Source organism: Benincasa hispida, chromosome 11 (assembly GCF_027475165.1).
Source record: "Benincasa hispida cultivar pf3 chromosome 11, pf3_genome.v1.1, whole genome shotgun sequence".
NCBI lineage: Eukaryota > Viridiplantae > Streptophyta > Magnoliopsida > Cucurbitales > Cucurbitaceae > Benincasa > Benincasa hispida.
Genome location: NC_143488.1, coordinates 16975187 through 17036134, shown reverse-complemented (window position 1 = coordinate 17036134; position 60948 = coordinate 16975187). Strand labels below are relative to the sequence as shown.

At 33.6% G+C, this 60948-nt stretch overlaps 4 protein-coding genes and 2 non-coding genes across 8 annotated transcripts; 5 read left to right on the top strand and 1 right to left on the bottom strand.

The window, feature by feature from the left end:
* The first annotated feature begins 4327 nt into the window (after positions 1-4327).
* Positions 4328-10620, top strand: LOC120089775 (trigger factor type chaperone family protein). The gene is made up of 13 exons (XM_039047169.2): positions 4328-4777; positions 4879-4962; positions 5827-5955; positions 6714-6802; positions 7085-7268; positions 7683-7773; positions 7865-8019; positions 8374-8466; positions 8584-8676; positions 9220-9300; positions 9399-9548; positions 9901-9996; positions 10170-10620. Exons 1-13 carry the CDS (start codon positions 4478-4480, stop codon positions 10245-10247), a joined length of 1623 nt encoding a protein of 540 aa, XP_038903097.1. The 5' UTR covers positions 4328-4477; the 3' UTR covers positions 10248-10620.
* A 4394-nt stretch (positions 10621-15014) lies between these two features.
* On the bottom strand, positions 15015-24801 carry ABCI1 (non-intrinsic ABC protein 10). 3 transcript variants are annotated; one of them, XM_039047709.2, is made up of 4 exons: positions 24324-24801; positions 24146-24213; positions 23886-24044; positions 15015-16095 (listed from the first exon to the last, which is right to left on the bottom strand). In XM_039047709.2, exon 4 carries the CDS (start codon positions 15970-15972, stop codon positions 15283-15285), a length of 690 nt encoding a protein of 229 aa, XP_038903637.1. In that variant the 5' UTR covers positions 15973-16095; positions 23886-24044; positions 24146-24213; positions 24324-24801; the 3' UTR covers positions 15015-15282. The 3 variants fall into 3 exon arrangements, 2 of the variants coding, with proteins under 2 accessions (XP_038903637.1, XP_038903638.1); XR_005485442.2 differs by lacking the exon at positions 15015-16095 and adding an exon at positions 23108-23352 and having other exon boundaries at positions 24324-24736; XM_039047710.2 differs by lacking the exons at positions 23886-24044; positions 24146-24213 and having other exon boundaries at positions 24324-24698.
* A 16352-nt stretch (positions 24802-41153) lies between these two features.
* LOC120091279 (small ribosomal subunit protein bS6m-like) lies at positions 41154-45736 on the top strand. Its single transcript, XM_039049241.2, has 3 exons — positions 41154-41535; positions 41946-42226; positions 45056-45736. Exons 2-3 carry the CDS (start codon positions 42044-42046, stop codon positions 45335-45337), a joined length of 465 nt encoding a protein of 154 aa, XP_038905169.1. The 5' UTR covers positions 41154-41535; positions 41946-42043; the 3' UTR covers positions 45338-45736.
* A 351-nt stretch (positions 45737-46087) lies between these two features.
* TRNAT-AGU (transfer RNA threonine (anticodon AGU)) lies at positions 46088-46161 on the top strand. The gene has a single exon. It is a non-coding gene; the product is annotated as a tRNA-Thr (tRNA).
* Positions 46162-56186: 10025 nt separating this feature from the next.
* LOC120089825 (small ribosomal subunit protein bS6m-like) lies at positions 56187-58150 on the top strand. The gene is made up of 2 exons (XM_039047229.2): positions 56187-56550; positions 57587-58150. The coding sequence occupies exons 1-2, from the start codon at positions 56368-56370 to the stop codon at positions 57857-57859; spliced, it is 456 nt and encodes a 151-aa protein (XP_038903157.1). The 5' UTR covers positions 56187-56367; the 3' UTR covers positions 57860-58150.
* An 807-nt stretch (positions 58151-58957) lies between these two features.
* Positions 58958-59031, top strand: TRNAT-AGU (transfer RNA threonine (anticodon AGU)). Its single transcript has one exon. It is a non-coding gene; the product is annotated as a tRNA-Thr (tRNA).
* The last annotated feature ends 1917 nt before the right edge of the window (positions 59032-60948 follow it).

Genomic DNA, 60948 nt, shown 5'->3' with positions numbered 1-60948 from the left:
GAATTGCATGAAATCATTCTAGCTTCAACTTCAAATTTGAGCTAGAATGAGAGTGGAAAAGGACTAACCTACTTAAAATGAAAGTGGGCATTTTCATTTTCCTTTTATTTATTTTTTTCAATATTGAAACTTTTCCAAAATAAAATTTTACTTTTCAATTTTAATTCTTTTAATTAAAACTGAAATTTTATTAATTTTACAAAAAGTAATTCAATAATTAATTTTTTCAATAATTAATAATTAATTCTATTAATTTAATATATCAAAATATTAAATTAATTTGTCATCAATTCCATCACCAGAAATCCCTATTTATGAAATTAATATTTAAATCATATTTAAATATTAATCGATTCTTTAATTTCGTTTAATTCCAAAATTAAACATGTAATTATATCACATACAATTACTAATTCCCTTAATTCAAATCGGAACGTTTTAAATCAATTTATCACGCTATTCTAAGGCTTATTCCATTTGTGAGCTAGTAAGGGGACCTAATGAACCTACAGATCATGGGCTCCAACGATCTGAGATTAATTGACTAAACTCATTACACTGAATTAACCCTCATTTGTTAACAATCGGGTCACTCCATTAAAGCCCAGTAGTTGCACTCCCCTCACCGTAGATATATTGTGTCCACTCAACATAACCATAATTAGTAAGGTAACTCTTCACAAATTGTTTGTAATAACAGTTAGGTCAAAATGTTGTTTTACCCCTGAGATTACCTCATGTTCTTAAGTCCTACTGATCCTCTAATGAACCATTGGTTTGTGATCCGATCATCAAACTGAGTCCCTCTCGGGCCAATGAGAGGGTGGGGCCCCTTGTTCAAGACCTGGAGTCAGCACTTAAGGGAACAACTTCTCTACTCTCCTCGAAAGTGGGTAGGAGTGAATTCCATCTTGCACCCTGTGTCCCCAGCTATCTACTTGGTCTTACCCCTGAAATGGGAGGTTTCTTGAGCCGATGTTGTTGAGCCAACCCTCACTTATGCAAATCTAAGGATAATCTCGAATAAACAGGAGTTCATAGTTAGCTCAAAATTAAGGTTAAGTTACCTAGGTCATCGTTTTGAAATAGTTAGTTTTAAACAGTAAACAGCGTTATAAAGTAAGAGTGACTTTTTTCTTGGTCCAATCTTGTGCAAACTCATTGATAGGACGTCCTCACTCCTCATGTTAACACATGAATGAATCAGGATCACTTCGTTTGTAGCACTTTACAACTCCTTGTAACAACTTTAGAGTGGGTCGCATCTGATAGTGTTACCAGAATAAGACACCCAAACTTATTCATATACTATAGATCATTTTGATTATTTACTCGAACCTAATCCGCTCTTATGTCTCCACATAAAGTTCAAGTACTCATGCAATAGTCATAGATCTTTTAGTTTATGGGATTTATTTGTAAAATGAAATAAGCAATTCACAAATTCAATAACTTTATTGAATTTCAGAATAAGTTTATTGTTTTATAAACCACGAGTTTTAGGACATAAAACCCCACAATATTAAAGGCGATAGAACAAAGTATATTTCACCAAAGTTTTTCTACACTCATAATCTTGAAGAAAATGATAACATCATTGTACAACAAATTTGTTTGAAAGATAATACTTATTTACGAAGACATTGCCTACCGCAACCTTTGAAAAATTAGTGCACAATATTGGGATGCGGCGACTCAGAGATCTCAAGTGATGTTTTTGTAAGGGGAGTAAATATACTGTATTCTTTTTAAGAGTATTAGATTATATGAAATATGTACTATTTTTTCTTCACTAGGAATTTTTTTCCAATGGGTTTTTAAGGTTTTAACGAGACATATTTCATATATATAATGAGAATTTAAGGGGAGTATTATAAATATTATGACAATAGATGCTCATTAGATACTTATGCTTAGTATCCATTGACCATGTGTTATGCCCTCATTTTCTAAAGTGTTACCCATGTAGAAGAAAACTACCTAGATTGGATTGAATTCTTAACTTTTTATTAACATCTTTTTTTTTACTTAAAAATACTCATTTTAAGTACTTAGATATCCTAAATGTTTTATCTAAAAATACTTTGTGCGATTTTTAGCTAATTTCAAAATTCGGTAAAATAATTTTATTAAATAAAAAATTTCAATTATTTTATTTAGAAATCCTTTGATAAGCATTCAATTTTCGGTTTTGGAGATCAATCTTATAAGCCCTCTACCCATAAAAATTTATATGATGCTATCCACTTTCTATTAATGTTTTTTTAAAAAAAAAAAAAAACCCAAAAATTGATACTTAAAAAAATGTAATTTTGAAATTTTTGTTTGTTTCTAAAAGTTGACTAGAAGTTCAAATGCTTTTTTAAAGATAATTAAAAAATTGAGAGTAAATAAATATAAATTTCCAAATCAGAAGACTAAAACAAAATCATTATTGAACTCAAGGCTCATTTGAGATTGCTTTTGAAATCCTAAAAGCTATTTTAGGAGAATCTTAACCGCCTTGACTATTTGGTAAAACAACTTATTTATTAATCTACCCATAATCACTTTAAAATTGTTCTAACTTAGTATCTTTCCTTACTTACCTCAAATTTTCATTTCATTAATTTATTTTATCACATTTATTCTAAATTTTAATTGGTTCAAATTTTTATAACAATTTTTTTAAAAAAATATTTTATGAAATTTTCAATTAAACAAAAATGGTTGTAATTCAAATCATATATATCTTCAAATAATTATATAACTAAATTACACTAATTTAGTATTGGTATACCAAACACCTTAACTAATTTTTTCTAATTTAAAATTAAAATTTACCAAACACTCTATTACTTCTACCCACAACTAAATTTTTAGAAACACAGCTAACAACAATTATTTTAAGTCCTCTAGTATATGTAGACCACTTAAATTACACACAACTAAACTATCTCTTCTCGCTCTTAAGATTTATTTAGTAAATATTAGAATTTTAAAGTTAATTTGAATATTGTTTCAACATATACTCTCAATTTTTACTCCTTGTGTGTGTTGAACTCAAAAGAAGTCCGGGCGAATATAGTTATTTCAATGATAATTGACATATATTAATAAGGTTGGAAATTTTAATTCCCGACTCTATTTGTTGTACTTCAAAAAAAACCAAGCAATTATTGAAAGGTTAAATTATCAAAAACAAATCTTAGGTTGGTTTCAGTTATATATCACTAAACTTTGAAAAGTTTTCACTCAACCCTTAAAATTTGATTTTTTTTTTTTTTTCAAAACAACCCTTGAAGACTCTTGTCATTAAATTCATGGACGAAAAAGTTAATTTATGTTTATGTGGTTGTTCAAGTGAACAACTTTAAATACGTACAAAAAATAAATTTGAATAAGATTAGGACTAGTGAAAAAAATCATAAACAAAAGAATAAAAAATTAGAGTTGTGGAGTTGAAAGAAGGAAGAAGACAATAGATGTAGTCCACAAGGCACCATATATCTTTATTTTTTCCATGTTTCTATATAAAGTTAATGATAAAGTTTTATAAGCGTGACTTTAAAACAACGTTCCCATTCTAAGGGTTAAAATGAAAGTTTATAAAGTTTAGAGGGAATTGTAAAAAATAACTCTCTTTCAGTTTCATCTTTTACAACTAGTACATCTTTTAAAAACTCATTAAAATAGTTTTTCTCGGTGTTTCATTGTTGAGATCGACCATTGAGATTTGTATAAAATATTAGATTTTCAACTTATATCCAAACTATCAATTCTTTTGGCCTTTCTCAATAGAATCTTGACGAGGATGATAACCCAGATTAATTCACATAATTTTCTCAAATATTATGCAATTTTTCTAAATCTTATACCAACTCTAACATATTTTCAAAATTTTCTCATGTAATCTTTCCCAAATTTTATATAAAATCTTAGGTACGAATCTTAATCTTGCCTACAAATCTTAAGTCCAGTTTATGTTTACACGAATTTTCAAATTGATTTATCGATTATCTAAATGTATTTACCAATTATCTTAACAAATTTTTCGTAACAATTAATAGTGTGATTTTTAAAATAATTGTTAAATTTTAAAAAGATAAAAACGATAAAGTAAAATTGGAAAAATTATATGAATCTCAGTTTTCATGTTGGATGAGATCCCATTGAGAAAATAGAATTGATAATTTAGATATAAATTTAAAAAAATAACTTTCTATATAAGTATAAGTGGTTGATCTCGGCTAGAAAGAAAGACAAAAACTAGTTTAACAAAAAAAATTTAAAAAAAATGCTAATTATAAAATGTGAAACTTAGGGTTATTTTTGAGAATTTGCCAAGTTTAGGGTATAATATTTAAACCAACCTAAAAGTTGAGGCCATACTGGGAAGTATTGCTTTAACGGTATCGTTATCCTCTTTGGTCCTTGAAACTTGGAGGCAACGTTCTATCTTGTTGAATTCAGTTGCAATAGCAAAAGCAAGTAGTTAATGGAGCTCTTCACATCCAATTTCTCTTCAACCATTCTCAATCACTCTCCATGGCGGCCTTCTCTTTCTTCATCTCCTTCCTCAATTTCTGCTTCTTTCTCCAAAACCCCTTTGCTTCAATGCAACAATCTTCGCTTTCTTCCTCCCCCATTTCACCTTCTTCACCCTCTTCAAATCTCCCCGACTTCCCGCCGATTTTCTGCCTCACCTTCTTCGCCTTCTTCCGTCGATCTTGGCCCTAACATCGACAAGCTTCCTGCGGACCTGGAGATTTCCGAGACCCAAGAACCCAATTCCAGAGTGAGTTCTGTTTATCTTCTTCTTGAAATTGGGGCTTGTTTGATTGGATCACTTCGATGGACTATTTCTATTTACGCTCATTCAGTTAATGTTCTGTTCAGGTTAGATTGAGTGTAGGAGTTCCACCAGCTGTTTGTGAGGATTGTCATAGCAGGGTAATAGCTGAGTTCATGAAGCAGGCCAAGGTACTAAGTTACTACTCATCTTGTTACATGTTACATACATTTCTTTGTATGCAACTTCCTCTGTCTTTTGTGCTCTTAATTGGCTAACAAATCTTCTGCATCTCTAAATTGCCGAGGCCTCTTTGGTAATCATTTTATTTTTTGTTTTTAGTTTTTGAAGATTAAGCTTATGAACATTAAAACCAAATGATTGCCAAACGACGCATATCATATTTATACTTTGGGCCTAAACTTGTCTATTTTTTTTTTTCCTTCTTCTTTTTGGATTCTATCTAAGAAGTTTTGTGCCAATGGAAATATTGGACTTGTATACTCGGAATCTTGTACATTATTAACCGATGTGGGACTTTACTCACACCTTTAATAATCCACTCCTCAGACAATGAACCCTTCTATATTAATTTTGCTAGCTTTGAGCCTAAGTCTATGCGAATTCACTTTTAGATTCTACTTAAAGATCTCATACCAAAGGAGATATTATTTTTAGTAATAATCTAGTATCATATCTACTTCCAACCATGGGATTTTCATCACAACCTTGACAGCTAGAAACAAGGTACCCAGTGCACATTGATACAAGCGTCCTTTCAAGTTGAGGGCTGAAGTTACACATTGTATGTAAATGCTGGAACTATATATCATATTATTATTAGAACAAAGTTGGGATATTTATGCATGTGTTGTTTGAGACTTTACTGTCATGTCCTACGTTTATTTTCTACAGCATCTCTTGCCCTCTACATGTAAACTGACAATCCATTCTCGAGTATCTTCCAATGTTAATAGCTATCTACTTTTTATTATTTCCTTTTCTTGACATTTTGAAGGACAATGACAATTGTATGTTCTGGTTTCTGTAAGCAGATCCCAGGATTTCGTCCTGGAAAGAAAGTTCCAGAAAGTATTCTTGTAAGCTATGTAGGAAAGAACCATGTTCAGAAAGCCGTTGTAGAATCAATTTTGAAGAGGACCCTTCCTCATGCCATGTCCTCAGTAAGTTAAAAGTGATGATTATTCACTCTCTCTTTATTATTATTATTATTTCTTTCTTTTCAACATATTTTATCGATGAAGAAGCATATGGAGCTGCAGCAATTGATCTAGGCTCACTTTGATTTAATAGTTGCTTGTAGCTTTGCTTCAAAAGTTTCCATTTTAAGCAGCTTCTGCCCTATACATCCAGAAAATTATCTGAACCATGAGTTTGGGCTGATTTTTGGAAGGGTGAAAAGGGTTTTGACCAATTAAAAGCATTTTTTAAAATTTCACGGTGTTTGGCTACACAATCGAAAGTTATTCTAAAATACTTAGAAAGTAAGTGTTTTTGGAGGAAGCACTCAAGTGCCAAATGTGTTTATGGAAGAAATGTTTCACTGAAAACATATTTTTTTCAAAGGTCATCCTAAACTCCCTTTGAGACGGATGCTAACCTACAATTAGTTTATACCAATTCATGGTTTTTCCTTCCTTAGTTGTTGATTCTAGTGAAATTTCTTATTTCCCCCTACAGATGATAAGGAACATCTGTTGCTAAATATGTTCGTGTTTCCTTGCATGTCCGTACGTAACAATAACTCTTTCCTAAGTACTTTTATTCATTTATTTATTTATTTATTATTATTATTATTATTATTATTTTTTTTTTGAGATGATTGGGAAGTTCTTAAACAAGATTGAAACTCCTCTTTGCACAATTTCTGAAATCATTGGTGCATCCATTGGTTCTCTTATAGCGTATACATGTGTTGTAGGTAGCAGGAAGGGCACTGAAAGACTCGGTTCGTATTGCCTCTAAATTTTCTGAATTGGAGCATACCTTTTCTTCTCAAGGCTCTCTCAGGTTTTCCGAATGTGCATCTTTTATATTCTTTTAAGATATAGGTGCATATTTCTGCTAATTCAGTTGCACTTGCACAAAGCTTACCTTTATCTTATTATTCTCTCAAGCTTTTCAATTACACCTTATGTCATAAACTTTTTCGCCTTGCTCAATGCTCACTTCTTTTCTGCTTTAAAGATTATAGTGCCCTACTGCACTGGTTATTTACCTTTCATTATTCTCTTCTATGGTTTGTGATAAAGAGAACATATATTCATGGGTTGAAGTGACTTTGTGATCCAGATATGACATTATTGTTGATGTTGCACCTGAAGTCAGATGGGTTCCCGAGAATGGATACAAAAACTTGAAGGTGGTTGTTGAAATAGACAGCGAAATAGATGCTCAAAAAACTTCCGAACAAGAATTAAAGCGCCGCCACAAGTCCCTTGGTACATTAAGAATTGTGACAGATAGAGGATTACAGGTGACTGTTGTAACCATTGTGGACCCTGTTCTGTTTATATTGGTTCTTTTTCTCTATATTTTTTTTTTCTCAAATGGAAATAGAGGTTACTCTTTAATCAAATTGTACAAATCTGAAGGAACCAAAACATTTCTATATCATATACCGCAAATTTGTAAGAAATTTAGTTGTCTACTTGCCGAGTAGGTTTTATTCATTCTGAGAAATAGTAGAAATGGACCAGAATTGAAGGGTATATGAAAATGTTTCACCATTGATTTTGACCTGTTGGTGATCTAGATTCTGTTGCGGGATTACTAGTGTCATAGAGTTTAAACTTTATCGACTTCTCATCAAATCATCGCAAAGTGAAAATTACACGCGAGTCTTTTCAGTATTGTGTGATAATTTAAACAAATCGACAAATGTGTGCAGATCGGTGATGTTGCAGTAATTGATATATCAGCAATAACAATTGGTCAAGACGAATCTAGTGGTCAAAAGATTCCATCGGCAGAGAGCAAAGGTTAGAATAAGCTACCAATCATGAACACTTTTGTTGAAGCATAATGATCAAGTCATGAGAATTCCTCTCATTTCCTTATTACCATTGCTAGGTTATCGTTTTGATACGGAAGACGGTGATAAAATCCTTCCTGGGTTTCTTGATTCATTAATTGGCATTCAACGAGGTGAAACAAAGTCATTTCCCCTTGTGTTTCCAGAATCATGGAAACAAGAAGATCTCCGTGGTGTTCATGCTCAATTTACAGTAAACTTCTTATTCATTAGTTAACTAGGAGATTATAAACGATAACGGAGCATTTAGAAAAGAAATGCCATACTTTGTTTTTCTGACTTTTACTCTGGCCCTTGTTATATTTTATGCAAGGAATATCATGATTCAATATTGGATCATGGTTTGGTTCAAAAAATTGATACATTCATTCACATGGTCAAAGAATAAAGTTGAGTTAAACTAGTGAAAGAGTATATAGTTTGCTCTTACACGGGTCCACCCTGCCACTATGTCAATAGACTTTTAAACACTCACATACTTCATGTGTAGTTGGTCACTGTAACATGTAATATTTTCATTTTTCGTTTCTATTCTTCTTGACTTTAGGTTGAGTGCAAGGAACTATTCTACAGAGAATTACCTCAGTTGGATGACTCACTAGCTGATAAGCTTCTCCCCGGCTCTACAACCCTAGAACAGGTAACATAATGCTCTCATATCTCCAATCTAGCTCATATTTGGAATACAGAAAGCATTTTACTATCTGAAATAGCTTTACTGAAAAGATATGTTTGTATCTTATGCTTCAAATCTAAGGTCAAGGAAGCGTTGCTACAAAGATGCCTTGAAGTGGAGCAAACAGCTAGAGATCAAGCAACGGACAATGCACTTCTTGACCAGCTTTGCAAGGTATTTTACCATCTGAAATAGCTTTTCTAAGATTCATATGCTTATTTAGACCTTCGGGTAGTGAGTTTTGACAATGCAATATGTGTGTGTGTGTATCTATTGGTTGACTATGATCACAGAACTTGATTTCCTTATTAAACCAGTTCTTTAAAAAATTCTTTTGCTTCAAGTATCATTCTAACCTAAGAGATTCGACGATAACATTTGTGATCACTCTTAGCTGTTTCTGGACCCGAAGAAATTCTTTCAAGGGAATTGGATAAAAGACCAAGATTTAGTTCGTATGGAAAAAGATCAATAACATAAAAGAACTCTTCTTTTGTTCTGAAAATAAAGTTTTAGGTGCACAAACAAAATTCCAAAAACCATAGTCTCTGCAAACGAGTTTTTTATTAGTTGATGAAATCACGCTCTCCAAGTCGCCTCAACTGGATATAATTGTTAGAGATAATTATATTGTTTTATGCACTTTCCATGCTAGAGTTAACTGTGGGGAATTTGGCTTGGGAAAAATTAAGAATAAGTTGGAACCAAACTTTTCAGATGGTGGAAGTTGATATTCCTCAATCCATATTTGAGGAGCAAGGCAGGCAGCTATATGGAGCCAAACTATTGCAGATACAGGTCAGAACTTGAAATGGAAGGGCCTAAATCTAAAACTCTCCATTATTAATGACAATCTGTGCAATGTACCAATTCTCATATCTTTTGTTGTGGCACAGACAAACATGAAATTAAATGAACAGCAGTTGGCAACTCTATCTAGTCCAAAGGCTGTGAAGGAGTACCTTGAAAATCAGAAGGATAACATTACACACGTTATAAAACAGAATCTGGCCGTGGGAGATATATTTAAACGTGAAAATTTGCAGGTATTAATATTTGTATCTTACATTACATTTTTAAAGAATTGTGAATATAGTAAAATCTATCAATGATAGGCTGTTACTAGTGATATAGTCTAGACTCCGAGAGCTGAAGCTAAATTTTTCTACATCTATAATTTTTTTGCATTGTATTATATCTACTAATACTTTGAGTTTAATTGCTATATTTGCAACTGCCCCGATCAAAGAGAAAATGTTGATTTAACTATTAAACAAGATAGATATCATAAACCATCAAAATTATTAACTTCCTAGAGTAGCTTCCTAACCTGCTGCAATCAAAATAATATGCTCTAGTATTGTCCGAATGTTTCACCAAGATTTGCTTCCTCTGCAGGTGGCCACAGAGGAACTCATGAAAGAGGTGGAAAATTCTATTGCTGAATTTAAACGTAGTAGTCAAGAATATGACGAAGACCGGGTGCAGGAACAGGTCCGTATGACCACAAATAAAAACTTTTTCGATTTCGTTACGGTTTCCTGATTCATCAATTCGTTGAACCATGTCTTGCTCATTCTAACTTGAAAAGAATATGTTACAACTATTAGCTTCCTACAAGCTAATGTGAAAAATCTCATTTCACCTCATACCTCATACTCATTTAGGTACAAGACATACTAGAGGGAGCAAAAGTGCTAGAATGGCTGAGAGAGCATGCCGAGATCGAGTACATAACCAGATGATAATGAATAATTCGAGGGAGAGGAAAGGAGAACGAGATCGAATTTATCTGCTTGGACACTCGTGTATGAGTGTCGATGCACGGTCCGTGCCCTCATTTTCCACGTTGGCTCCATGAGTCACAGTTCCATAGTTTTGCAAGAGCTTTGCCAACTATTAAAATTTAACTTTCATTCGGTATGAGGTTTCGTCGATAAAAAAAAAGGCTTACATATTATTAAAGAGAGTTGAGATGTTGTAGATTTGTTATTATCCAAGACAGAGAGTATATAGTCAAATTTAAGGAACATGAATGTGAAAGTATGAATAGTTTTGTATATTTGAGCTTGATAATCATGGCTGAAAATTTGGTGTAATCTAGGTTTAAATTGAGTATCCTTTGATGTGTTTGTCTTAATGGTTGTATTTAAGGTGGGTTAGACTCTCTAAGCTAAGACCAACCTGTTTTGGGTGAGGGTTTGCCAAGCCTAACCTAGACATGCATGACAAACCTATGGGACCCACTTGAGAGTTTTGAATAATGAATGCTATTCAAACACTTATACTAAACCAACCATTATTTTTACCTCTTTTTCTTCTCTCTTTCTTTCTTATAAATCTTTTTTTTTTTATTAGGGGAAAAAAAATATTGAGCCTTTAACTTGTTGAGTTGTATCAATTTTAATACTAAACTTTCAGGTTCAGTAAATTGCACCTCAAATTTAGATGAGTGTTGCAATCTTAATCTTAAACTTGCTACGATTTTTTTAAACGGCCGTTTGAGATTGATTTTGAAGGGTATAAAAGTAATTTTGAAGTAATTTTAACTGTTTTAATAATTTGATAAAACTCATTGTGTATTCATTTTTAAAGAATAACTTTTTTATTTACTTAAGCAAAATCAACTAATTAGTAGCTTTTGATAATAGACTCTAAAAATCTGCTTCCACCATCAAACTTTTACATTTGCTAATATTCAACATTTTTTACGTTATAAATCATGGTTAGTTTTAATATTTTCTTATGTTAAATTAATTTTGTATCAATAAGTATGATTTTTGGAGTATGCAAAAGAAAAATTGGAAGAGCTCTATATAAAATATTGCACAATTATATAAGAAAATGATAAAAGTTATCCTCGTGTTGAGAGAAATAAGAATGCTAAAAAATTATTATTTCAATGAAAAATGAAGAACTATCAAATTCAATAATATCAATATATTCACATTCATAAATTTAAGATCAAGATATTTTATTTTACAAATTTGATGATAGTAAAATTTACCAAAGAAGTTTTATTTTCTTATTATAACTGAAATAACATTTGGTTGGATATTATTTATTATAATAATTGCTTCTCCTGATATTTTATTAAACTAAAGAAATAGTAATTAAAGTATTAAAAAAGTGTTCAAAATAATAATAGGTCTAGTTGAACAACAATTTAGTATTGATTTATCAAATACCGTAATTTTTTTTTTCATTTTCAAAATTGAAATATACTCAACTAATTTACTTAATTTAAAAGTTGATAATTCTAATAATACAGCTGACAGTAATTTTTTAAAAATCTACGGTAATCTCAAACTAAGCTTAAGAGCTCTTGTTCCAAATATTGTTTAAAAGAAAATTATGCTTTTAGTGAATTACAAAAGCTAGGTCATATAAAAATTGACAAAATTTTACCGAAAATGAATTAGATCTCAATTTTTGGGTTGAAATTTATGAATTTTAGCAAAATTATCCCAAGATTAACGTATACATTGGGGAAACTATTTTGTTTCTTACAAAACTTTATTTTATTGAGTGTTAAATGATTTAATTCACTCTTAATTGTGGTAATATATCATTTGGGCTTTTATTTTGTAATTGTGGTCAAAATTGTACTTTCTGAAATTGAACTCTACCGCATGTTCGGTTTGGTTTCAATATTTTTTTAAAACTTTTTTAATGCTTTTTCATAAATTCTAAATTATATTTGGTTCGATTCAATTCGGTCATACAATTTTTTTTAGTTTTTATTGATTTTTCATATTTTTAAATTATATATGTATTATTTTTAATATATTTATTAAAAAAAAAAAAAACTATTCGGTTCGGTTTCAAATCGGCTTCAACTTTGAAACCGAACCGAATCGCAATAATTCGGTTTGAAAATATATCAAACCATATTAATTCGGTTTTGGTTCGGTTAAGTATTCAATTCGATTTTAGCGGTTTCAATTAACACACCCCTAATTGTGGTTATTGTTGTGGGCCTTTCTTAACTTAGACACGTATTAAGATTTCTCCATCATCCCCCTATTTATTATTTTGAAAAAATTAGGTGTTCTCTTGTTATCTTGGTGTATTCCAAATATAGTCCAATAAAATACTACCATGTGACATTTTTATTTTTTAAAAAAATAACTTTTATTTATTTATTTATTTTTTGTGTGTGGCAAACAAGTGGGAAGCATATGGGTTAGACGCTACCTAGGCTGCATCTAACCATTGCCCTTATTATTTTTTTTCTTTTACCTCCGACTACGTGCATTGGTTAGTGGCAACCAACGGGGTTTTTATAGATGTCAAATAAACCCAAATGTAGAGGACAAAAGTGAGAAAGTAAGCTAGAACGAGAAGAATGGAAAATTTTCAAAAAAGAACTTGACAATGGTAACAAAAGTTATGAAGTTTTGTTTTGAAAAAGCCGATAAATTTTCATTTTTTTAAGAAAAAAATGTTTAGGTCATTCAACTTTATTTCGAACAAAAACATAAACGAAAATCAACAATCTCATTTCCCCCAATTTCTTCATCATTCTCCTCTTCAGATCCCACATTCTCTTTTCCTCTGTACCTAAGCCAATCCCCATACTGAAGGAAATGATTTTCTCTGTTTTTAATCTTATTATAAAACTCTGGGAATCGTTCATACTTCATCGGTATCCAATACACGTCGTTCGAATCACCTACATTGAGTTTGATTGTTAGATGATATATAATTAAATTTACCTTCACCCATTAGTTTAAACTTTTGGGTGGATTGATAATTTAAGATGGTATAAGAGTAGGGATTCATGGAGGTACTGTGCTCAAGTCCATGCAATATTATTTCCTCCTCTATTATTATTGATTTCCACGATATAAGAGGAGAATCGATATTTTCATTCAATCGGTAAAAAATTCATCAAAACCAAAAGAATATCATTAATTTGAATATAATATAAATAATAAATATTTGAACTTGTTAATAACTTTTCGAAAAATTGTTTTTATAATATTTTTTCAGAAATATCCATTGACATTAACAATTTAATAATATTTCTAGCAACATTGTCGTCATCAACATCGACATTTTAATTTTCGTTTTCATACTTTTAAAATTTTAGTTTTGGTACTTTTAATAAATCTTAAATTTAATCTCTCAAAATTCATTTTTATTGAAATTGGTTAAATAATAATAATAATTTTCATGTAAGAAAATATAATATTTGAATATGTTACTAAATTTATATTGAAAATGCTAATAGAAAATAAAAAGTGTTTTGGAAAAAGAAAACGATAAACAAATAGTGGAGACTAAATTTAAGATTTATAAAAAATATAGAGATTAAAAATTAGACATTTAAAAATACATGAACTAAACTTGAAGAAAGATCAAATTATAGGATTCAAATGTTATTATAAGTTATAATCTAATTTTTATTTTCCATAAATAGATAAACTATTTTGGTTAATGTGTTTTTATTGCACCCATATTTGGTATTTATGGAGGATGTATTTTAATTTGAAAAAGTATTTTAAATGACAAAATTGCTAAAAATATTTATACATAATGACAAAATATCACAATTTATCTGGACTACTATATGTATCATGATTGATTTCTTATTTGAATCGGGGTCGTTAATATCAGTTATTATTTGATTTTTCTTTTGTTAATATCATATTTTTAGTCTTTTTTTCCTTTTAGATTTTGTATAGTTATGTTATTTAATTGCACAATTTGGATTTATAATTTTATTAATATCAGATGATGCAAGCTTTAATTGGAAAATACATTGTAAATTTTGATTTTGTTATTCAGTTATAAATGAAGATTAAGTTAATCTTCTACATTTAAAAGTAGATTAAGAAAATGAACGAAATTGTTCTCTAAATCAACAGTCAGATGATTAACATGAAATTATGAAAAATAAACAAAAACGTAAAAGAATCAACAACATTGCCAACACGAGCATAACTCTAACATAAACTCGTATTATCGATTTTGTAGTCAGAAATTCGATACTCTCACCCATATATTGTTTAAAAAAATAAAATCACACCTTTAATAAAAAGACAAACATTGCTTTTGAATAATTTAGAATTAGTGTTTTTTTAGTACAGCAAGAGGTGGGAATTTGATCCATAAAATTCTTGATCGTTAAAATATCCATGTATCAATGTCAATCGAGCTAGGCTCACTTTAATCATTTTAAACTAATACCGTGTTGTAAGCAAAACTATCTAGTTTATGAAATCAGATTTTTTAAGAATTCTATTTTCAATTACATCATTCTGTTTTCCTTTTTGGTCTAATATATATTAAAAAAAACAGTGGATTTTGTTGATTGATTGACACAATCGAAAAAGAAAAAATCATATCATATACAATAGACCATGGAGGAATTATATTTTATATGCAATCGTCATAAAATACACTTAAAATTGAAGAGAAATAGCAAAATAACAATTAACAATTACAAGAAACAGGACACAAAGACGGATTAAAATAGAACCAATTCTAAAGTAAAGAGACGAAAATGATATTTTAACTTCAAAAAGATTATCTTTCGTAAAATAAAACATGAAGTTATTAGTTTTAGCTTTAAATTGAGCTATTTTAAAAAGCAATTTACTTGAGAGAAAAAACAGAAAATGGCAGTAATTTATCTCACATTTCCTATTCAACTCTTCTAGAAGTATTTTAGTGACAATCGAAACCCACAAATGGTATAGAATGAGAAAGAATGTTACTAATGACTCGACTTGAACTATGCTTGGGTTGGTAACGGTTTCGAGAAGTTACTAGCTACGATATGTCACTCCGATCAAGCATATCGACCAAGGTCATTCTCCGTGGGAACCGTGGCGGAAGCCTCAAGATCATGGCATCTTCAATCTCTATTGGTATATGTGTTGCTACAATAACGATCCCACCTTTCTTCCTATGTTCAGCAATGATGTATTCCAGCAACTTCACCCCATCATCATCTAATGCAACTGAAGGCTCATCAAGCAGCCAAATCGGTCTATCGATCGCCAACAATCTTGCAAGTTGCAGGCGTTTTCGCTGCCCCATCGACAACATTCTCGCCTTCTCTTTTGCCAATTTTCCAAGCCCCATCAGCTCGATGGCAGGCATTGACCTCCCATGCTTCCCCTCAAGCACCTCAAACCACTGAACGTTATCAATGACAGTAAAGTTCTCCTTAATGGCATCTTTAAGTGAGAGCCAATTCAACTGAAGCTTGTATTGGTGGAACACTCCTGATTCTGTAATGTCATGCCCATTCCATAGGATCTCACCCGCAGAAGGTCGGGAGAATCCAGCCAACATTCGTAGGAATGTCGTCTTGCCCGAACCATTGGTCCCGGTCAGCACGAGTGCACTGCCATCGTGGATGGAGACATTAACATTTCTAAGGATTTGCTGGGCATTTCGCATACAGGAGACCTGGTTGAGTAGAAGGCGAGGAAGTGGCGGTCTTCTAAGAGACATTGGTTGAGATACAAAACTAGTATTCACTGCAAAAGCCTAAAATTCTCCAAACTGAATACAGACATCTCCCAAGTTTGCTCTTTTAGGCTCAGCTTCATAAGAAACTACACACACCAACACTACCTGTAGTAGAACAGAGATGTAAATAAATAAATAAGAATCATGTACAAAATACCAGCAAAAGATTTCATAATCTCAGTATTTGAGAAGCCAAGAAAAGGAATAACTCTAGAATCTGAATGTAATTTGCCCAAGTTAAGAAGAAACAAGAGTTTCACAAAATGTCTCAGAAAAAAAAGTTTCAGAAAATAAGTATTACTTTCAATGACAAGAGAAGCACTCTTGATACATTTTTTGAGAATCTCATCTTTCTTGCCATGTAATGGAGCAAATGTACCTCAAACAGAAAACTTAGGAACGTAACATCAAAAGTGAACTAACTCATCATAAAAACTATATGAACTGTAGTTTATTTATCAGCAGAGGTACAAAATCAATAGAAGAATTCTAGAGCTTCCCCTCTCTCTCTCTTAACCCAGCCTCTCAAATAACTAACCAAAAAGATACCTCCCCACAGCTCATAAATTCCCTTATATACAAGCACCAGCATGTATATTCGCTATGGGACCCACGCCCGACTAACTTCTCCTATACACATTTGTAATTGTGGGTCTATCAAAAAATGAATACTAACTCATTAAATTAAAACAAACTAAACATATTAAAACTTGTGAGCATAACATCAAAACTTATAAACATAACACCTAAATTTAACTAACTTCTCAAAACTGATGTGCATAAACACTCAAAGATAATTAACTTATCAAATGCTTTTTAAACATAACAACTAAATTTAATTAATTTTCAAAACTTATGAACATAAAATCTAAATGAATCAAAACTGATCAACATAACAATAAAACTCAATTATCATGAACATAAATACTGAAAAGATCAAAATAACACAAACAACCAAACTTATCAGAACATTAACATACTAACAAACCTTGAACAAACTTATCATGAAAATAAATACTAACTCGTCAAATTAACACAAACAATAAAACTAAACAAATTGTGAAAATGCTAAACTCTGAATTAAATCAAACAACTAAACTAATTAAAATGTGAGCACAACAACATAAATTAAACAAACTCATCATAAAAATGAACACTAACTAGTCAAATTAGAACAAACCACTAAACTTATAAAAACGTGAACATAACATCAAAACTTAACTAACTTAAATATGAAATCTACACTTGACTAACTTATCAAGACTTATGAACATAATATCAAATTTTCTTTCATTCTTTCTTTTTCCTAATAAAGCACTTTCATTGAGAGAAAAATGGAAAAATACAAAGGCATAGAAAATAACCAATCCCCATGAAGAAAATGGGTCCAATCAAGCAAAATAGTGCCTATAGAATAATTAAAAAACTTTGAAGCTAAAACTCAAAGACAAACATGAAACCTAATAAGGGTCAAAACATCACTAGGCTCCTTTTCCAACCCTCTAGACACTCTGGTTTCTTTCTCCCAAAAATTCCACATGATAGTACGCACCCCCTCCAACCACAAGAAACGATCTTTCTCATGAAGAGGCCAATAGAGGAACTGTCCGATAATAACAATAAAGGATGTGATCCAAGTTTTCCTCCACCTTACAGAGAAGACAACAAAACAAGTTCATTAGTGACAATATCCTCCTCGAGAGCCGATTCAAAGTATTCACATGTCCATGTAGAACTTTCCAGGTAAAGAATCTCACTTTCTTAGGAATCTTAATCCTCTAAAGGGGTGAGATAACAGACTCACTAAAAGGAGCATGATACAGCAGACAACAGAAAAGGTACAGGAGAATCCCTCCATATGATTGGGATTCCAGACATGCAAGTCCTTTCTCCCACGCTTAAAGTTAAACTCTCCCAACAACGACAACAAAGAGATGACATCAATCACTTCCCTATCGGTCAAAGAGCAACTAAACTTCAAGGAAAAAGGAAACTGAGCTCCCTGATCAAATAGTCAAAACACTAAATGATTTTTTAAAGAAGGATAAAATGATAGACAGGGAAACGTACAACTACGAGGTCTATCCTCCAACCACTAGTCTTTCCAAAAATACATTTCCACGATTTACGCCCTCTCTCACTCGCCGTTAGGATTGGCAATAGAGTCGGGGCGGAGCAGGGGAGGGTTCCCCATCCCCGTCCCCGTTGGGGGATTTTACTCCCATCCCCGCCCCCGTCCCCACCATTTGAAGGTAGAGACGGGGGCGGGGACTCCCCATCAGGGAAACAGGTCCCCATGGGGACCCATTCCCCGTCTTCCCTTTTGTTTCCCATAGGCACTTTTTTATTTTTTCCCCCTAAAATTCTATTTGGTTTGGGCTTGGACACTTTAGTTGGGCTTAGATTTGGCTAAATTTAACTGGGCTAAATGTAAAAAATTAAATACCCAAAATATGGGCCTTATCCCTTTAAGTGGTTGTCGAGTGGAGTTAATGGCACTTATTGAAAGTTGTGGAAGGATATTTCTAACAAGCTCCCGTCTTTCTCCCATTTTGTCTAGTGTGTGGTAGGAGAGGGCAAGGAAATGTATTTCTGGAAAGACTAGTGGTTGGAGGATAGACCTCGCAGTTATACATTTTCCTGTCTTTTATCATTTTGTCCTTTAAAAATCATTTAGTGTTTGACTTTTTGATTTGGTCAGGGAGCTCAGTTTCCTTTTTCCTTCAGGTTTAGTTGCTCTTTGACCAATAGGGATGTGACTGATGTCATCTCTTTGTTGTCGTTGTTGGGGGAGTTTAACTTTAAGCATGGGAGAAAGGACTTACATGTCCAGAATCCAACCATATGGAGGGATTTTCCTGTAATACCCTTTTCTGTTGTCTGTTGTATCCTTCTCCTTTTAGTGAGTCTGTTATTTCACCCTTTTATAGGATTAAGATTCCTAAGAAAATGAGATTCTTTACATGGAAAGTTCTACATGGACGTGTGAATACTTTGAATCGACTCTCGAGGAGGATATTGTCACTAATGAACTTGTTTTGTTGTCTTCTCGGTAAGGTGGAGGAAAACTTGGATCACATCCTTTATTGTTAGTATCGGACAGTTCCTCTATTTGCCTCTTCATGAGAAAGATCGTTTCTTGTGGTTGGAATTTTTGGGAGAAAGAAACCAGAGTGTCTAGAGGGTTGGAAAAGGAGCCTCTACTGGGTCCCCTGGGTGACCGTTAGCCTCCCTTTCAAGGCACAGGTGTGCATCGCGTATCATAGGCATAAACATAGACATAAGCGTAAGTGGCGAATCCAAAGGCACACTTTCATAAGTAGTGATCCCGAAGGGTCACAATCATAAGCATAGGTGGTGATCCCTAACATAATCATAAGATGTGTACTCGAAGGGTGAGGGAGAGAGAGTGTCGTGAAAGGGGAAAGAGGAAAGGACGAAGAAGAGTTTTTTTTTTTCATTCCCTTCTTTGACTGCATGCAATTGAGCCAAGCCAAAACCCACATACCACATAATAAATTCCATTAAACCCTAATTGACTAGTCAAAGCCAATTTGTGCTTTTTTTAATATTATATATATTCATCTCTTCTTTTTTTTTTTTTTTTTTTTTTTTGGAATTTTGATCTCCCCCAATTTGAAATCAAACTCCCAACTCTTTCCTCATAATAAATTTTCTCCTTAAAGAAAATCAAGCTTCTCTTATCAACTTAGTTTAAATTCATTATCTTCTCAAAAATAAATCCCCCGACTTTAAAATTTCAAACCCACAATAATGTATCCCATTTTTCTTAAATTGAATTCAAACTTCCAAATCTTCACAAATATCTCCTAAGTTAATTATCTTACCACCTAAATTTCAAATTTCCGAATTATCAAGTGAATCCAATTGATTTCAAGTTTCTTATCAACTCCAATTAAATTCAAAATTTTAAATCCACAATTAACTTGAAATTAACCAATTACCTCTTTCTAAATAATCAAACCCAGCCCCATTAAATAAATTAATGCCCAAACAATTCAAGATAAATTTTTTTAAAAAATCTTGAAATTCGAGATATTACATTTTTCCCTCCCTAAGAAACTTTTGTTCTCGAAAGTTTTAGTCCTGCAAAAGTTTTGGGTACTGGGCTCTTGTCCTCTCGTTCCCATGTCGCCTCCTCGAACTGGTGATTCCGCCATTAAACTTTCATTAGTGCTATCTCCTTGATGCGCAAAACTTTTACTTCTCTAGCAAGAGTTCGCTTAGGTTACTCCTCATAATTTATGTTCTTATTCAAGTGTAAAGGCTCAAAGCCCACTACATGAAACGGATTTGTCACATGCTCCCTCAACATGAGATATGAAAACAATATGAATTGCACTAACTCAGCAACTTCCATTCACTGACCTCATCCCAGTGAACGGGAGACCTGCAACCTTTTTCCATATACAGTAATTAAAATGGCGACATGCATATGGTAGACTGATAACTGTTATTAGTAAGATTCAAGTGGGAGTCCCAACTCCTTACAAAACCTAGCATGCAAACGCGTAACATATCCTCTAAAGTTTAATTCAAGCACTCGGTTTAACCATCTGTGGGCGAAAAATTCCATTAATACCCGACCGGGTACCTAATGGTTCCCCATAAGTGTGACACGGTCCTCCATATACAACCTCAAAACTTAAGATGCTGAAGAACCAATAGTACTATAGCAAATTCGTTCTGAAAACTATCATGAGCATAGGAAGTCTTATTTACTAGAAACATGCATCAGAACCATTCGTGCTAGCATGGAGAAATCATAATACGTGTCGCAGAGCAATTGGCCACACTGTATACGACGTAATCTCAAGATACTTACAAAGAAAATCTGATCAATTGGAAATTACTTTTACTATGGGGAACCCCAATTGTGATGTCTTTCTTAGTAGCTACGTGTCTGAGAAACAACTTCATCCAATTAAGTCTCATGCTCATTAGAGTCTTAGCATAAGGCCTTCTACTACCAACGTTATAAAACTTACTCGCCAATCTTCACGTTGCTCTTTAGTCCTAAAACAACTGCATATCACTATTTAGACCCTACTACGAATGAGTCTGGAAATCTTTTTCATAATGAGGTTCCTGAAGCCCCTGGACAATATAATGTGTCAGTCCATCTAAAACACATCCTCAAGACCTCATAATAACTGTATCTGATCCATGAATGTAGCTTTTAAGAAAAGAACCTTCCTAATTCATAAATCCACCTCAAGAATATTTATTTTTCTAAAGTTGGTAAACTCTTTGTCCACGTAGAAGAAAACATATTATCTGTAGTGCCCCAACCCATAATTCAGAATCTAAATTTGACACCTAACGACCCTAGCATCTCTCTTTCTTAACAAACAAAACTAGTGTGCTCCGAGGTGAGACATCGGCGCATAAAAGAACTTTGCTAAACAATTCATGTTTCTGTGACCTGAGCTACTTCATCCCAATTATAACCACTTCTTGCTATCAACTCGAGCCTCATTCTCGAGTTCATCTCTTGAGCTATCATCTAGAGAGACCCAGATACTTTATTAAATGGTAGCGGCCCTCCTTGTATACTTCTCCCTAGATAACTCCCATTTTTCACTTAAAATGATTGCACACTAGTTTCTAGTCAGAGCTCGCGCCTAAAGTCACAATCACTTAATCCTTGATAACGCCTTCAATAATTTACCTTTCCGCTATTAAAGCCTCAATCTTCCATTTCAATAGTTCCTAGCAACCATTGCTACTAACAACTGCCTTTTAGGTTATCCCTCCTTACCCTTTTGTTTTTAGAAAAGCCTTTCGTGTTGACACTGAGCTTCATAACCAACGGTTTACATAATTTCTTCCACCAACATATAATAAGGTCCAAAGTCCCAGTAGTAACTAGATTGCTTATACCAATTCTAAAGGCTCACATACACCAAATTTCTATCTTAGAAGGTCAAACCAAACTTATGTACATGTAGTCTCAAAACATTAATTTCCTCTGTCTTCCCAAAATAATAAAATCTTCCCTATGTACTTTGATTTTCCTCACACTTATCCTTGTTAAGACTAATTTATCCAAGGTACTTTTCCTCTTTCCAAGTGTGACATAAAATTCATACTAAGTGTAACTCTTCTAAACTCTTCTATATATCGTACCTCTCCAACTCAAAGTTTCCATCTTGTGTAGAATTCACCATCACAACATCTTGTTACTTAAAACTCCAAAAAGTCTCCCTCTCAGTCCAATTGATCAATTTCAAGTCTTTTCACCCTAACAATGACATAAGTAAGACCCACAATTATATGTCGTGACTTCTCAATTAAAAGCCACAATATTTTTTTTTTCCACTTCAAGTCTTAGGTACCTTGTTTACCCCATCCACCTTAACTTCACAAGAGTGATTATAACATATCAAAAACTTTACTCAAAAGCCAATGACTTCAATAGGTAGCAACCTAAAATTGGGTCCCTTAATATATCTTTTTTTTTCAATGATTAGGACAATTACCTTGATTTCAATGTACGCACATACTTCATTGCAACAAAGTTTCTTTTCGCAACACCACTTTCACTTTCTACTAAAACATGCCACAAGTTCTTTAATCAATGCTCATATAGACATGCAACTTTGTTTTCTTGCTTAAACAAGTACATCCTTTTTTGTCTTCATTACCATAATGTCGCATAGTTTTATCATACCTTAAGATATTTGAGCTAAAATATATGTCCCTTTCTAAAAGTCCTTCCATGAGATAAGTGACAAATGACCTCATAATATTTTTTTTTTTTTCCATAGTGCCATAGTTGAACAACAATCTCATACTAGCTTCTTTCAAATCGTTAAACGATCAATAGATCATAATTAGTGTATAAACCAAACAATTTTTTTATTTTTTTTTTGGCACAACTTTCATAAAAATTTTATTTACGATACATACCTGGTGATGACAAAGAATCCATTGACGAGCCATAGGGACATTTTGGACTTACATTGTAAGTCAGTCTACAGAACCTAAAAACTTAGACTCTGATACCAACTGTAACGACCCGACTTTCTAAGACTGAATTGGACCGTTACTACATGCATATATAAATCTCAAACAACTCTTTACAAAATATGACTAAAACCAAAAGAATTTCATAAAATAAATTACTTTTACAAAAATTCAAATAACTATAAATCTTTGATTGGGGTTCCCCCTAAAACGTAAAATTCAAATAAGAAACATAATTTAAAACTCCAAATATTTGACTATTAACGACTGTAACATGAAAAATATGAAAGACATGTGTGAAAGCTTTTGTCCAGTCCCAATGGCACGGTTACGGATTCTTCTTGTCATTCGTCGGTCTCTCCTTGCTCTTACCTGAAAAACATATCATAAGAAATGGTGGGTATAAAAATACTTAGCAAGTGACCCTCTATTGGGCCTCCTAGGTGACCATTAGCCTCCCTTTCGAGGCACAGGTGTGTATCGCGTATCATAGGCATAAACATAAGCATAAGCGTAAGGGGCGAACCCAAAGGCACGCTTTTATAAATAGTGATCTCGGAGGGTCACAATCATAAGCATAGGTGGTGATCCCCTAGAGACACCGAATATAATCATAAGATGTGAACTCGAAGGATCATAAATATGCGATGTGCACAACTTCATAAGAACACTAACAGTCACCAACAGTCTAATCATGCAACATTCGGCATTCAGATTTTGCACCAACCATAAACATGATATCCTAACCTTAGTAACATGGTCAAAGGTTTCCAGAACACCACCAACAATCCATCCGTCAATCAAATCATAGCAGATCATTTCATCAAAATAAATCATGCATTCGGCATACTCAAAGCGTAACATCAACTTGGGATTCGAAGGAAAATCGATAGTAAATCACTTACCTTGATAATAAACCCAAATATGTTCAAGAAAGTTTATCTCTTATTTGTTCAATAAGATCTTGAATCAAGTCCTCAAATCCTCCAAACCAACATGTTCCAAATTTCACCAAAATCCAACTTCAACACCTACTAGACAGCAACTTTGACAACCTCCAAACTCTAATCCAAAGTCGAAACAATATGAGTAAACAAATTTTAGTTCAACAACTTTATGGGTGACCAACCCAAGCCAATAACTCCACAAAACTCATAAAACTCACCTTAATCAACCAATAAATACTTCAAGAATGTTGGACAGTTCGCTTCCAACTTCCAATTTCCTCCGAACCTTGAATATAAGGTTCAAACATGTTGCATAGACATAATCTTAGATCAACACTTAGTGGGTCATCAAAAACCATTACAAAAGCAACCCAAAACTCAAAATTAGAGATATACCCAACACCCAACTTCAAAAAGGCGGCGACTGAGGACGGAGGCAAGAACAGCGGTGATGGAGAAAAGCGACGGCGCACGACGGGCGCGACCTGTAGAAGCTGACGGCGCAGATTCGTGTGGCTCAGACTGGTGGTGCGCGGCGGTGTGTTAGCGAGGGAGGCTGACGAACTGTGACAGCGTAGCAGAGGTTGATGGGTGGCGATGGAGTAGATGTCGACGAGCGGCGCGGATGGGCTGGTGGCCGGAGCTCTCTGCAAAAGTTGTGGAGGCTGAAATTTGTGGGTGAGGGAGAGAGAGAGGCGTGAAAGGGGAAGGAAAGGAAGAAGAAGAGTTTTTCTTTTCCTTCCTTCTTCTTAGGCTGTGGGTAATTGAGCCAAGCTAAAACTCAATTTTTAATATTATATATATTCATCTCTTCTTTTTTTTTTTTCTCCCCCAATTTAAAATCAAATTTCTAACTCTTTCCTCATAGTAAATTCCCCCCAAGAAAATCAAGCTTTTCTGGTCAAATTAGTTTAAATTCATCATCTTCTCAAAAATAAATCCACCAACTTTAAAATTTCAAACCCACAATAACTTCTCTCATTTTTTTCTTAAATTGAATTCAAAATTTCAAATCTTCACAAATATCTCCTAAATTAATTATCCTACCACCAAAATTTCAAATTTCCGAATTATCAAGTGAATCCAATTAATTTCAAATTTCTTATCAACTCCAATTAAATTTAAAAATTTTTAAATCCACAGTTAACTTGAAATTAACCAATTGTCTCTTTCTAAATAATCAAACCCAAACCCATTGAATAAATTAATGTCCAAACAATTCAAGATAATTTTTTCAAAAAAAAATCTTGAAATTCGGGATATTACATATCAAACTTTGAAATCATATTTGAAGTCATGTATCTTATCTCGTGAATGTCATAATTCGTCTTGTCAGAAATAGCCTATTTCAGTTTACAATTTTTTGGGAAAAAAAGATTAGCAATAGGATATTTGGATCCAGAAAACATTTCAGTCACGTGAGAAAATATTTTCAGTTCTCACATATCTCTTTTGTTAATACCCGATCTTGATCCAGAGGTAGACACTTGTACTTTGGTTCTCGTTGTTTTAATCGATAAAAAAACAGTTTTGTACTTCAATGTAGTGGACCATCATAAACATTCAAAGCAGTTTCCCCAAATTCCTTTCTTTTTTTGTGAATGACCCAAAAAGACACACTACTACGAACTTTTTCAATCTCATTTCCTGTCATTGTCAACCTATCTTTCACAACTAAATTCAGAATATGCGCAACACCATAATATGAAATAAACTCCCCTCCGATATTAAGTTTCCACACAAACTATCTACAAGCATATTAACCATAGAGTCATTTGTACTTCAATTATCTACTGTTACAAATGACAATTTTCGATCAATATTCCAGTTAGGGGTGTACATGGGTCGAGTTGAGGGAATTTTTTGGACCAATCCGAAAATTCGGGTTGATCAGGTTGGCAACCTGAATGACCCGAATAAGGTCTCCAACCCAACCCAACCCAACCCTTAAAATTTCTGGTTAGGTTGGGTTGGGTTGTTGTGTTATTTTTTTTTTCTTTTTTCTTCTTACATTTTTTATTAAATTAAAATACTTAAATTTATGGGTTGTTTTAAAATAGAAAAAATTAACCAAAATATTTACAAAATATAATAAAATTTTAGAGCTATCAGTGTTAGATTTATTTACAAAATATAATAAAATTTACGTGTCTATCAGTGTCTATCAACGTCTATCATTGATAGTTCTAAAATTTGGTTATATCTTGTAAATATTTTTAACATTTTTACCATTTGAAATAATTTTCCTAAATTTATGTACAACACATACTAATAATAAAAATTTCATAAAACTCAAATGTTAAATATCAAAATCTAAGATATCTAATACAAAGTTCAACAAACATCATAAAAATATATGAGTTATAATAGTTATAAGTTATAATATATAAATATTTTTAATAATATTGAAAATTCAGGTTGGGTTGGGTCAATCCGAATTTTCAAAAGTGTAACCCGAACCCAACCCAACCCAACCTAAAATTAAAACTAACCCAACCCAACCCTTACAATTTGGGTTGGGTGGATTATTCAGGATATTGAGTCATTTGGACACTCCTAATTCCAGTTTAACAGACATTCCATTATTGATTCATAAAGCATCTCAGAAGTGTGTGGAGAAGGGACATATATAAACCTAATTATTTTGTTTTGCAAAACCCAACTATCGTCAACAAAATGTGTAGACAGTCGTATAACATTTTGTTTGGTGGTTGGAAGTCCACATGTCCGTTGTATGGGGAACTTTTCCTTTGATCCCATTCAACAATGTCGTGGTTTTCAACTTCTAGTCTCATAATTTTTCAAAATCTCCTTCTTTATTGTATTTCTTGACACTATCTTAAACAACGGTTGGATGACATTACAAAATTCCCTAAAACCTTCACGCTCAACTATTGAGAGAGAATATCCATGTTTGATAATCAACTATTGAGAGAGAATATTCATGTTTGATTATCATCATAGATAATGCTTTTCTTGCAGCTTCCTGATCGAAGTTATGTAAACTCAATGTATTATCATTCTTTCTGTTAGGTTTCAATAAGGATTGTAGTATGTCCTTTTGTCCCTTATATGGGCATATCTTAATATGGTCATGCAAATGTTTGGTTCCATTTTTACCGTCATCCCCTAATTTTTGTTTGCAATAATTACAAACCGCCTTGTCTACTCCATTTATTTTTTGCTTCTTAAAATGGTTCCAAACAACCAATGTCAATCTCCTCTTTAAAGATCCCTTCTCAATATCCTCACCAAGAATAACACAATTATCAACATTCAAATTATCATCATTTGAGGAGCATGGAGTTAAATTTGGAGTTAGAGTGATGAAGATATTGTTTTCAACCTAGCAAAGATTTAATTTAAAAAACCCTCATTAGACTTAGACTTAATTTTCAAATATGTCGTTGGTCTTTTTGTTATTTATTCTAAATATTTTATTTTGATCAAACAACATTATTATATAGACTTATGTTTCATTGTTTAACTAGTATTAAGTTTGAATAACTTCGTAAGAAAATATTTAATACACAATTTTATCAAATAAAATACAAATTAAAACCTTTTAAAGAACGAGATAATTTCTATAAAAATTATTATCATTTAATTTGAGCATGTTTTTTCCTTTTACTTTTAGCAATTGCTTACATATAGTTGATTTATTTCCATTGAAAATGATAAATTTGTAAATAGTTGGACAAGTATTAAAGTCCATTCAAATGCAAATGGTTTCTAAAAATGGTTCTATTAAAGTAAACTGCAAGATGATCTTCAAGCTTCTTTTCTTTAATAACAAATTTAATAGAAAAATATATTAGAAAATTGCATGCTTTTAACTTTGAAATTTGATTAGAATTAAGAATAACATAAGACAAAATTCAATTTGTTAAGAAGCTGTAACATTTTGAAAGGTTGACTTGAAAGGTTGAAAGTCGTAAAAATTATTTCAACTTGAAATGCTGAAAGCTAGAAAAATAATTTAAGTCTTTCTGCTTGTTAAAAATACCTTACCGTGGAGACGAACGATGACGAACACTGAACGGAGAGCACGCTTGGCAGCAACAGTGACGAATGTTGAACGGAGAGCATGTCTGGCAGCAGTGAACGGAGAGCACATTTGGCAGTAGTGAACGGTGACGAATGCTGAACGGAGAGCACAACTGGCAACAGTGAACAGTGAGGTGACGAATGCTGAACGTGAATGGGCTCGGTGGCATGCTCTGCAGCAGTGAGAAGAGAATAAGATGGAGGCTTAACGTGAACGTTGTTGGTTTAAAAACCAGGGATCTACACAAAAAAATCTCACGCACTCTGATATATATTTGAAGAAAACAGACAAAACAAAATATTCTGGAAGCAAAATATATTAGCGAGAGAAAGAAAAGTAATAGAACTCCCTATTTATTATTCGATTGATGGACTTACATTTATAGTCTAATAACAACAAAATAACCACAAACCATTAACATAATGCTTACTAAAAAATAGCAACGTGTGGACTTCTTCTTCCACACGATCCGGAAGATTCGGTCTTGAATCATGACCGGATAATTAGCTCATACTACTCCCCCTAATCCTTACATGATTCTAAATCACGCACACCAAGTAGCTGACGCATAGCAACTAACTTCACTCCTGTCAATGCTTTGGTCAGTGCGTCGACTCATTGTTCTCCGGTGTTGACAAATTCAACGACAATTTTCCCTTTCTCGACACACTCTCGAATGAAATGAAAGCGTGTATCTATGTGCTTACTGCAGCCATGAAATACGGGATTCTTCATGAGAGTTATCGCGGATTTATTGTCCACGAACAATGTTACTGGTCTTGGCTCCATTCCAGTTAACTCGCTAACAAGGCTTCTTAACCACAATGCTTGGCAAGCCGCGGTAGTGGCTGCCATGAACTCGGCTTCGCAAGATGAGAGTGCCACTGTCTTTTGCTTTTGCAAATTCCATGAAACCAAGCTTTCATTTAAGTAGAACGCCATTCCACTTGTGCTTTTCCTCCCGTCGAGATCACCGGCTAAATCATTGTCAGAGTAGCCAAATATATCGACTTCTCAGGGACCTTTCACATAAGTGAGCCCAAAGTGAATTGTCCCTCTCAAATACCTAAGTATTTGCTTGACCACCTTGTGATGCATGGCCGTAGGCCTTTCCATATACCTGCTCGCCATCCCAACAGCATATGAGAGATCCGGTCTTGTGTTCAACAAGTATCTAAGACAACCAACGATGCTTCTGTACTCCGTAGCATCAATTGGTGCTCCTTCCATGTCTTTGTGAAGTCGTGCCTTGGGTTCCATCGGGTACTTCGTGGCATTGTAGTCAGCCATTCCGAACTGGGACAAGATTCTTTTGGCATAAGTTGGTTGTTTGAGCAAGATTCGACCCTTCTATTGTTCTACTTCAATCCCTAAATAGTAAAAGAGAAGACCCAAATCGCTTATTTCAAATTTTGCCATCATTTGTTGCTTGAACTTGTTGACTTTTTCGGTTCTACTTCCCGTTACAATGAGATCGTCAACATACACTCCAACAAGAACACTTTCTTCTCCTTCTTTTCTTGTGTAGACTGCTTGCTCTTGAGTGCATTTCCCAAAGCCAAGCTCTTTGAGACTCTTATCAAGTCGAATATTCCAAGCTCGTGGAGCTTGTCTCAATTCGTAGAGAGCCTTCGACAACCTATACACCTTGTGTTTCTGGTTTGGAACCTCAAATCCCTCCGGTTGAGTAACATATACTTCCTCTTCCAATTCCCCGTTGAGAAACGTTGACTTCACATCTAGATGGTGTACCTCCCAATTTCAGTTTGCAGCAAGTGCAAGAATGACTCGAACGGTGTCAAGTCTTGCAACCGGTGCAAAAACTTCTTCAAAGTCGATGCCTTTTCTTTGTACATAGCCTTTAACAACCAATCTTGCTTTGTGCTTGACAACTTCTACATTAGAGTCTTTCTTCAATTTGAACACTCATTTTAGACCAATGGGTTTGTGTCCCTATGGAAGCTCGATTAGACTCCATGTGTTGTTCTTCTCAATGGATTTCAGCTCGTTCTCCATTGCTTCGTACCAGCGGGCCTCGGTCGCAGCTTCTTGGTAGCAAGTCGGTTCTTCGGACACCACCATCATCACCTCATTTTCTTGTTCTTCACCGCCTACAACTTCCTCTGTGTTGGCGTAGATGTCAGCGAGAGATCTTAGACGGACTGGTGTGTTCGTCGATGGAGTAGATGGACTAGTCTCTCCAATTTCGGGTATCTCGGCTATTTGTGGTGCGGCATTTTCGACCCCGATTTCTGTATCCTCCATATTATTGGCCTCGTTGGAATAAAATTGTTCTATCATCTGAAACTCCGGAATCTCCTTGCTGTCATTAACGCCTTTGTTCCAAGCCCATTCAAGATTCTCTTGAAAAACGACATCTCTACTAATTTGTAGTTTTCCACGACTCGGGTCATATAAGCGATGAGCTTTGCATCCTTCTTCAACACCAAAATATACCATAGGCGAGCTTCGGTTGTCGAGTTTCTTGAGGTGAGAGGTTGTGTTTTTTACATATGCCACACAACCAAACACTCTCAAGTGTGCAAGATGTGGCTTTCTCCCCATCCAAGCTTCAAATGGTATGCGTTCTCCAAGGGCCTTCCTTGGAAGACGGTTTAACACATAAACCGTGTGTCTCACCGCCTCTCCCCAAAACCTTGCTGGCACGTGCATGCTTTTGAGGAGTGATCTCGTCATCGCCATTACGGTGCAGTTACGACGCTCTATAACGCCATTCTGTTGCGGTGAATATGGAGCAGTGAGGTGTCGCTCGATTCCTTCTTTTTCACAAAATTGAGTGAACTCCGCAGATAAGAACTCGCCACCTCGATCCATCCGGAGCGTTCCGATCTTGTACTCCGTCTTGTTCTCCATCAAGAGTTTGAATTTCTTGAATGCTTCGAGTGCATCACTTTTTGCCTCCAACATGTACAGCCACATCCATCTTGTGGAATCATCAATGATCAGCAGAAAATACTTGTTGCCAGCGAAAGTACACGGTGAAATCGATCTGCAAATATCGGCATGGAAGAGTTCTAGCGGCTTCTCTGCTCTATAGGTTGATTGGCACGGGAACGACAATCTCGCTTGTTTGGTAATCATGCACGCTTCGCATAACTTATTTGGTTGAGTCACTGATGGTACTCCAACTGCCAATTTCTTCTCGCCCATGAGCTTCAAGTCATGAAAGTTGACATGGCCAAGTCTCGTGTTCCACAACCATGCTGAATCTTCTAGGCCCGTCAGAAGGCAGACTTGTTTGAACGTCTTCAAGGTTATCTTGTACAAGCAATTTTGTGTTCGCTTCACCGACATTAAGAGCTTCTCGCTCCTGTCAGACACTTTCATGGCATCTCCCGCCATTTACACCTTATTCCCATCTTCTGTCATTTGCCTGAGGCTTATGATGTTGCTACGTAGCTTTGGGATGTAGTACACCTTTTGGAGAGTCTTCTGATCACCGTTTTTGCACTCGAACACGATCGTTCCTTTTCCCATGATCTGAATGGTTCATCCATCGCCGAACTTCACCCTCCCGGTGACGCTTTCATCCAATTCTTGGAACTTCTCGCGATGGCCAGTCATGTGGTTGCTAGCATCGTTATCAGGTACCAAACGTCATTATTTTCTCCATTCTTGTCGTTGCGATACATCTCCGGCAACAACCGCTCTTTGCTGAGTAGTACGGCATCCTCCTTATCACTTCTAGTGCGTGTCTCCTCCTAGGACATGGCCATCATCAAAGCCAGTTTTTCATCGACGGCGCAAGTTAGATGAGCTTCGTCGTCACGACCTTTTTCGCGACACTCTGACGTGTAATGTCCCATCTTGTTGCAAGTGAAGCACTTTATGTGACTTTTGACACGAGTGCCATTTCCGGTGTTGCTAGTGCCTCCTGCATTATTTTGACGCTCCGCGCCACGACCACGACCTCGACCTCGTCCTCGTCCTTGCCATCTTCAGCGATCGCTACCACCGGATCCGTGCCCTTTGTTCAACGAAGAGTTTTCACCGCTATTCCCTTTCTGTCTTGCTTTCCACTCGGCATGGGTAAGTAGAAGTTGTCCATCGGAGTTGTTGTTGTTTCCTCGGAGTTGCGCCGTCTGTTCCTCATACGCCTTCATTCGTCCAATCGCCTCTTCAAACGACATGGTTTCGAGATCTAGGAATTGCTCGATTCCGGCGACGACGGGGAAATATTTATCGGGGACGGAGTCCAGGAGCTTCTTGACCAATGATGAATCCTCAAGTGCAACACCGAGGGTGGAGAACTTGCTTGCTAATCCGTTGTTTTTCCCGCGAACTCATAGATTGTCTCGGTCTCCTTCATCCGAAGAACATCAAACTCGCTCTTCGAGGTTTGAACTAGCGCCATCTTCACCCGCTCGCTGCCCAAGTACCTCGTCTTGAGACTATCCCATATTTCCTTTACGGTCTTTTTCTTCGCGATTTGTAGAAGCACGTCTTCCGGGATGCATTGGAGAATGTATGCGCACGCCTTCTTGTCCTTCTTCACATCCACTTCGGCTCCTCTCGCCGGCTCTATCACCTTCTAAACTCCTTGGGCGTCGAGGATTGCTTCCGCCTTTATCGCTCACACCGTGTAGTTGTGAGGAGTCAACATCGGGTAGAGAATTGGCACTCCGTCGTTCTCCTTCGCTTGCTACGAGACGCTCGACATCTTCATTGGATAATGAAAACTGCGATGAGAAGACAACTTGGCTCTGATACCAAATGTTGGTTTAAAAACCAGGGATCTACATAAAAAAAAAAATCTCACGCACTCTGATGTATATTTGAAGAAAACAGACAAAACAAAATATTCTGGAAGCAAAATATATTAGCGAGAGAAAGAAAAGTAATAGAATTCCCTATTTATTATTCGATTGATGGACTTATATTTATAGTCTAATAACAACAAAATAACCACAAACCACTAACATAATGCTTACTAAAAAATAGCAACGTGTGGACTTCTTCTTCCACACAATCCGAAAGATTCGGTCTTGAATCATGACCGGATTATTAGCTCACAAACGTGAACGTGCTTTACAGCAATGAATGTGAACGTTAGGGTTAAAGGCGGACGAAAGAGAATGAGATGGAGGCTGAATGCTAGGGTGGGGTTAGAGGCTGAGATGAGTCTGAACGTTAGGTGGGGTTGGAGGCTGAGATGCAGTGAGAAGAGAATGAGATGGAGGTTATAGGTTAAGGTTGTCGTTGGACGTTTGAGTGAAGTGATGAAGTGATAATGGAAAATGACAGTTTAGAATTTTTTAGTTTTTAGGTTTAGGCTTGGCTTGGGAGTTGGGCTTAAACTTGAGAGTTTGGGCTAAGTTTCTAAGTTTTTCCCTTTTTTTCTAAGTTTCTTCTTCTTCGTTTTTCCTTTTTTTTTTGGCATTTTTCTTTATGCATTTATTCTTCCTTTTTTTCTTTTGTTCTTTTTTGTGCATTTCTTCTTTTTTTCTTCTTTTTTTAGGTTTCTTCGTTCTTTTTTCTTTTTTCTTTTACGTTTATTTGCATCGAGCATCAAACATAGAGTATATAGCATTAGAGCATCGAGCATCAAGTGAACTTTTGAATTGAGCATAGAACATACAACATAGGGCCCAGAGTATTGAGTATCGAGTAGCATGTAGTTAGTATTTAGCATAGAGCATAGGGTGTAATGCATCAATAATCAAGCATCGAGTATTGAGTATCGAGTATAAAGGATTAAGGATCGAGTAACATGTAGCTAGTATATAACATAGATCGTATAACATACGGCATAGAGTATAGGGCATCAAGTATCGAGAGAACTTATAAATCACAGTACGAGGATGAGTTTTAGGTTCGAATGAGTAAATTCACAGGATGCTAACATATGCAAAAGGTCACTTTTCTTTCCATTTAAAAAAGGTACCCATTTTTTATTTTACCTAAAAAAATAGCCATGCGTACAAAAAAAAAAATACAAGGTAGATATACATAAAATAAATTTTTGCTATCAATATCAACATCAATTTACTATGTGTCAACATTTTAATCATATTATCATATTAAAGTCTGACCTCAACTTCATCTTAAATTCTAAATGTTTTTTTTTTCATCCAACGTCACTTTAACATATCCAAAATTCTTTTAAATTAATTGTTTTGTTAGACATAAATTTAAAATTTGAATTAAATACAATTTTTTAAAAAAAAAAAAAAACAAGGGAAGCATTTAGATGGAAAATCCTTTGTACACCATATACATCATAAACGTCCTAGATTTTGAATCATTTCATTAAATTGGATTGATTTAACATTTTCACTATTATTTCAAAATTTTCGAAATATTTAGTTTTTTCCTAAACGTTCAATTGAACGGAACAAGAGAATACATATTTAAATATGATTTATATATATGAAAATGATTATTGTGCAAAAATTAATTTAATATTTGATATTAAATTAATTAATTTTTTAAAATTAATTTATGAAATTAATTTAAGAAAATCAAATTTTGAATTAAAATGATTTAAAAGTCATTTTGTATTTTAAAAAAATGAAAAAATAATTTGCATGGTTGCACAAAATGGAAAATAGATTTTCTCCATTACCATCATCTTTATGCTTACACACATACCATTATCTTCTCTACTTTGATTCTCCAAGCATGAGTTGCAAGCCATGCACTCCATCTCTTTGCATGTTCATCTAAATATATAAAGAAGATTGGAGTTGTTGGAGAAGAAGAGGGATACAGGATTCAGAGAGAAAAACTACGGTGAAGAAGAAACTGTCTTCTTCAATTTGCTGCTGTGAGCTTTCCTTATTTCTTCATATCTTCAAGCTATTCTTGAGTCCCACAACTCTGCCTAAAGCTCCAAGAGTATAGTAGGGAAGGCTTTGAGGTAGTTCACGTTGATATCAAGTGAAGACAGCAGCTGAACAGACGTTTTACTTGGAGAGTTCATCAAAGGTATGTTCTGAAAACCCATTTTTATGAAGAACATGCTTTAGTTTTTGCCAAAATTAGTGAATTAGAATGCTTATGGATCCTTAATACTTCCACTGCATGTTGTTTAACTCTTACAAAATGTAGCAGTGAGAAGAGAATGAGATGGATGTTGAAGGCTGAGGCTGCTGTTTGACGTTGGAGTGATGAAATGAGAATGGATAATGATAGTTTAGGGTTTTTTAGTTTTTAGGTTTGGGCTTGGCTTGGGAGTTAGGCTTAAACTTAAGAAGTTTGGGTTGAATACAATATTATAAATCACTTATATTATATATTATAAATATATTTTTAAAAAATTAAACCTTATTAATTGAGGCGGGGTCGGGGTCGGGGACTTGAAAACATTCCCCAGTTTGACCCCACCCACCAGTCAAATCGGGGAATCCCCGATCCCAACAGGTCGGGACCCCGCGAGTTTTTTTTGCCAACCCTGATGAGAAAAGAGTTTTTTTTATATAAAAAAAATAATAAATAAAACAAAACTCATTTTGGAAGCAAGGATTGAAAAATCGTGATATACTGACAAAATAGTGAAACATGAAACATAACAATGAAATTTCTATTTAAGCAAAATATATATATACTGTATATAAAATGAGTTATGAGGGGAGGAGGTAGTTACACGCAAAGTGATATATTCTTTCGTGTATAGATGTGATCTAGACCATAAACATGAAACATCATGATTTAAACTAGCAGTCATGTCTTTGAGCTAGACTATACATATGAAACATCACAATTGAACTATGGAGATATGTCTAAACAGACAATCACGTCCTTTGTCTCATTACAACTATTCAGTTAAAGCGATTACACAATAAAGTAGTTTATTCTGTCGTGCATGGCGTGATTTAGACAATATATTTGAAACGTCACAATCTAACGTGGTCATGAACATATGTTTAAACAGGAAATCACATCATCTGCCATTTAAATTTTCATAAATTCACCTTTCTCAATAGTTACAACTATCAAGTCAAACAATAAAAATAATAATTCATTAATTATAATATGTTTAAACAACTTTTTTTCCTATATACTAAAATAGAACTATAATTTTCACATGCATCGCACGTGTTATGTTGGTCAAGTTTGAAAAAAATTACACAAACAAGTCAAATTATGGGGTTTGTTAGAACCTTACAACCATACTGACTTTCAATCTCTCTTAAATTATGTGCTTTATTACAATTATAATTATGAATTTTTAATTCGATCAATTAGCCTTTGTAGCTTGTTAACCGTTGCAATAAGCTCAATTATTAGTATTGATATAGATGAGGAAATGACATAGATGACCTAAAATAAAAGACACACGTGAAAAATAGGTACTATTTTGAAAACCAATGAAATTTGTTCTGTTTATGTCATCACTGTATAAAATTACCACTTTAACCCAAATGCATCATTCTTCTATTTTTTTCATTTTGCAGAGTTTTTAAGCTCATTTATTAGTATTGATGTAGATGGAAAATGACATAGGTGACCCAAAATAAAAAAACACACATGAAAAATGGGTACCATTTTGAAAACCAATGAAATCTATATTTCTACTTATGTCATCACGGTGTAAAATTACCACTTTAACCCTAAATGCATTATTCTTCTATTTTCTTCATCTTGTAGCGTTTTTCCCTTTTTTTTCTAAGTTTCTTCTTCTTCATTTTCCTTTTTTCTACCGGTTTTTTTTTTGCATTTTTCTTTCTACATTTCTTCTTCAAAAAAAAAAAAAAAAAAAAAATTGTTCTTTATTGTGCATTTCTTTTTTTTTTTTTCTCCTTTTTGTGTTTCTTTTTTTCTTTTCTTTTCTTTTTTCGTTTATTTGCATCGAACATCAAACATAGAGTATATAGCATTAGAGCATCGAGCATCAAGTGAACTTCTAAATCAAACATAGAGCATACAACATAGGGCTTAGAGTATCGAGTATCGAGTAGCATGTAGCTAGTATATAGCGTAGAGCATAGAGTGTAATACATCAAATATCAAGCATCAAGCATCAAACATCACGTATGATCGAATAGCATATAGCTAGTATATAACATAGATCATATAACATAAAGTATATAGCGTAGAGCATCAAGTATCAAAGATCGAGGATTGAGTATCGAAAAAACTTATAAATCACAGCGTGCGGATAGGTTTTAGGGTCGAATGAGTAAATTCACAGAAAGCTGACATAAGCAAAAGACCACTTTTCTTTCAATTTGAAAAAGGTACCCATTTTTATTTGGCCCCCCAAAAAAGAGTCATGCGTACAAAAAAACCCAAGGTAGATATACATAAAATAAACTTTTGCCATCAATATCAACGTCAATTTACTATGTGTCAACATTTTATTCATATAATCATATCAAAATTTGACCTCAACTTCATCTTAAATTCTAAATGTTTCTTTCTTCCATCTAACGTCAATTTAACATATCCAAAATTCTTTTAAATTAATTGTTTTGCTAGACATAAATTTAAAATTCAAATTAGATATAAAATAAAAAAAAGATCAAGGGAGACATTTAGATGAAAAATTGTTTGTACACTATATATTTCATAAATGTCCTAGATATTGAATCATTTCATTAAATTGGTTTAATTTAACATTTTCACTATTATTTCAAAATTTTCGAAATATTTAGCTATTTCCTAAACGACATCATTTTCAAATTTTAACTTTGCTTTTATTATTTATTAATTTTGATTGATATTCGTATAATGTAGAATATTTCAAATTAATATTTCATTCATTTTAATATATTTCGTTTATTTTTTTTTCCATATTTCTTACTAAAAATCATCGACATATATTTGTAGGTCTCACACTATTTTTAAAATTAAAAAAAAAAAAAAAACTTCTCACACCTCTCTTTCTCTCATCTTCTCCCTCTCGACCTCCATTTTCACCACTCCCGTACTTCCATTTCTCTTCCTCCATTTTGGGTGGAAAATTTTGTTCCACTTATCTCAAGGGTCCACTGTGGTCTTCTTAATCTAGCTCAAAATATTCGGTTAGCTTTATCTTTTGCTTTAAAATTTTCAAACTCTATTATCATTTACTCATGGGTTGTGCATGGCTTTCATCCTTTTAGGTTGTTTAATTTAGTTCTAATCATATTGGAGATGGTGATTTTTTTTTTTCAAGTTGCGTAAAATGTGGACGGAAGACTAGAGAATACGTGCATGCATAAGGCTAAGACGTGTCGTATCTACATTTGTGAGTCTCCTAACTTCCTCTAAAATATGGCCCCATAACCCAAAGTGGGAATATAATAAGGAGACTACTCTTTCAAGATTAAGTAACTTGATATTCTCAACCAAATGTTTTGTTTACAAAAAAAAAACATTTTAATAAAAATATATAATTAAGCTAGAAAATAAAAATAGCACCTTTTAAACTTATTTTTTAAAATTCAAGGACTATTAGCGACTAAATGCACCTGTTTCCAAAAATTTGTGGACTAAAAATGTTTTTTTTTTTTCAAAATGTATATACATTGCATATACCATGATTTATTTTTTGGTGTATTTACAAATATATTGAAAAATGTAAATATACATCACACATATATATAAAAACTAAATAGTAAGAAAAGTTTAAAAGTAAATTGAGCCGAAAATAATAGCTCATCACGCTATTGATGTAACAAAAAAAGGGGAAAGTTTTAGGCTATATTTGTGGAGAGAAAAATCAATGGGTTCATATACCGACTACCTATTTTGGAAGGTTCAAATAAAGTCTAATAAGTTTTTAGAAAGTATAATTTGGACCTTTTGTTTACATTATATTAACATTTAATTATCAAAATAAAACATTGTGCATGCCAGTTACAGTCTCACTCTGGCTACTCGTTCCTTGCTCTCTTTACCTTTGTTCCTCAAGATTTAGGTTTTTTTGCTTCCCGCCCTCTAAATTTTCTCTCACTACTCATTATGGCTCTTGTTTCTTGTTCTCACTCGCTCTTTGCTTTTGTTTTTGTTTTTTTTAATTAAAAATGGAGAAAAATGGGTCGAACTCTTCTTCGGTGTCAAGGTAATAGCTATGAATAGTCATCGACTCCCGGGAAAGGGTAGAAGAATGTGACCTATTATGGGACATACAATGCATTACAGACATATGATCATTACGCTTCAACCGGGTTATTCTATTCCACCTCTTAGAAAGAAAAGAACTTAAATCAAAATACTTAATAGCATGATGATACATTTATACAAAACTTCTACCCTGAGCACACGCAATGGAGCCGTAGACAGTCAAGTAAAATCCAATCTACGAAATAATTTGATCTATGGATAACATCGTTGTGGTAAAGGTCGTAATGCCAGAGGAATCATTACCGCAGGGCATAGAGGGGAGGTCATAAGCATCTATATCGTAAAATCGATTTTCGACGAAATGAAAAAGACATATATGGTAGAATCGTAACCATAGAATACGACCCTAATCGAAATGCATACATTTGTCTCATACACTTTGGGGATGGTGAGAAAAGATATATTTTACATCCCAGAGGGGCTATAATTGGAGATACCATTGTTTCTGGTACAGAAGTTCCTATAAAAATGGGAAATGCCTTACCTTTGAGTGTGGTGTGAACTATTGATTTACGTAATTGGAAGTAACCAATTAGGTTTATGACAAAATCTAGAAATCGATCACTGATCCAATTTTAGTACCTCCACATGATAGACCTCAACAGAAAACTGAAGAGTAACGGCAGCAAGTGATTGAGTTCAGTAATTCCACATATAAAATTATTGACTCTAGAGATATAGTAATATAGAGAAGACTAAATTGTTTCAAGTCCCTCTATCCCCAAAACCCTAAAAAGGCTCGTTGGCCTCTTTAATTTAATTATTTATCCTTTCATTAGCAATTCACAATTCGTTATGTTTCTCATTCATTCGACTCTTTCACAAGCGTATTTGAGCAGAAATATTGATTTTTCTTTACGGCGGATTTCATATTTATTATTTCATAAGTATATAAGTCTTTTTATTATATTTTATATATGATATGAGACAAAAAAGAAGAAATGACAAGATAATTTGTGTATACCAATGGAAGAAATAAATAAAAAATGTAGAAAACAAGACAGGGATTCTCTACAATGACACTGTATACCAATTGAAAAAGATGTAGCACAGCTTGGTAGCACGTTTGTTTTGGGTACAAAATGTTGCGATATGGTAGCACGTTTGTTTTGGATACAAAATGTCATGGGTTTAAATCCTGTCATCCCTACCTATTACTTATCTTCTGAACAGTAACGAGGAATCAATTGAGATCCATAAAAATTGAACATACATATACCGAATCAATCTTTATTTATTTATTTTTAAGCTATTCTATATGATAATATATGTATGGAAGATATATTCGGGTTGCATTTAGTTTGATAATAAAACGCTCTTAGTTTAGTTCGGTAGAACGCGGGTCTCTAAAACCCGATGTCGTAGGTTCAAATCCTATAGAGCGTGATTCGATTCTTGTTGTTGTTAGATGGAAAATTATACTGAAATAATTTAACAGAAATAAAAATTTGACCTCCTATAAGCCAAAGTAATAGGAATTAGACCTAATACGATTCCAAATAGAAAAACTTCAATCATTTCAATTTAGTTGAACGAGGAAAAGGAGAGGTAATATAAGAAGCAAGAGTCGAGAGCCTAATAAACGTTCACAAAGGTCATTTTCCTGGAGATAATGATACAGGTAAAAGGAAAAAAAAATTGATTTTTAAAAGATGAGACAAAATCTATTGTGAACTTAATTTGGATCAATAATATAACTAGGCCACACTTACCAATCCGTAATGAAAATTGGTGTAAGCATAATGAGATTCCATTGATAGATCAATTATTATGGGTCATAATTGGGACGTAATTAGATTGTATTTAATCTCGTTTACTTAAAATTATAAATCTATCACATTTATTATTATTGTTATTGTTACCATCACCATTTAAGGTTAAACTATAACAATATATGTGATTGATTTTATAGTTCTCATATTATAACCATGATTGTAACGATAACGATAACGTAATTTTCAAATACAGTTAGATTGATCACCCTCCATTTCTCAAATAGATTGCACTACATAGATTTGACCTTATTTCCATATCAATCCATCAAATAGACACAAAACATTCGGCAAAATAAAGAAAATTTATTTGTTCATAAGAAAAGAAAACAAGAAAGAAAATTTATTAAGCTAAAGAAGAAAACCGGCGGAAGGTAAATAACTCATAACAGACCTTTTTCTTAAACCCTATTTTACGTTCAGCCACACCTCCTCACATTAACAGCAACGACACCCCGACCCGCCGCACGCCGCTCCTGTCCGCCGCAGGCTCAGTGTCTGCCGCCGTACGCTGCACTCTTGTCTGCCGCATTCTCGGCCTTCCGACGAACTCCCCGCCTATCTCTCCCTCTCACACTCTCTCGCCTCTCCAAGCAATCAAAGTTACTTATCTCTGTTGTTTTTTTCCCTTCAGAAATAGAAACAGTGGTTCAGCCCCGCCGTTGGTGAGATAGCACCGCCCCTCACGCCTACTGCCACTCTTTTTTCAGATCCCAAGGTTTTTACCTCTTGTTTTATTTGTTTTATTATTATTATTTTTATCTAAATTTTGTTTGTTGATTTATGTTGAGTTATTCTGTTCACCCACGAAGAAGAAAATAAGAGTAAAAATGGGCTCGAATCGAAAATCTAAATTGAAAAGATTGAGATTAGTTTGCTTGAACAGAAGACACTACCTATGCATATTGTATTGTATATGAACTGGCATATGTACTAAAACTCGATTAAAAAAAAAGATATCTAAAATTAGAAACGTATTTTTTTTTTTTAAGTTTTTAAATCTTGACCAATCCGACACCCGGAAAAAAAAAGAAGAAGAAGAACATTTTAAAATCACAACTGATTACGAATTCGTTGTTTTACTTATTTATTTTTCCATCCAAACACTTGGAATGATTTCAAATCCAGGAGTTTTTAACGAAGGTAAGTAAAGGAAACGGTGCAGGCAGCCATTTCTCTTAGCAGTTCGAAACAGGAATTTTAGTACTAAAGAACAGAAGATTAAGATGCCTCTTTATGATTGTATGCTTTTGATGAAACCCCATGTGAAGAAGGAGGCCTTGTTGGACTTGGTTGCTAGAGTTGGCAAGCATGTGTTCAGAAGAAATGGGGTTGTCTGTGACATTAAGTCATTTGGTGTTGTCCAACTGGGTTATGGTATTAAGAAGCTTGAAGGAAGATATTATCAGGTGATCTTTGGAATCTGTTATTTTGCTTTTGAAGCTTTCATCATCTTCCGTTTGTTGTTTTTGTAGCTTGATTGTATTTGTAAATCTCATTCATATTGTGTCAATTAAGCATAAATGCATTTAAGTAACATGTGCATTTATACTTGTATTGTTTCAAAGGTGATAAAAGTGGCTTTAGTTGACTTAATGGGTATGACTAAGATGGAAGGAATAGTAGTTTCTTTTGGTTTTGGTTGCGTCAAAGGTCCTTTATACATAAGAACTTCAAATAATTAAATTGTGGATGCATTTTGCCATATTACTTGTTCATTGTTATTAATTTAGCTTTTGATATTTAATTATTCCAAAAAAGGGCTCTAGTCAATCAAAATAAGGCGAAGGCGAAGGCCTAAAGGAAAATTACAAAAGCTTTCACGAACAGAAACCCAACGAGAAGTATGAAATTTATTAGTGAACCACAATCCACCCCTCTACAAAATTTTCAACCACTCTGAAAATTCTATAGTTTCTTTCCCTTCAAATCCCCCAAAAATAGCCCGTAAACAAGCACACCAAAGCTTGCTACCCTTATATCGCAAATGGGAGTGGGATATACACAACTCAAGCAAATCTCTACCTCTCTTAGACTATGCCTACTAAGAGAGAGCCTAAAACCCCCCACTTCACAACGACGAGTCAAAAGAAGATGATCTAGAACTTCACCTGCTTCCTTGCACAAGTTACATCATTGTGGATCAATCAACTCGGGCGAGAATCTCTGAGCATGATCCAAAGCATTCACCCAGTTGAGAAGGACCTGCCCCACACACAAAATTTGATTTTCTTTGCTATTTTAATCTACCAAAGCTGCGGAAAGATAGAAGAAGTTCAAGATAAAAAGGCTCACTAGACACTGAAAAGAGACTGACACGAGAACTCATATGAAGGACTAGGACTCCAGATCTAACGGTCATTTATCCACCCCAAGAGAGTATAATCACCAATTAAAGCAAGGAGGGTGATTTATAGTTTTGAGTTTTAGAAATGGTTATTTCATTTATTTGTTGAGACATTGAATGGACTACGGTTATCTTGAAATAAAACAAGGTGCTCTGCATGCAATGAATGAATTTCTGTGTCATCATTATATATTTTTTTGTTTTATTTTAGCCCTAGTAGTATCGCCCTCACCATCCTAGAAGAAATGTTATGTGATTTTGTGATTTTTTTTTTTAAATTTTTCTTTAATTTTTTTTTACAAAGAAGTAGATGCGTTTCTACAGTTTCAGGCTTCTGTTTGTTAACTCTATCTGATGCTTTTCATGAAGTAGTGACCCTAATAGGTCGTCTTGAACGGTTGGAAAACTTTTATTAGTTATTAGTTGCAGCATACATTTCTTCATTTGGTTAGTGGGTGATAAGGCCGTCCATAATTATCGAGAGGGTTTCTAGCTTGTTGGTTCATTTAGTTAGCTCGAATATAGCCATTCCAACGCCGAGCTCGGTTATGTGAGCTTGTTACCTCTAGCAGAGGGGCAAATTGAAATTAAAAAAATATAGCCGCTCCAACATGTCCCTGGTTCAAATCTTGTAATTGGCATGGGGGTCAGACGTTAATGTATGATGAAGTCTGGATTGGATTTGATTCCAAAGAACTGTCCATATTTGAAAGGAGCATCATTATCTATAGTCCTAATATAGATGGGGAGTCAAAACAGATTAGTTACTTAGTTTGAAAAACCATAAGAACCTAATTTTATTAGGGTACTTGTACATACAAAAGTTTTCATATTGCCTTTGGTAAACTCCTATTACTATCTGGAGACTTAGGATTTAGGTGATTTTAACAAGCCATAATGAACAACCAGAGATTCACATAAGCCACGCAGGGAAATTTGACCAGCGATCAAGTTTGCTCTGCCCATCATCAAAAGTTGCTCATTCATTTCCTTATCCATTAAATTCCTGCAAACTCAATCAGTATTTTTACTACATGACTGAACCAGACAAGGACGTGGTACTACCTATTTTGTAATCAGTATAATCTGGGGGAAAGTTTGGGGTCTGCTCACCAATCCAGATGTCATCCCAAGACAAAGTATTACTGTTTCTATCGACCGTTATCTTTGAGAAGTTTTAAAATTTTCTCACAACCAAAATTAAAGTTCCAAGGACGTCTACCATCATTCATAACTGTTTTCTAAATTAACCTACCAGTTGATCACGTCCAATCTTGTCGCCGATTTTTTATGTCTTGGAGACTTGTTCTCACATTGAAAATGCCTACACACTTAGAAGGAAGAGCCACATTTTTAGAGTTGCCCTGCTTAACCTCCCTTCTTCTTGGCTGAGAACCAGAGAGCTCCAATTTATGAAGATAGTTCTTCCTTCATGATTTTTGCCACCTCGAATAAAGCTTCTGATCTTTAAACTCCAATCACCTAGCCACCTTATTAGGGACCTCATAGAAAAGAAGGTTGGAATGCGTCTGAAGATTGCTTGGACAAGCTTAATCGTCTTCCTTAAGCAGTGGTAGTTAACCCTTGCAAAGAAGGGAGGCATAATCATATGATCCTTGTATATTTTTACTAACTAGCTGAATATGACTTGGGCTATTAGACCTTTCGTTTATACAGACTTGGAACTATCAGAAGTCGAAGTCCCTACCCAAACTCTGCTGTGCATCATGTACAGAATATCTTAGAAGTTATTAACTACAACTTGTTCCTCAGATGTATTATGAAGTTTCCCGACTTTGTTGTGGTTTGTGCAATTTTTTTTTGATCCATTTGTTTACAATATATATCTCAATCAATCAATGATATTATTACTCTTTCTTTTATGGTAAAGGGCCAACTTATGCAGATGACGATGATGGCTACTCCCAACGTGAACAAGGAGTTGCATTACTTGAACAAGGAAGATCGGTTGTTGCGTTGGCTTTTAGTGAAGCATCGCGACACAAAATATGGCCTGGAATTCCTTAGCGAAGAAGATGGAAAGAGTGAACTCGGCAAATTTCCTCGACTTGATATGTTGGATGACAAAGACGAAGATGAAGATGAAGGCGATGACGATGACAATGACGATGAAGAATACAATGTGGAACAAGAAAAGAGGGAAGCAGAGTGAATTTTGCTCGTCTCTATTATCATGGCCCTACTTTGAAATTGTTGCAGGACCTCTGGTACCATTTTTGGATTTTAGACAGGAGACGAATAAAGTTTAGTTGTCCATATCAGCTGTTTCTAAGTAACATAAGTTCCATAAATGTCTTTTTCTCAAACTTACATTAGAATGGGATGTTTGGGGTGGTGTTTTCCAGGTCGTGGGTTTCAGCTCTAAACGAAAAGTTCAAGAAATGAAAATCCTTGTCTGTCTTTTAAAGCTGGTATACTGTAATCTTGCTTGTATTGACATTGTATGGAATGAAACTGAAGCAAATATGAGGTTTGTTTAAGATCTGGTTGAGATCATCCAGACACGTTTGCTTCAAGAGAGATTCAATTCAAATATGGTTGTGGTTCTTGACTTTTTATTTGTTTTCTTCCGATGACTTTGAAATTAAAAAGAAATGAAATTTAGACTTCATGCTAGATTTTTCCAGGTAGTTTATTAGTTTAAATATTTCTACCCAAGATTATTAATTATTAACTTTTATTAGTTGAACCTATTTGAATACTTTTTCAGGTTACAATTATTCCAATATCACATTTACACAAACTATCAGGAAAAAAGGGTTACAATTATTCCAATTCCAATATTACATTTAAACAAAGGTAGATATAATACTGTTCACAGATCTATTTGACTAACATATTAAAAGTTTGAAAATTATGTATATAATAATATTAATGATTTCAATATTTCTTCAGACAAAAAGCTTTCATAGCTCAGTTGGTTAGAGCACCCGTTTAGTAAGCGGGAGGTCTTGAGTTCGACTCTCAATGAAAGCAAGCATTTTTTCCTCCAATTCTTTTTCAATTTAAATCTCATTTTATTATTTTATTTCTTAAAAGTCTCAAAATGTTCATTTTTGTTCTTGAACTTTCAAATTTATTCTATTTTAATTTTTAAAAATTTTAAATATTTATTTACATTTTGGTTGTTTTTAACAGATTAATGACATAATTTTGAGTATGTATAGTAACATTAGTAAGAGAATAATTTAGAACCATATAGGTTAAATACAAACAATTTAACAACCGGATGTTGGATAAAAAAATAATATATCAAGATAAAATGACTATTTCTTAAAAAAGAAAAAAAATGATAAAATGACTATTTTTTAAAAATTTTTGAACAAAAAGGACATAAACATGGATTTTTTTTCCAATTCGTTTTCAATTTAAATCTCATTTTGATCATTCAACTTTTAAACTTGTTTTATTTTGATCCTAAAGTTTCAAAATGATCATTATTATATAAGCAATGATAAACACATTAAAGTTGTACAAATATACATAATTAACCAACAAGTGATAAGCATGAATATTGTCTCAATAGAGATTAAAATCAAATTTTAATCTATTCAAACTCCTTATGAATGCCAAATGTGACAAAAAAATATTTTGTTTGTGATTTTGTTAACTAAATGCTGAATAAAAATGAATGATATAATAAAATAAATGTTTCTTAAAGTTGTAACACAATGAATGGATTAGGCTGAAATTAAGGTATAATGTTATTTCCCTATAATAGAATGTCGAAGCAATAAACTTGTAGAATCAATTCATACAACAATGGTCTTGAAATCTTCCTAGATCTCTCAGATGTCTTAGATTAATTTGGATTAACATATTTGAGTAAAGCTATGTGACTACATCACAATTGCATCACTATCGCATGAACCAAGAACAACTCCTATTCAACCTTGTTTTAAAGTACTTTAGAAGCCTAAATAATTAGTTATATATATCCATAGTTTCTTAGATTTTAGATAGTTTTATATAATCCCTTGGTTTTACAGTGCGCCTTATGTCTAAGGTTTAGTGACGTCTTATGTTTAGATTCTTAGTCATGTATTCTTTTGTGAGATCCATTTATATCTTAACATTCTCATCATTAAAACTCAACTTGTATGCTAATTTAGGTGATCAATTCAAACTAACAAGATAACATAAGTTTCAATAAAAGAAATAAAAAGTGGGAATGATGCGATGTGGTTACATTAATTAAGCTATGTTATTCTTAGGGTATCCACAAGATCGAATTCCTTAAGAAAATTAGCTCATGAGTAAAGATAAATACGAACACTTCATTGAATAAAATGCCATGAGTTACAATTAAGAACAATGATGGTAGAAAAATAAACAAAAGAAAGTAAAGAGAAATATGGAAAATAGTGAGTTGTGTGTATGAACAATATCTACATGTCTAGGATTTCCTCTAGGATCGATTCAACCTTTTTCAAGGTGAATCTCACTCTTAGAATACGTTTTCATGGGCTAAAATAACCTAAAGAGTTGTCAAACTCATATTCTCCACTTTTCTTTCTTTCTTTCTTTTTTTTTTTTTTTAATGATTCTAACACTTTATATAAACTCTTATTCCACGAAATCATAATTGATTTCGAGATCAAAGAAGGGTTTGGGAGCGAAAAAATAGCAAAGCACAAACAACGGTGAAAACCCCATTTTCTAGGTCTAGGGTAATTTTTTTTCTTCTTCTAAATTTTCAACATTGCTAAAATCATTTCAAAACATCTTTTAACTTGGAAGTTTTTGGGACTTTAATGACACTTTTTATCCAATTTTCACATGAATTAATCACAATTTAGGGGCAAAAAAAAGTATGCAAATATGACACTTATCATCCTCCTTGGTGATTTTAAAGCTAATTAGATCAAATCACTCACATGACACATACCCATTGAATCCCTAATGCTGTAAATAAGAATTTGACAACTCATTAGTGAATTCGTTGACTCACGTGCGTGACACTTGTATCGTTTTATGGTAGAATTGCTTGATCATTCCTCCGACAATCTAATTCTTTCAACTTCTACTAAACTAATCCTACCTCATCTTTATGCCAACAAAATAAGGTAATTCTACCAATTTAATACCAAAACATAACCTTAATTTTTATCATAAATATAGATACATTGTATCCTAAAAGAGGCTACTAATAAACCCTCTTTTGGAGAGTCTTTGCATTCTCCACCTTCAATTCTTAGTTTACCTCTCTCTCTCTCTCTCTTTTTTTTGCTTTTCTTTATAAGTGTTTTGTGAGAGTGAGCCCAACGCATAGAGGTGTTCATGGGTTGGGTTGAAAGATTTTTTAGACCCAACTCAATTGTTTGAGTTGTAAATTTCTTCAACCCAAATAATCCTTACTAAAAAAATGAATCCAACCCAACCCAACCCAACCATGAAATATTTGGGTTGGGTTAGTTCGGGTTAATCGGATCATTTATTTTAAATTTTGTTCTTAAAAAAAAGCAAAACGTAAATATGTAAAATTATAATTTAATTATTTTCATATATTGAATTAAGATTAACAACTCAATTTCAATTTATATAGTGAAAATTTTCTTTCTAAAGTCCAAAGAAACTCCTTTTAATAGTTGTTGAGGAATAAATTATTAAAAAAATATTGGAACTAAATAAAATTAAAATCAATATATGTATAAATAATTGTGTTATAAGTAATAAAAAATATATTTTAAAGTTAATAATAAATTCGGATTTGTTCAGATTATATTAGGTGAACCCATGAACCAACCCAAACCATAAAATTTTCATTTATTTGAACCCAACCCGACCCAAATGAGTTGATAACCCAATCCAAACTGCACGGGTTGGGTTGGATTGATCGATTTTTTCGGATCATCGAATTTTTTGAACACTTCCACCAACGCATGTCTCGCCTCTACGTTCTCTATCTACAACTCTCCTCTTTCGTATGTCGTCGCCTCAACCTTATCCCATCTTCATTCGACGTCACTCCTCAACCCTGTCTCCACTTAAAAGTCTTTCTATTTAAAAAATAACACATAGTAGGTTCAGATTTATGTCCTAAAACCCCAAAATTAATTTGTCATTTAATAATTATTTAATTTAATTATTTTATATATAATATTAAATTATTCATTATAGTAAAAATCCAAAGATATTGAATGTAAGCTTGAACAGTTTGTGATTAACATTTGGGTATGCTATGTTCAATAAATAACCTAAAAGACTATAATATATGGATAAGTTGGAGTGTCTATTCTTGTGGCACTATAATATGACTCACTTTGTAATTGTTACAAATTATTTGATTCATATCATTTTCATGTGAAGACATGTGAGTGAGTGTATCATATAAAAAGAACTTGTATAAGACTGGACTATGGAATATTTAGGGGGTTTTTAGGGTGAGGAGATGAGATGAGATGAGTTGAAATATGAACTTAATTAATTGTTTGGGAGTCTAATTTCATATATCACCACCATTTCATACAATGTCCATTAACAATGCACTCAACCCTCATCACCGCCGATGCCTCATTGCTCAACTTCGGCGACCACCTTTGACGGTCAACTCCAATGACGACCTCCAACGGTTAACTTCGTCGACTACCTCCGATGACTAACTCCAGCGACCATCGCCTATGGCCAATTCTGACAACATCCTGAAGGAAATCAGACATGAGGATTTCCATGAGCAGCGGAAGGATCTTTCCAAATTTCAATCGTATATGAACATTACAATTACAATCACAAACGGAAACATACAGTTATGCATTAAACATAAATTACAATATACTTTTCTAAATGATCAAGGGAAGGAATGAACAAACCTTTGAAGACTCATCTTCAAGTTCCTTGATCACGAACGCTCGATCAAAGCAACACAGCAACACACAAACGTTCGTCCAACATGATCTCTACACTGCACGATCACAGCGAACTCGAACTAAGCGATCTCCAAGTCACCAAGGGGACCTTATAGACCTGTAGCTCGAAGCTCCAACGGTACATTGAATAAATGACTAAACTCTTTAGTCACGGGATCCACCATCCGTTAACTACTAGACACTCCACTAAAGACCGACAGCTGAACTCTCCTTACTACAGATATATTATGTGTCCATCTTAACCAATCAACAGTGCGACAATCCTTCACAGATCGATCGTAAGTACAGCTCGGTCATAACCGTTATGCCCCTATAGTTACATCTAACTCCTTAAGTACCACTGATTCTTCTAATAAACATAAGTCATAGTCTTACTATGACCGCGTCTCTCTTCCAAAGAGAAGCTGTGGCCACTATGTTCAAGTCCCAGAATCAGTTCTTAAGGGAGCAATCTATCTACTTACCCCTACTTCGGGGAAGGAGTGAATTCCATCTTGTGTAATTGAGTTCCTAGATTCCATATCAGACAAGTCCCCAAAAAGGTAGACATGTTGAGTTGGCAATCTGGCCATTCTCACCCATACTAATCAAAGGATCGCCTTCAAAGGCAGGAGTTCCCAAAGCACTCAGGATTGAGGTCATGTCACCTATGGTCATTTAGGTGAGATGTAAGTCTCCTGTATCAACTATGTTATATACAGAGTCTAGTCATCTTGTGGTTCGGTTTTATACAAACTCTTTGTATAAAATGAAGGATCTCATATCGAGAGTTCCATGAGCGTGTTCGGATCGCTCCGATCTCACAGTGACCGAAATCGAACAATATACATACAACATATACAGTTATGCAATAAAAACTTAATTAACGGCATGATATGAACAACAAAAACATAAGGGAAAGATTTTCGTACCAGTTGAAGACTATCTTTAATCTCCGGAACTCCAACGCAGCGGAACCCTCCAACAGATCTACCAACGTCCGAGGGGAACATCGATTGCAACAGCACGATCAACGCGAACATGAACTCTGCAACGGGGACGACACCACCACTAATGAGCCCCGGGTATTCTCGGAGTGAAAACCCAAAGGGTGGGCTTTGTTGAATTTCATAGAGGACAGAAGAAAAATGAGTCATGTAGGCGATAAGCAAGTGGGAGAGAAAACAACACTATCGTATAGTAGAAGTGCTTATCACATAGAGGTGCTATACGATCGTGTAGGATTTACTGAACGATCGTTTAGAAAAAGGTATACGATCGTTTAGTTAAAACGACACACTATACGATCGTTTAGAGAAGCTATCTGATCGTGTAAGCGAGAGTGTGCGATCATTTAGCGCGAGGTGGACGATCGTTTAGGCGGAGAAATGACTATCGTATAGGCTCTCGAGCGATCATTTTCTTTCACCAATGCGCGCTTCACGAAATCTTTTTGGGCGATCTGATGGACGATCGATTGCACAATTCAAAATGAAAACTTTTTTCATTTTAACTTATCGGTTACCATAACCGATGCTGCCCACTAACCCAGTCCAAACATGATATTAGGATTAATTATCATATAATTAATCAATCAATCAATTAATAAATATAATCATATTATATTTATATCCTATAGTTTGATATCATATATCTACTATAGTATTTTCTCCTCTACTTGATATAAATCATATTTATATATAATTTCCTCCATAAAAATGTATCTCATACGTTTGCCAATTATATCATATATAATTAACCAGTCTAATTATATTATATATAATCGAACTTCCTCTTGTTAGTTTGAACATTTCAAATTAACCCAAATACTGGTTCTCGACTTTATCCAAGCTACCCAGGGGACTTAATGGACCTGTGGCTCGAAGCTCTAACGGTACGTGAATAGCTAACTAAACTCTTTAGCCACGAGATCCACTATCCGTTAATTGTCAAGCATTCCACTAAATACCAATAGCTGAACTCTTCTTACCATATATATATTTCTGTGTCCATCGGATATAACCAATCATGAGTATGATGACTCTTCAGTAAAGTTGGGCCAAACTACCGTTATGCCCTTGTAGTTACATCTCACCCCTTAAATACAACTGATTCCTCTAATGAACAATACAACATAGTCCAACTATGTGTGAACAGCTCTCGGACCAAGAGAACGTGTGTGGCGCTACATCGTTCAAGCCCCGGAATCAGCCCTTAAGGGAGCCATCTATCTACTTATCCCTGCCTTGGGGAAGGAGTGAATTCCATCTTGTGTAGCTGAGTTCCCAGCTCCCAAATTAGACGAATCCTTAAAATGGTAGGTTTGAATCGGCGACCTAGCCACTCGCACCCATACAAATCAAAGGACCGCCCTCAATGGCAGAAGTTCCTAACTCACTCAGGATTGAGGTCATGTTACATATGGTCATCCTAGTGAAGTGAAGTCTCTGTCATGAACGGTGTTATATAACGAGACGTTAAAACTTCGTGATCAGGTCTTATACAAACTCTTTGTATAGGACGCCCCCGCTCGAATGTCTCCAACATAAATGATCAGGATCAGACCATCTGTAACAAGTCATAACACTTGTGACCATTCCACAAAGCGAGCCACGTCCGTAGCGTTACCAAGATAAGGTTTCCTTCTTTTATCCATATACTACAGACCATTTTGGTTATCACTTAAGACATGATCCACTTGTATGTCACCACATACATGCTTGAGTCACATACAGATAACCAGGGATGTTTATTGGTTTGTGGTAAAGCAAATAAAACAAGTAAATGAGCAAAATACAAGATGTGAAGTAAATATCATATATTAACAACACAAGCATTCGTACATACTCTTTACAAATTACAGAACACGAGACTTTAGGGCATCAACCCCAACATAGGACACCCCCGCTCGCATGTCTCCACATGAATGGGCAGGATCTACCATCTGTAGTAGTTTACAACACTTGCAAACTTCTACAAAGCGGATCGTATCCATAGTGTCACTAGGATTAGGTATCCCACCTTAATCCTTATACTAGAGACCTATTTAGTTTATCACTTAAGGCATGATCCACTTGTATATCTCATATGCATGTTTAAGTTTACATACAATAACCATGGAGCTTTGTTTATTGGATATGAGTAAATGCCAGAATGAAATAACACTTATTTTATTCATAAAACAATGTGTATAATTACAAACAACGAGACTTTGGGAGAATTAGGATACCAATCCCAACACATCTAACTACCGATAATGATGACCAACTTTGGTGACATCTAACGGCGATCACTCTACCAACTTCAAAAACCATTATTTTTATATTCTGACTACTACAAATTTGAGAACGAGACCAAGTTTATCTGCTTTGGACACTCGTGTATGAGTGTCGATGCACGATTCGTGCCCTCATTTTCCATGTTGGCTCCATGAGCCACAACTCCATAGTTTGCAAGAGCTTTGCCAACTATTAAAATTTAACTTTCATTCGGTATGAGATTTCATCGATAAAAAAAGGCTTACATATTATTATTAAAGAGAGTTGAGATGTTGTAGATTTTTTATTATCCAAGACAGAGAGTATATAGTCAAATTTGAGGAACATGAATGTGAAAATATGAATAGTTTTGTATATTTGAGCTTATAATCATGGCTGGAAATTTATTGTAATCTTGGTTTAAATTGAGTATCCTTTGATGTGTTTGTCTTAATGGTTGTATTTAGGTTAGTTAGGCTCTCTAAGACTAACCCTCTATTTGGGATGAGCGTTTGTCATGCCTAACCTAGACATGCATGTGTTTGGATTCCTCCTAACCAGAACACTCGAGAACACAAAGACCAAACAAGAAAACTAACAGATAGAACTATATTACAACATCAGGAAGAAATTACAATATATTAAGCACATTCTAGAGGGTCGAGAATCCTCTTCCATATTCCCAATTAGGAAATCATCTCAAAATTTTTTACCTCTCCCTCTCAATCTATTCCCTCTATTTATAACTAAAAAGGCCTAACAAACTTACTTACTAACTAATTACTGATATGTCCCTCCTAATAATCATACAAATATCCTACCACTTCCATCTCTAGGGGTCTTACAATATGACAAACCTATGAGACCCACTTGAGAGTTTTGAATAATGAATGCTATTCAAATCCTTAAACTAAACCAACAATTATTTTTACCTCTTTTTTTCTCTCTTTCTTTTCTTATACATGTTTTTTCTTTTATTATGAGAAAAAACAGTAGTAAGCCTTAACTCGAGGTATATCAATTTTAATACTAAATTTTTAGTTTTAATAAATTGCACCTCAAATTTAGATAAATGTTGCAATCTTAACTTTTAACTCGAGATCATTTGAGATTGATTTTGAAAGGTATAAAAATAATTTGGAAGCATTTCTAATTGTTTGAAGAGTTTATGAAACTCGTTGTATATTTATTTTTAAAGAATTACCTTTTTTATTTACTTCGGCAAAATCAAGTAATTAGTAGCTTTTGATGATATATTCTCTAAAAATCTGCTGCCTCCACTAACAATCCTCTAAAATTTCTATTTTATCCTCTTAAAAATCTACCTCCACCATCAAACTTTTACATATGCTAATATTGAATTTTTTTTACTTTATAAATCACGGTTATTTTTAGTATTTTCTTATGTTAACTTAATTTTGTATCAATAAGTCTAATTTTTGGAGTATGCAAAAGAAAAATCGTAAGAGCTCTATATAAAATATTGTACAACTATATAAGAAAATGATAAAAGTGGTGGAATGTTCAAAATTATTATTTTAATGAAAAATAGAGAATGACTACAAAATTCAATATTATTAATGTATTCGCATTCAGAAATTTAAGATTAAGATATTTTATTTTACAAATTTGATGATAGTAAAATTTACCAAAAGAAGTTTTATTTTCTTGTTATATATTTTATTATAATTGAAATAACATTTGATTGAATATTATTTATTATAATAATTGCTTCTCCTAAAATTTTAATAAACTAAAGAAATAGTAATTAAAGTATTAAAAAAGTGTTTAAAATAATAATAGGTCTACTTTCGTGATTATAGTTAAACAACATTTAGTTTTGATTTATCAAACACCATAAATTGTTTTTTCATTTTCAAAATTGAAAATTACTCAACACTAATTACTCAATTTTAAAGTTTATTGTCACACCCTCCCTTGAGTTTATCTCTTTTGTTCGAAAGAAGGCGTGAAGACAACAGACATTGCCCTTTTGTAATACTTACTATCTAACTAATTTTTTTTTACTAAACACATCCTATAGCGAGAAGCATTTAACTGGAAGGAAACTTATTTCATTCTAAATATTAATGTTAATACAAGATTAAGGTTACAATCCATGCCTATTTATGTTTTAAATTCCTAACATAACCTCTAGGAAGAAATAATTCTAGAAATCATTCTGTCGACAGACTCTACCCTCTAATGCCATTCCGTAACGTCATTCTCTTGCTACCTGGGGGAGGATGGGGGAACAAAACATTTGAAAAACATGAGCTGGAAAGCACAGGGAATGATATGTTTTACATTAAAATAGGTCTTGTTTTTTAAATTCGTTTTGAAAACGTTTGCACAAACAATCAATCATCACATGCATGACATAAGTATTCTAGTCTGATAATCGAGACCATATATTGACATGATCATATGTTTCTTCATGACGCAACATTATCCCAATCCAAGGTAACAATTCCAGTACCCAATACAACCTGTCAAATGTGCACATGTCGAAAATTTTCATTAGTCATACTCGAGTATGCTGGCAATTCCAGCCAAATTATATTGACAATCCCAACCAGACGACCTCGAGATATGCTAACAATTTTTCGGGTACAGTTCTAGTTACCAATCACATCCACATTACACATGTATCTAAACAATTTCAGAAACATTTATCCAAACAAAGTAATAGAAAATCAAATGAAAGAGAATATATTTCCCGACTACGCCAAGGTTTTCAAAACCATACATATATATATAATACCATATAAGTATATAGATTCATAAAACATTGAAAGTAAACCACTCATAGTTCTCCGATCCTTTATTTCCTTCTGAATTTTGAACCTATATTAATCACATTATTAACTTAGAATCCTGTGTTTAGGGTTAAAAATACTAAGAGATCTTCTAACCCTAAACCTAGCTTACCAACCCTAAAAGACACAAACTTAAACCTTTGGAGGGAGAACAACAGATGTATGAGGATCCACAAAGGTAAGTAAAGGAAACGGTGCAGGCAGCCATTTCACTTAGCAGTTCGAAATAGGAATTTTGGTGCTAAAGAACAGAAGATTAAGATGCCTCTTTACGAGTGTATGGTTTTGATGAAACCCCATGTGAAGAAGGAGGCCTTGTTGGACTTGGTTGCTAGAGTGGGCAAGCATGTGTTCAGAAGAAATGGGGTGGTCTGTGACATTAGGTCATTTGGTGTTGTCCAACTGGGTTATGGTATTAAGAAGCTTGATGGAAGATATTATCAGGTAATCTTTGAAATCTGTTATTTTTCTTTTGAAGCTTTCATCATCTTCCGTTTGCTGTTTTTGTAGCTTGATTGTATTTGTAAATCTCATTCATATTGTGTCAATTAAGCATAAATGCATTTAAGTAACATGTGCGTTTATACTTGTATTCTTTGTTGAGACTTTGAATGGACTACGCATATCTTGAAATAAAACAAGTTGCTCTGTGATTTTGTGATTTTCTTTTACAAAGAAGTAGATGCGTTTCTACAGTTTCAGGCTTCTGTATGTTAACTCTATCTGATGCTTTTCATGATTTTATCACTGTTTTATGCCTTGGAGACTTAATCGATCTCCCTTAAGCAGTTGTAGTTAACCCTTGCAAAGAAGGGAGGCATAAACATATGATCCTACTAACTAGTTGAATATGACTTGGGCTATTAGACCTTTCGTTTATACAGACTTGGAACTATCAGAAGTCGAAGTCCCTACCCAAACTCTGCTGTGCATCATGTACAGAATATCTTAGAAGTTATTAACTACAACTCCTTCCTCAGATGTATTATGAAGTTTCCTGACTTTGTTGTGGTTCGTGCAAAATTTTTTTCCATCCATTTGTTTACAATATAGATCTCAATCAATCAATGATATTATTGTTAAGGATGCCAACATAGTCAGCCACGTCACCAAAGGCAAGTCTACTCAGCAACTCCGTCAGCAATGCAAAACGTCATAAATTACAGTCTTTCCTTTTACCAAAAGAATAGGTTGGTTACAACATGTGTCTAACCATTTTTTGTTGTTGAATTATTCTTGCATTCCCAAATTAGAGATTCAAATATAACACCTATGTATATTTCAAAACACAAGAAAATATAAAGGAAAAGTTGGCGTGCCACTATCATGAACCTTCTGTATTATCGTCTACCTGATTAAAACTATCATTTACTTTTTCTGATACTATCGTCTACGACGACACGCGCTTCAACTTTCCACGTGAGTCTGCCGTCTCCTTCAACCTCACATTTTAACTATAACTCTTTCTTTTATGGTAAAGGGCCAACTTATGCAGATGACGATGATGGCTACTCCCAGCACGAACAAGGAGTTGCATTACTTGAACAAGGAAGATCGGTTGTTGCGTTGGCTTTTAGTGAAGCATCGCGACACAAAATATGGCCTGGAATTCCTTAGCGAAGATGATGGAAAGAGTGAACTCAGAGAATTTCCACGACTTAGCATGATGGATGACAAAGACGGAGATGAAGACGATAACGACGATGACGATGAAGAATACAACGTGGAACAAGAAAAGAGGGAAGCAGAGTGAATTTTGCTCGTCTCTATTATCATGGCGCTACTTTGAAATTGTTGAAGGACCTCTTGTACCATTTTTGGATTCTAGACAGAAGACAAACAAAGATGTTCATAGTTTCTTTAGTTGTCCATATCATCTGTTTCTAAGTAACAAAGATCCATAAATGTCTTTTTCTCAAACTTCCATTAAAATGGGATGTTTGGGGGATGTTTTCCAGGTCTTGTCTGTCTTTTAAAGTTGGTGTACTGCAATCTTGCTTGTATTGACATTGTACGGAATGAAACTGAAGCAAATATGAGGTTTGTTGAAGATCATCTATCTAGACATGTTTGTTTCAAGTGATATCAGTTCAAATATGGTTGTGGTTCTTGACTTTTTCTTTGTTTTCTTCTGATGACTGTTTGAAATTAAAAAGAAATGAAATTTAAGACTTTAAGCTAGATTTGGTAGTTTATTAGTTTAAATATTTCTACCCAAGATTATTAATTATTAATTATTAATTTTTATTAGTTGAACCTATTTAAATAGTTTTTCAGGTTACAATTATCCCAATATCACATTTACACAAACTATTAGAAAAAAAGGTCCCTTTTTTCAATTATTATTTTTTAAGTATGAACATGGAAAGAGATTTACCTATTCTTTATATTCTCGTATTTCATCACTTTGGTCCTATACTTATAAAATGTTAATTTTGGTTACAGTATTTTTTTTAACATTGATTTCATTTAGTTCTTGTACTTTGAAAACACTTGTTTTAGTGTTTGTATTCTTAAATAAGCGGCTATATTTACAATGTTATCATACAAATTCTATGTATAGGGAATTCGGATTGTTGTACTTCAAAAATCTATGAATACAGTGTTTTATATTGAAATTGTGATGAAAAATGAATGAACGAAATGGAACGATAAGGTTTAGGAATGCTAAAATAAATATCTCAAATTTAAAGAAATAAAAAAAAAATGGTAAGTCAGAAAATACTTGAGTCAATTGAAAACAAACCTAGATATAATATTGTTCACAAATCTATTTGAAAAATATAGTAAATATAGTAAAAGCCAATTTCTATGCTTATATCAATAATTTTAGTCAAACTTCAGACAAAAAGCTTTCATAGCTCAGTTGGTTAGAGCACCCGTTTAGTAAGCGGGAGGTCTTGAGTTCGACTCTCAATGAAAGCAAATTTTCTCCATCTTTTTCAATTTAAATTTCATTTTCACCCTTGTACTTTTATTATTTTGTTTCTTAAAAGTCTCTAATGTTCATTTTGGTTATTGAACTTTTAAATTTATTTTATTTTGATTTTTAAACTTTTATATCTACCTTTTTGTTATTTTTAACAAATTAATCACATAGTCTTGAATATGCGTAGTAATATATTAATAAGAGAATGATTTAGAACCAGATTAGATACAAACATTTAACAACGAGATATAGGATGGAAAAATAACATATCAAGATAAAATGACTATTTTTCAAGAAAACAAGAAAGATAAAATAACTATTGCTTTAAACGTTTATTGACTAATTAAATATTCTGAAAATTTATGGACAAAAATGAAACGAACATAAAAATTTATTTTTTTTTCCAATTCGTTGTCAATTCAAATCTCATTTTGATCATTCAACTTTTAAACTTGTTTTATTTTGATCCCTAAATTTTCAAAATGATCATTGTTATGTAAGCAATGATAAAACATTAAAGTTAGGTAAGTATACATGGTTAACCAATAAGTGATAAGCATGAATATTGTCTCAATAGAGATTAAAATCAAATTTTAATCTATTCAAACTCTTTAATAAATTCCAAATGAAACAAAAAATAATTGTTTGTGATTTTGTTAACTGAATGCTGAATAAAAATGAATGATTTAATAAAATAAATGTTTCTCAAAAGTTGTAACACTATGGATGGATTAGGCTCAAATTAAGGTATAATGTTATTTCCCTAAAATAGAATATCGAAGCAATAAACTTGTAGAATCAATTCACACAACAATGGTCTTGAAATCTTCCTAGATCTCTCAGACATCTTAGATTAATTTTGATTAACATATTTGAGTTAGTCTATGCGTCACTATCGCATGAACCAAGAACAACTCCTATTCAATCTTATTTTCAAGTACCTTAATAGCCTAAATAATTAGTTCTATATTTCTATAGTTTCTTAGATTTTTAGATAGTTTCATGCAATCTATTGGTTCTATAATGCATCTTAAGGTCCCGTGACCATCTTATGGTTAGGCTCTTAGTCATATATTCTTTTGTGAGATCCATTTATATCTTAACATTTTTAGCATTAAAACTCAATTTGCATGCTAATTTAAGTGATAAGTTCAAATTAACAAGATAACATAAGTTTCAACAAAAGAAATAAAAAGTGGGAGCGATGCAATGCAATTACTCTAACTAAGCTATATTATATCCTTAAGGTATCCACAAGATTGAATCCCTTATGAAAATTAGCTCATGAGTAAAGAGGAATACGAACACTCATTGAATAAAATGCCATGAGTTACAATTTAGAAAAGTGATGGAATAACATAAAAATGAAAAGAAAAATAACAAAGGAAAGTAAAGAGACATATGGAAAATAGTAAGTTGTATGCTTGAAACATGTCTAGGGTTCCCTTTAGGATTGATTCAACCTTTCTTAAGGTGAATCTCACTCTTACAGTACTTTCTCATGGGCTAAAATAATCTAAAGAGATCCTATTTTTAGAGGAACTCTCGTTCTTGAAGAAAGTGTAGATTTAAAGAGATCCTATTTTTCTTCTTCTGAATTTTCATCATTGCTAAAATCATCTCAAAATAGCCTAATTCATTTCAACATTTTCTGGGTCTAGGACATAATGAATCATAAATGTAATAACTTGTTTGGACTAACTTATAACTTTTTGGGACTTTAATGACACACTTTATACCCAATTTTTACACAAATTAATCACAATTTAAAGGCAAAAAATATGCAAAGATGACACTTATCATTTTCTTGGATGATTTTAGAGCTAATTAGAACGAATCGTCCACATGGCACATAATCATTGGATCTTTAGTGGTGTAAATAAGGATTTGACAACTCATTAGTGAATTCGCTG

Bases quoted from the DNA above. Each gene is read 5' to 3' on its own strand.
- LOC120089775 (XM_039047169.2), top strand. From the start codon at position 4,478: ATGGAGCTCTTCACATCCAATTTCTCTTCAACCATTCTCAATCACTCT. The intron at 4,778-4,878 runs GTGAGTTCTGTT...TGTTCTGTTCAG, and splicing joins CCCAAGAACCCAATTCCAGA to GTTAGATTGAGTGTAGGAGT. The intron at 9,997-10,169 runs GTCCGTATGACC...ATACTCATTTAG, and splicing joins AAGACCGGGTGCAGGAACAG to GTACAAGACATACTAGAGGG.
- ABCI1 (XM_039047709.2), bottom strand. From the start codon at position 15,972: ATGTCTCTTAGAAGACCGCCACTTCCTCGCCTTCTACTCAACCAGGTC.
- LOC120091279 (XM_039049241.2), top strand. From the start codon at position 42,044: ATGCCTCTTTATGATTGTATGCTTTTGATGAAACCCCATGTGAAGAAG. The intron at 42,227-45,055 runs GTGATCTTTGGA...TTTATGGTAAAG, and splicing joins TTGAAGGAAGATATTATCAG to GGCCAACTTATGCAGATGAC.
- LOC120089825 (XM_039047229.2), top strand. From the start codon at position 56,368: ATGCCTCTTTACGAGTGTATGGTTTTGATGAAACCCCATGTGAAGAAG. The intron at 56,551-57,586 runs GTAATCTTTGAA...TTTATGGTAAAG, and splicing joins TTGATGGAAGATATTATCAG to GGCCAACTTATGCAGATGAC.